Source organism: Gracilinanus agilis, chromosome 2 (genome assembly GCF_016433145.1).
Source record: "Gracilinanus agilis isolate LMUSP501 chromosome 2, AgileGrace, whole genome shotgun sequence".
NCBI classification, from domain to species: domain Eukaryota; kingdom Metazoa; phylum Chordata; class Mammalia; order Didelphimorphia; family Didelphidae; genus Gracilinanus; species Gracilinanus agilis.
Window position 1 is genome coordinate 480,804,243 of NC_058131.1, and position 70,139 is coordinate 480,874,381.

The window sequence follows — 70,139 nt, forward strand, 5'->3', positions numbered from 1 at the left end:
CAATGGGTTATCCTTAACCTGGTTTAGCCCATCTGCCAAGACAGTTTTATTGGGGTGTGGCCACTGAGTATGCTATTCCTTCTTGGATCCACAGATAAGAGTTGGGTGAAAAGTGGACCAAAAGTATATGAGCATCTCTGAAAAGATCTCAGCAAGCCCTTGCACCAGAGGCGCTAGTCCCCCAAGCAGACCCCATACACCCCTATAAGAAAAATGAGAAATAGTTAAAAGAGGGAAGGCAGTAGAATTAAGAGGGGCTGGGATAAGTTATCTCTAGAAGATGGATTTTATTTGGGACTTGAAGGAAGTCAGTAGATAGAAATAAGAAAGAAGAGCATACTAGGCATGAGAGACAGCCAGAGAAAATACCATGGTCAGAGCAGTCCTTCGGGAAAAATTACTTTTTCCCAAATGGAATCAATATGGAATGGAGAATGGATTGGAGAGGAGAGAGTTGAGGTAAGTAGGCCTCTATTAAGCTGTTGAAATAGTCTAAGTGTGAGGTGATGAGGATCTATACCAGAGTGGTGGCAATATCAGAAGAGGGAAGGGGAGTATTCCAGAGATGTTTCAATGGTTAAACCAACAGGCATTGGGAATGTAATGTGAAATAGGAGTAGAGGATGACACCTAGGTTGTGAGCCTGAGGACCTACATATATGATGTTGCCTTAGACAGTAATATGGTATTAGGAGGAAGGAAACATGATTAATTTTGTTTTGCACATGTTGAGTTCAAGATATGGACTGAACTTCCAGTTCAAAATATCTGAAAGGTAGTTGGAGATGTAAGATTGGAGATAAGGGCAGGATAGATAAGAGTTAAGAATCATCAGCATCAAGATGGTGATTATATCCCTAGGAGCTGATAAGATTCCCAAGTGAAGTAGTATAAAAGGAAAAGAGAAGAGGGCCTAGGACAGAAATCTGAGGGACACATGAATAAAAGGAGTGATCAGAGGGAGATCCCAGCAAAGGAGACAGAGAAGAGAGTATGGTATTCCAAAAATCTAGAGAGAAGAAACTATCAAGGAGAAGAGGGTGATCAATAGTGTCCAAAACTGCAGAGATCAAGGTGACTGAGGATTGATAAAAGGCCATTGGATGTGGCTGGTATGATTGGTAACTTTGGAGAGAGCAGTTTGGGTAGAATGAAGAGGTCAGAAGCCAGATGTTAAAGGGTTAAAGGGAGTGAGGAGAGAAAGTGCAGGTACCTATTGTAGATGACTTTTTCTCGGATGCCCTCCATCATTAAGAGAAGAAGAGATATAGGATGTAGTAGAGATAGAAGGATCAAGTGAGAGCTTTTTTTTTTGAGGATGGGAGGAGATATGGGTATGTTTATAGGCAGTAGAGAAATAGTGAAAATGTATATCTATACCTTTTTATTCCCTTACAAAATATGGTGGAATTGAAGGGTGGCTTCCTAATGGCTAGATCAGTGGTTCCCAAACTTTTGGCCTACCACCCCTTTCCAGAAAAAATATTACTTAGCGCCCCCTGTCACATACTATCACCGCCCCCTTACAGTTATTCACCACCCCCAAATGCACCTGTGGCCATCACCGCTCCCCTGGATCGCTGCAGCACCCACAAAGGGACGGTGGCGCCCACTTTGGGAATCACTTGGCTAGATAAAGATCTAATGCTCTCCAAAAGCTTTTAAAAACCTATCTTGCCAGCTCTGATGACAGTCAGGGAAAATGCCTTTAATTTGAGCCAATTGTGTCTACTGGCTAACTATTAAAGGTAAGTACATTAGTAGGGGTTCACGTGCTATAGTTTAAGAGGTATAGACCCAAAGTGTATCTTTGAACTTAAGGAAGAGCCATCTTCTGAGGGACTCAACCCAAGAGAGCATATCCGTTGAAGTACAGTAGATATTATACCTTCCTGTAAAAGAGTCCAAAACAAGGAGACAGCAATATAGAAACCTGGGGTTCTAGGCAATGTGAGCTTCAAATAGGAAAAGACCAATTTAGTTCTGGCCACTGAAAGGAGAGAAAGGTAGAATTAGTCATATTGGCCACAAATACACTATCAAGCCAGGGACTAGGTTAGAACAATAGTTGAAGAACTTTAAGTTACTTTAAAAAAATAGAACCACGTTCTAAAAACAGGATATCAACAGTAGTTGACACTTTTATAGAGCTTTTAGAAAAAGAAAAAAAAAACTTACCCTCGGTTGTCTTATCAATTCTAAAACAGAAAAGCAGCAAGGGCTAGGCAATTGTGGTTAAGTGACTTATCCAGGGTCACATAGAGCAAAGAATTTTAAATACATTATCTCATTTGAACCTCACAATAATTTGGGTATTATTTTCTCTAGTTAAATTAAAAGTTAAATGACTTGCTCATGACCACACAGCTAGTTAAGTTTTGTTAGAGGCAGAATTCAAATTTAGCGCTGTCTTGAAGACAACCTCCCAAACACTGTTCATTACATTTGTATTACAGATTTTGTTTTTATATCATCTTAATTCCTGAATACACCCTTTCCACTCCCCGGCCCAGGAAACCACCTTTTGTAAAAAAGAATTTTAAAAAGACAATTGAAGAAAGCAATTTGGTAAAAGTAACCAATACCAATCAAAGCCTTTCATAATCACATCACCTTTCTGGCCTTACTCCATACCATGTATTATTTGATCTACTGACATTGTCCTTACTGTTCCTTTAGGTAGATACTCCATCTCTTGACTCTGGCTATTTCTTCCCGGAATGCTCTCCTTCATTTTTTTTTTAAAAACTCTTTCCCTTCTGTCTTAAAATCAAAACTAAATATTCAATCCAAAGAAGAAGAAAAGTAAGGGCTAGGTAATGGGGGTTAAGTGATTTGCTAAGGGTCACACAGCTGGAAAGTGTCAGAAGCCAGATTTGATCCCAAGATTTCCTTTCTCTACATCTGGCTCTATATCCACTGAGCCAACTAGTTGCCCTTCCTCATTTCTATTCATTGGCTTCCTTCAAGTCCCAACTAAATTTTTGTATTCCATAAGGAGCCTTTCCTAAACGCTCTTAACTAGAATGCCTTCCTTCTTTTAATTATTTCCTATTTTTCTTGTATATAAGTTGTTTGTATGTGTTTATTTGCCTATTGTCTTCGCCATTAGACTGTGAGCTCCTTGAGGGCAGGGACTGTCTTTTGCTTTTTATATCCCCAAAGCATTTTTTTTAACTTAAAAAAAGGTTTTTTTGCAATTACATGTAGAAATAATTTTTGACAATTCTTTTCTGAAATTTAACGATTTTGACTCTCTCCCTCCCACCTCCCACCTCACCTCTCCCCACAAGGTAGTAAAAAGTCTGCTATAAGTAATACCAATGCTTTCATGCAATACATATTTCCATATTGCTCGTGCAAGTGGAAAAGCTCATAAAGGAAAATAAAGTAGAAGATGGTCAGCACTGGTCTACAATCAGACTCCAACAATTGCTCCTTTGACTGTGGATGGCATTTTTAATCATGAGACCCTTGTACTATCTTGGAAACTTGCTTTACTAATAGTTTAATTCTTCACAGTTGATCATAGTACAATATTTGTTACTATATACACTCTTCTCCTGGTTCTACTCACCTCATTTTGCATCAGTTTGTTTAAGACTTTCCAGGTTTTTCTGAACTTATCCTGTTTGTCATTTCTTAGGGGACAATAGTCTTCTATTACAATCATATACCACAACATCCATTACCCAATTGATGGACACTCCCTCAGTTTCTAATTTCTTGCCTCTACAAAGAGAGCTACTAAAAATATTTTTATACAAGTAGGTCATTTACCCTTATTTTTGACCTCTTGGGGATAAAGACTCAGTAGTGGTATTGTTGGGTCAAAGGATATGCATAGTTTTGTGGCCCTTTCAGTGTGCTTCCATATTGCTCTCCAGAATGGTTGTATCAATTCACAGTTCTACCAACAGTGTCCCAATTTTCCCACATGCCCTCCAACATTTATCATTCTCAGAGTTGTTTTAATTTGCATTTCTCCAATCAATAGTGATTTGGAGCATTTTTTCATATGACTATAGATAGTTTTATTTTTTTCCTCTTAGGACTGCCAATTCATATCCTTTGACCATTTACCAATTGGGGGATGCTTTATATTCTTATATATTTAACCAGTTTTCTATATGTTAAAAAGATTAAGCCTTTGTTAGAGATACTTGCTATAAAATTTTTTCCTCAATTTTTTGTTTCCTTTCTAATATTGATTACATTGGTTTTGTTTGTTCAGAAACATTTTAATTTAATGTAATCAAAATGATGTATTTTAGTTTTTGTAATACTCTGTCTTGTTTGGTTATAAATTCATAAGTCTGACATAAGACATAGTCTACAAGTCTTACAAGTACACTTTCCTGAATTCCCCCAATTTGTTTATAGTGTTACCCTTTACTTCTAGATTGAGAATCTATTTTTACATTATCTTGGTGTATAGTGTCAGATGTTAGTCTATCCCTAGTTTCTGCGATACTATTTTCCAGTTTTCTCAGCAGTTTTTGTCAAATAGTAAGATCTTCCTCCCCCAAAAGCTTGGATCTTTTTGTTCATTGAACACTAGTTGTTAACTACTATGTGTTGATTACTTAAACTATTTCATTGATTCACTACTCTATTTCTTAGCCAATACAATATTTTTTGGATGATGACCACTTTATAGTATAGTTTAAGATCTGGTACAGTTAGGTATATTCCCAGAGTTTAGCACAGTGCTTTATTGACTAACTGCCTGGACTACTTTATTTAATTTATTATTTAAAAAAATTTTTTTAGATTAAAAGTCATCTTTCAGGCACATTTCCCTCACTACTAGAGAATCTTAGGTTAAAATGAGTGAAAACTGGGAATATCAAATTTGTACCAACCAGCATATGTCCTTAGCTGTGATCCACAGAGAAGAGACAGGGAAAGACAAGGAAAGAGCCCAAGAAGCCCAGATCAAAGGATCAATGGCTTTTAGAACTCATGAGGGGGTGAGATGAGTTCCCACTAAACAGGAGCTGACCAAAAGGGATAGTAGTGGCATCAATGTGCCCTTTAGTATTGGATTCTTCCAACTGGGGTTCCCCTCCCCTCATTTTTTTCAACCCAGAATGGCTCTCTTCTTCTAGGTCTGGGTCAATAGGCTGTCACCACCTCTTGTTGGAGGAGAGCCACCTCCATTTTGGGTTTGTGGGAGGACATGTGTGGAGATTATGGAGGAACCTGCTGCCTAGAGATCTGCAGGTCCATAGGGGATCCAGGATAGCTGCAGATGTCTGCTTGAATTTGTAGATAAAAATTAAAACCAACAGTTTATTTTGAATGGGTTGTGGTTGTGGAGAGAAGGTCTACAGATGCAAATTAGCCATGAGTAGGAATGCAGATGCGAAGCAGATGTGGATATATTTGAAAAGTCTTGCTGCCCCAGGACCCTGCTATAACTGTCTCAGATAAACTTTGGGGAATATTTTTCCATCTGTCTCTCTTCCCCCAGACGCCCACCCTCCCATCATTGCCTCTGGAGGTGCTAGTCGTATGGAAGAATGGCAAGAGGCATGGACCATATCAATTCTCTTTGAATATTTCCCATTATTTAGTACAATGCCTTTCAAAGAAGGGGAACATGGAAGAAGAAAGAGAACTGAGGGAAAGAGGAACCAAAGCCACTCGGCTTGCTCTGGTACCTGGTGGGAACCTTAATGAAGAGTCTGGCTATCCTAGAAATCAATCTCTCTCTCACCATTTCCCTCCCACCTGGCCATTCTTGCTCCCTGGCTGTTCCAAATATTCTCACCCTAAATATTGGGCAGAGCCAGCTGAGAATCCTGAGCCCCTCACGGCTGAGGGATAAAATAAGTCTGCAGGCTAACAGTAGACAGCAGCCCCTGGCTTAGAGGAAGGAGAGCTGAAGCCAAAGAGGCCCCATGTGGGTAGAGGCCAGGAATTCCTCAGCTCACCCCCAGAGCTGGATATTTAGTCTGAACGCAGAAAGGGCAAAGAAGCCACTAGCCTGGCGGCTCCCAGACAGTGTGAGAGCAGCTGAGACTAGAAGCTTTGAATTCACCATACAGCTCAGCATCCCTTTCTTTACTTCTTATGCATTCAAGTCTCCACCTCTCCCTGTATCTCATGGAGAACCTCTACAGTCCACTATCCCTTTCCTGGAAAGATGCCCAACTTCCCACAGAAAGGAATGCTTGCTTAGATATAGCCTCCTCTTTTCTGCCTTTGCCAACCTGGGAAAATCAGGGTTGCAGTTCCTGATTTCACTTTTTTATTCAAGAAAAGAATAGACCAGGTAAAAGAATGGGTAGGTTGGACTAGATCCAGACAACCCATTTCACAGCCCTCCATCATCACCCCACCTACTGTGGGGACCCAGGAGGCTTCCACCAGCACATACATTTTCCCTCTGGCTTGTATACAATGTAAATCAAATTGCTATGCATTCAACATTCAGCTGTCTGTATCTTTTTATAGGTCTGTCTACAGCAAAGTTGGCTGATGCAGTCCTCTGAACTATGTGAACTCTGGTTCTAGCAACACCAATTTGGTGTTACCAATCATCACACAGACACACACACACACATACGCATTGTATATATGGACACAACTGTTTTGGAGGGGGAGGTTTTTTTTTCAGTCTGGTCTGGAGGGAAGTGTTGTGAAGTCATCGAATAATAGGGTGTTATGACTCCTGAAAGTCTGGGACTCACTTAAAGGGCAGGGACTATGTCTGTTGACCTACCTTGTACAGTGTCCAGCTGAACATCATGTGCAGAGGCATTTAACAAACGCTTATGAGGATGGATGATAAGGGTGATGTCAGAGCATAGCTAGCGTGCTTGCCAAGTACTCTGAAAAAGTAACCTTTTTTTCTCTTCCATTCATTCACTTGACAAGTATTAATTGAGTACGTCCTATAGGTCCAACTTTGTTAAACCATTAACAACATGAGACAGTACTGTGACAGTAAGATTCACAGGAGCTGAGAGAGAAATAGCTGTAGCCTAGCATTCCAGGACATGGAAACAACACAAGGAGGAACCATGAAAGTTGAGTAAAATTTGGGAGGGAGAGAAAGATATGGGACGTACATGGATTCACATGACTACAAGCCTTCAGAGAAGTCCATGAGTACCTACCTACTTATCTGTCCCATAAAGGTCAGCTAGCACCAGCAGGAATATCACTCTTTTCTAAACTTTCCTGTCAAAAGTTGTGATTGCTTCTGAAGTTAACTCATTTGGTTAATAATATCTTTAAATAGTCAGCAATACCACTACTAAGTCTATAACCCAAAAAGATCAAAGAAAAGGGAAAAGGATTTACTTATACGAAAACATTTATAACATCTTTTTGTAGTGGTAAAGAATTAGAATTAGGGGATGCTTGCCTAATGGAGAATGGTTGAACAAGTTGTGGTATATGATTGTGATGGAATACTGTTATGTTTTAAGAAATGACAAGCAGGATGGTTTCAGAAAAACCTGTGAAGACTTGTATGAACATTATACCCAGGAATAGCAATATTGTTAGGATGGTCATTTATGACGGGCCCAGCTATTCTGATCCAGACAATGATCTAAGACAATTCCAAACAATCTATGATGAAAAATGCTGTCCATCTCCAGAGAGAGAACTACTAAGCACGTACAGATCGAAGTGTATATATATATATATATACATGTATATATATATTTTAAACTTTCTATATTTTTATTGCTTTGTTTTGTGTTTTCTTTTGCAACATGGCTTATATAGAAATGTTTTGCATGACTATATCAACAGAATCGATATCAAATTGTTTGTCTTCTCAAGACAGGGAAGAGTGGGTGGGAAGGAGAGAATTAAGAACTTAAAATTTCAAAAAATAAGTATTTAAAAATTTTTATATGTAATTGGGAAATATTTAATGAAATCAATAAAAAATAATTTTAAAATAAAAAGCAAATTATGGAGATGAATATAATAGAATATTTTGGTGCTTTAAGATATAATGAATGTAAAACCAATGCAACCAAAATTAGAAGGAAAGCAACAACCTGGGAGAACATTTTTATAACAAAACTCTCTGACAAAGGTTTAATTTTCCAAATATATAAGGAACTAAGTCAAATTTACAAAAAAATCAAGCCATTCCCCAGTTGACAAATGGTCAAGGGACATGAATGGGCAGTTTTCACCGGATGAAATCAAAACTATCAATAAGCACATGAAAAAGTGTTCTAAATCCCTCCTGAAATGCAAATTAAAGCAACTCTGAAGTACCACCTCACACCTAGCAGATTAGCCAATGTGACAGCAAAGGAAACTGATAAATGTTGGAGGGGATGTGGCAAAATTGGGATGCTAATACACTGCTGGTGGAGTTGTGAATTGATCCAACCATTCTGGATGGCGATTTGGAACTATGCCCAAAGGGCTTTAAAAGAACGCCTGCCTTTTGATCCAGCCATACCACTGCTGGGTTTGTACCCCAAAGAGATCATAAGGAAAAAGACTTGTACAAAAATATTTATAGCCATGCTCTTTGTGGTGGCAAAAAACTGGAAAACAAGGGTATGTACTTCAATTGGGGAATGGCTGAACAAATTGTGGTATCTGTTGGTGATGGAATACTACTGTTTTCAAAGGAATAATAAACTGGAGGAATTCCATGTGAACTGGAATGACCTCCAAGAATTGATGCAGAGTGAAAGGAGCAGAACCAGGAGAACATTGTACACAGAGACTGATACACTGTGGCAAAATCGAATGTAATGGACTTCTGTACTAGCAGCAGTGCAATTGAACCAGGACAATTCTGAGGGATTTAGGAGAACACTATCCATATCCAGAGAAAGAACCGTGGAACCAGAAATGCATTAGAAAAATATGATTGACCATGTAGTGCAAAGGGATGTGAATAGGGTTTTGATGTTAAAGGATCACTCTAATACAAATATGAATAACATGGAAATAGGTTTTGAACAATGATATATGTATAACCCAGTGGAACTGCTTGTCGGCTTTGGGAGGGGGGAGAAAAAGTAACCATGGGAAAATATTCTAAATAAAAATAAACAAAAAAAAAAGGATATAATGAACATAAGAGGTAAAGAACTGTGGGAGTAGAAACGCAGAAGAAAGGAATATGATTTATCACTTGTTTATATGGGTATATGATTTAGGGTTTGAGGTTTAAAGGATTACTGTACTCTATTATAAAAATGAATAATATAGAAATAGGTATCAAGTGATAACACATGTATAGCCCAGTGTAATTGCTTGTCACCTCCAGGAGGGGGGAGGGAAAAATATTTTAAAATTTTTAAAAATTAAATTTAAAAAAGATATAATGAACATGAAATTTCTAGTTAAGATAGTGATATAAAAGATCTCTGAGGAGCCTAGATTTCTCATATAATTCAACAAAGATCTAAAAAAGGAGCCAAACCAAATAATGTTCAAGAAGTCCAAAGAAAACAGTAAGCTTTTCCATCCATTCCAGGACTAAACAAAAAACAGCCCTTAGTTTTTTTCTTTGTTTGCTTCCTTGGTTTTTAGTATCTTTATCCCCACTCTTGTGAAAGAAAAGGGGTCCCTATAAAGGGAAGCCAACACAACTTCAAATGAATAGGCCTGGATCCTATAGTTAAGATAAAGCAAAAGTTTATCTATCAATCAAATCCAGGAAAAGCTAGTGGTATAGTCCACGGTATGTGAAGGGGAGAAAAGATGGTCAGAATGCAGGCAGTATAATGAGGAAGTCACATGGAAACTGGACTTTGAGCAAGACGAACCTCATTTTTTTTTTTTTTTACAATCTGGGGGTTTGCACAATTAGTGAATTTCTAAGTCAGCATTTATTTGTCCTTCTAGGCCTTGATTTTTCTTAGATAGAACTTGAGCTCTTTGCCTTCAAGGACAAAGCCATCTGCTCAGCCACACTAACCTGGCCTTGACTTGATACAGGTGAGAAGCTTGCCCTAGCCAGCTGATCATGGCATTCTTTTTTCATAATTCTTCTGGATCTTCTTTGGCCTCTGGAGGAGCCAAGGGTATAGTTTGAAGTTACCAGTGGAGGAGCGGAGATAAAGATGACTACCAAAGGACACTTCTAGAACTAGACCAAAAAGTAGTGGTGACAAAGGGAATCCTTGCTCTACCACTATATTATTGGAGAAGCCCCTGATGCTTCTCTATTATACATAATATTAGCTCCTGACAATAAGTAGATACTATTTATCATATTAAAAAATGGTTCATTTTCCAATTTGTTTTTCTAAATTGTTTTTGTTGTTCAATTCCCAATTTGTTTTTATAAACTTAAAACATTCTCTTTCTTCCAGTTTTCTTACAACTTATACCATCTTCCTCTCCACCTCATCTCCTGCTATATATTCTTTGATCCAGTGACAAAGGCCTCCTCACTATTCTTCCAATGAGATGTCATCTCTCAGCTCCAAGTATTTTTTCTAGCTGTCTCCTACACCTAGAATACTCTCCTTTCTAATCTCCGTCTCTTAGCTCCCTTTACATTCCAGCTGAAATCAATCTCTCTCCTCTTTATTCTATATCTAGCTTGTTTGTACATAGATGTTTGCATGCTGGCTTCCCTATTAGATTGGGGGCTTCTTGAAGGCAGAGATTGTATTTTGCCTTTCTTTGTATGACTGGTACTTAGCACAGTGCCTAGAACATAGTAGATATTTAATTAATTCATACTGGCTGACTTTTTTTTTTAACCCTTACCTTCCATCTTGGAGTCAATACTGTGTATTGGCTCCAAGGCAGAAGAGTGGTAAGGGTAGGCAATGGGAAACAAGTGACTTGCCCAGGGTCACACAGCTGGGAGGATTTTTAGTGGAGAAGGAGGACTGCAAGAATGAGGATAAAGATACTAAAAACTAAGGAAGTAGACAAAGAAAAGAACTTAATTTAAAATAGCAGAAGAAAGTTTGGAGAAGAGTAAAGACATGCAAGGAACATATTGGACCTAGCAAATAAAATTTGAATTATACAAAAAGGCCAAACTATACATATTGAAAAGAAAAAGAAACAGTACATAGCTAAGCTCAGTTTCATAGGTAACCTTTTTTGTTTCGTCTGTGCTTATTCAAAGATTCATGTTTCTTGGTGTTCAAGTTCACAGTAAAAGAATTTTAAATGTATTTGAAGAAATCAGAGGAGTATGGGAAAACTTACATGAACTAATGCAGAATGAAAGCAGCAGAAACAAGAAACCAACAAAAAAAACTGACAGAATGAAAGCAGAACCAGGAAAAAAATATACATAACTATAAAAATTTAAATGGATCAAACTAAAGAAGCAAAACAGAATAGAGTGTAATTATAATGACCAAACTTGTCCTCAAGAAAAATGAAAAAATATACCTCTCTTATTTCCTTATAGAGGTGGAAACTAAGTGTCTAAAATACTGCATATATTATGAGATTCATTGGATGTGACTAATTTTCTGAATTACTGTACTTTCTTTTTCTCTTTTGTTATGCAGAATGGCTTGGGGAAAGGGGAAAATATACTTGGTAACAAAGATGATAGGAAAACAGAAGTTTGGGGTATTTTTTTCCAAATAAAAGGGACTTATTACACTTATTTTCTAAAGAGACTGGCCCACACTCCCATGGTACATCCTAATTCCCAAATCCCCAAACCACAAGAAAAGACCAAAGGAAAGTAGACAAAGGGGGAAGATGGGCTCTAAGAGAGGCCTACTACAGTTTTAGAACACTGTAGATGAAAAAAAAGGGAGTAGATGACAAAGTTCAAGGAGGATAGGCTGAAGGACCATTATGATAAAATGCAAACTTTACAGGTTTTTCAGATATTCTATCTTCACATTCCAGAGACTAGCTGCAAGATTAGTGGTCACAGAACCAGAGAATCTCAGCATTGAAAGAGATCTTGAAGGTCATTTCATTCAACCTATACCTGAACAGTTACCTCCTCTACATTTCAGACCAGCAGTCAGTCCAATCTCCACCTAAAGACTTCTAGTGATGAGGCAACCACCACCTCCTAAGGCAGTCCATTGCACTTTTGGAAAGCTCTCATTGTTTTCTTTACATCAAGCTGAAATCCTCCTTGTTGCAATTTTGGTTGCTCTTAATTATGTCTAATCCCTCTTCCATATGATATCTCTTCAAATGCATGAAGACAACTATGTCTCCATGAAAAATCTCTCTACTAGCTAAACAATGTCATTTTCTTCAACTGATCTTATTGCATGATCTGGAAACCCTTCACCATTCTGATCACTCTCCTCTGCTTTCCTTAAATATTATATCTAGAACTGAATCCATTATTCCAGATGTGTGAAGCTTGGGCAAGGAATTCTCCTCATTCTGGACAATATGCCTTTCTAAATGAAGCCCAAGATTGAGTTAAGGTTTTCCATTGGTTCTGTCACTGTCATAATGTTGATTCCTCTTGAGCTAGTTGCACTAAACCCCACTCCTATAGATTTTTCATACAAACTGCTGTTTAGCTTTTCTTTTGTTTCTACCACCACCAATTCTATACTTGTGCAGTTAGTTTTTTTAAATCCATTTAGGACTTAACATTAAATTTCATCACACACACAAAAAAACAATCCAAGAATTCTGAAACTAGAAAAGATTTAAGACTTTAGAATTTAGACCTACAGGGGAACTTTATATATGAAAAAATGAATTATTTAGTTCATTCTCCTACCTCACTCATTTTACAGACAAGGAAACTATGAATAATTTGCCCAAGTCACAAAAATAGCCATGTTGGGGAGCCTAAGTCTGAGAGAGTATGGCCAGAGTGAATCTCTACAGAAGCATGCGAATGAACCCAGGAGTTGAACCCAAATCTTCTGACTCCTAATTGAGTGTTCTGTTGTATCTCCTCTCGCTAAGGATGCATTAAAGTGTTTCTACAATCTTGTTTTAGTGACAAGGAAACTAAGGATCAGAGATGTTTAAGTGATTTGCAGAAAGTCATGAACAAAGCCAGGATTGGAATCCAGGTCTCTTGATTCCCATTCTATTGCTACATAATGAAGATGTTGGAATTTCCCCAGGTTGGTTTGTGGGTCAATGTTTATTTTTTTTCAGGTACGGATACTTTACTATATCTGTTTAATAACAAATAATCATCAACCTAGAAAAAAAAAGTTAAATTTCATCTCACTGCATTTGGCCCATTGTGCTAGCTTGTTAAGTTCCCCTCTCTCAAAACAATTTTTTTAAATCAACGTTGAAAAAATTAGTTTTAATTGAAAAGTTTGATCCTATCCATGACCATATCTACTCTTTTTTAAAACCCTTTCCTTCTGTCTTAGAATTGATCCTAAGTATCATTTTGTAAGGGTTAAAATAGTTTTGACAAAATAAGAGAGCAGCTTTTAATAACTTAAGTTTTAATGAGAATATAGTAGAGTTGAAAATTAATATTATCCCTTTAAGCCAGAGAAAAGAAAACGTCTAGCAACTTTTAACAATTAACAATTTAGTTTAATCAAAATAGAGAAAATAGTAAGTAAAATGAACAGAGAGAAATATAGGAAAGAGGTAGAGAAAAAAATTTTCCTAGTAATCCTATACCTATTTATAATTGCCTATAATTACTATCTAAAACTGCCTATACCTACCACTAATAAGAACCACCCCACAAAGTTCCAACCCAATCCACCCTATCAAAGCCAACCCAATCGGTGTTTAATCCAACCCCAATTAAGTTGATCAATGAAGACCAGCCACCTTCCAACCCAGAAAAAGGCAAAAAGCCCTCTAAAGGCTAAAGCCAAAAGCTCTCTCAGTAAGCTCAGGCCTGCCTTTATATTCCAGCAACTAAATTCCAACCATCAACTGATCACTAACCTACACAACCAGCAACTAACCCCCAAAGACCAACTTCTGCCCAGCAGCCAACTTCCCCACAACTGCCAACTCTGTCATCAGCAACTGACAGGCCTAATTATCAGCAACTGATCTCTCTTTCAGCAACTGGTAGGTGGACCAACCTACCCTGGGTCCCTTTTATAACCTCCTCCTATCTCACTTCCTCTCTCTATGGTTCCTCTTTCCTGTCTCTATGGTTTCTACTTCCTGTTACTACGGGTTGGTTAATCCTTATACATCTCTATGGTAAGAGGACCTCCAGGTACCCTGTTAAATTAGAGAAAAGGAATAAAGAATTCATTTTTACAAGTTCCAAGGCAGAAAAACAGTAAGAGTTAGGCAATTGCCATGAAGTGACTTTCCCAGGCTCATATAGCTAGGAAGTGTATGAGGGAAGATTTGAACCCAGGTCCTCCCAACTCCAGGCCTGGTGCTCTATCCACTAGGAAACTTAACTGCCCCCAAATTGTAAGGGTAAAAAGGGGTTTTGGCTGGGTAAATAGTAAAAGGTTTGGTCACCAGGGAATTGAATAATTGTCAATCCCCAATTAAAGAATAACCTCAAGTCAAAATGACTTTTATGGAAATTTATTTACAAATGAGAAGAGGAAGATAAAATAAGAAAATCAGAAAGAGGATAGGATAGGATAAGTAATCTAACACACTAAGTAATTTGCTCCAGCCTCCTTGTTCAACCCAGGCAGATCTAATTAATTCTCAGTAGGAGAAGGTTCAGCCTTGAGTCCAAGCCTAGAGGGCCAGAGATGAATGAAGCAGAAGCTTCAGTCACAGAGTCTCTTTTGAAAGAGCAGTTTCTTTAGAGAAGTCCAGGAAGATTTAGTCTTTACATTCACCACATGTAATTCCAAGGGAGAGATTAACAGTAGTTTCACTTAGTCCAAGGTCTCAGCCAATGGTCGGAGCTCCTCCAGGTCCTAGTCACCCACCACAAGAAGCAAGCAGCCAAGAGCCAAAAAGGAGGTGAGCCCCGGAATTTCTTTTAATTTATCCAGGCCATTTCTTTCGTCACTTCCTGTGCCTTCCTTCAAGTTTACATGTCTAATCACAACAGACACTTTTCTTAGGACTGCCTAGGGGGCAGTCAGTCAATTCTGACTCCTCACCCATTCTTGCATGCCTGGGTCACAGACCTCCCCACTCAAGAGTTAAGTGGAGTTGTTTACACTTTTGGTGATTAGATTTGAGAATGGGCTAGATAGATTTAATCTCATTATCACAAAATCCACTTCTAACTTGAAATTCTGCCTTAGCATAACTGGGAATCATGGCAGGCAAAGGCAATTACAGAAGTACTGAATGACCTCAATGGTAAAGTACCAATAGAAATGTCTCCATGCAAATTGCTCTTTCATATAACCCTAAGACAGACACTGTACTGTATATCCTTCATGACATGGAGTTGGGGCACATTCTTGTCTGACATCTTTCTTGGTTAACATTATTTCCTTCTTAGATAGCAATTTGGTTCTTCTTGGGAATAAACTTCTTGGCAGTGGCTTTTGCTGCACCTAATGGACCCATAACTAAAAATAAACTCAAGATCCTTTTGAATCCTGATTCTTTCATCCATTGTGTTAGGTAATCCATCTAGCTTTGTCTCTGTTGGAACCAGTCTACAAGTATGCTCATTATTTTGATAAGCTAAAAGTTGGAATTTAGATAAAAATACATATAGATCTTTATAGAAATAAAATAATCACTGCATTAAGTTAGACATCAGAAGATCTTTGTTAAAAGTTAAGTTCCATTCTTTGGCTATCACTTCCTCTTTTTGTATCTCTCAGAAGCTACATTTCCTTTTAAATGAACTACAGATGATACTGTTGTAGGGCCTTCTAACTAAATCAAATTCCCTTTGACAGACAAGACGATAGACATAAACTCAAGTCCAACGGGATAATCAGTCTTGAATTACATCCTAGAAACTCCATTATACCCCCAACTTATCCACACCCTAAAAGCTGGCAATACCAACAAACATGCATGCAAAAAGTCCTAGAAAGGGGAAGCTATAGGGGGCTCAGGAGATAGAAAGCCAGACACAGAGCTAGGAGGTCCTAGCTGTGTGACCCTGAAAAATTCACTTAATCTCATTGTTCTCCTGCCTGGAAACCATTAGTATTTATTCTAAGATGAAAGATCAGGGTTTTAAAAAAAAAGGCTTAGAAAATACACTGGTCCAGTGATCTGCCTTGTTCAACTGAATAATGTTCAAAACAAAATTCTTAAGATTTTTGTCACTTTCCACGATTTGTAAATTCTTTTTTTTTTTAACCTATAAAAATAAAGTCTGCAAATAATCCATTTGTCTCTGACTGGTTGTTGTCCTTTGTGCCCAAAAAGGACCAAAATAATATCACTGGTGATACTTCTTGACTTGAGCATAAATTGGAGTGAGGTAGAGTTGCACAAAATCATTAGCCTCACTCTCTCTTCCAGGGTCACAGAAGTTCAATAGTAAGACAAAAATCAAGATGATTAGTCATGGCTTGGGATGCAGTAGATGATCTTGGCTTCTTCCATGTCTAACCAAGCTCTAAGGGCTATACCAGTGCCTACTTTATCCACCTTCATGGTTGATGGAACAAACTATTCTCTTCCATCCATTCCTTTAGGGGCAGTGCTCTAATGCATGCAGAGATACCCCCCTAACTCACCAATGGGCTTGAGGCCTGTTGTTTAATCTCAAGCTGCTAAAATACCTCTGCTAGGGTGTGGTCACTGCTCATGCTATAGCTTCTTAGAGCAACAGGTGAGAGCTCTGTGGCAGGTGAACACCAAAAGAAGAAAATAGCACTGAAAGCTGGGCAAGCCCTCATACCAGAGGTACCAGTCTTCTCTGAACACCCTTTATACCCTGCCTCTGACTATTGAGGAGTCAGTAAACCTGATTTATTGTCAACTGCAGCCTCAGACATTTCTATTTCAGATAATAGTTTCATCTGCCAAATCATGAATAAAAATACTGAATATCATAGGATCCAGAATAGATCACTAGAACAATCCATTAGTGATATCAGTCCAGGTTGACATTCATCCATTTATAATATTCTTTTAGTCTGGATGTTGAACCAGTTCTAAATCCATCTAACTGTTCTATCATTCATTATCTAGCACACATTCAGATACCTTGGGAAATTTATAAAATGCCTTGCTAAAATCAAGCAGGTGTATATGGAATTCTGATCCTCCAATTTTGTGTAACAGTCCAAAAAATAAGATTCTTCCTATTCTCAATGAAATTATACTAGTTTTAGTAATTGCTACTTCTTTTTAGAAATGCTTACAACCCATCTTTTTAATTTTGTAGTATAAGATTGTGACAAAACATTGAAATCAAGCGTCTATAGTTTAAAGAATCATCCTATTCCTTAAAAAAAAAAATCAGGGCTCTTGATGGTCTGCAGTTGCTGGATCTCTCTCATTTGCTATGATTTTTCAAAGACCAGTGACAAACAGGTCAGCAATCAAGTTCCTCAGGTCTTTCAACCCCCTGAGGTATAATTTTTTCAGACTTACTGACTTAAACCCACTGGAAGAAACTTGATGAAACTCACATCTGATATAGGATTAACTCCCATTATTTATCTTCTATCTTTTCCAGTACAGTGATCATTCTCCTTAGTAGTTCTGCCTTGTCTCCATTACCATTAATCCACCCACCCCAAACAATGGTCATATCCTTATCTCTCCTATGATCTTTCATTTATTCCAAGATAGCCAAGACAAACTTTTTTGGTTAACATTAGCATTCATTATTCAGCTCATCATGAGCTTTAGGATTCCTGGCATCATTCCCATTCAACCATGCCACCTCTCATGTATTCATCTTCACTTACTTGCCTTCATTTTCTTCCTACAAAGAAACCTTTAAACAATAAGTTGGTTGATGAGTTCCCTGCACATCCACATTAGTCTTTTTTGGTTAGTTCTTCCTTCATAAACTTCATTAGTTTATATCATCAGATTCTTGTGCTTGAGAGCTTCCCATCTCTGCTGGCCCTAGATTCTCTTGGGGATGAAATTTGTTTTCTAGCTCTTCATTGCCCATTCTTTACATTAAAATCTGAGCCTGGGGGCAGCTGGGTGACTCAGTGGATTGAGAGCCAGGCCCAGAGACAAGAGGTCCTGGGTTCAAATCTGACCTCAGACACTTCCTAGTTATGTGACCTTGGCAAGTCACTTAACCTCCAATGCCTAGCCCTTTCCACTCTTCTGCCTTGGAATCAATACACAATATTGATTCTAAGACAGTAGGTAAGGGTTTTAAAAATATATCTTAGACCATGAATTCTCCTCCTGTTATCCATCTTAATGGAAACTCTGTCCTGAGAATGATTGGTCTTCTTCACTCATAGTCTTCTTCCTATGTCATAACTGCTATTTTCTATAGGCTCTGTGACTCCTAAGGGGTTAGTGGATAGATCTTGGGAGCCTGTGAACTTGACTGGAAAAAAATGACATCTTCATTTTCACTGATGTCTAACAGAAATTTTAAAACTCCTTCAATTGTCATTTTGAGAAGGAATCCATAGAATCCTTGCTTTATTTTTATTAAGTTAATTAATAAATTATTTCAGATCTCTACTATATTTATTTTTTAATATTTTTCCATGGGTACATGATTTATGTTCTCTTTCTCCCCTCTTCAATCCCCCCTCCTAGAGCTGACAAGCAATTCCACTGGGTTATACATGTGTTCTCACTTGATAACTATTTCCATATTATTCATTTTGTAATAAACTTTTAAAACCAAAACCCCAAATCATATGCCCATATAAACAAGTGATAAATTATATGTTTTCTTCTGTGTTTCTACTCCCAGTTTTTTCCCTCTGTGGATCCCGTTCTTTCTCATAAGTCCCTTGGGATTGTCCTGGATCATTGCATTGCTGCTAGTAGCTAAGTCCATTACATTTGATCATTCCTCAGTGTTTCAGTTTCTGTGTACAGTGTTCTCCTGGTTCTGCTCATTTCCAGTTCACATTGAAATCAAACAGTTCATGATTCCTTATAATAGCACAATAGTATTCCATCACCATTGTATACCACAATTTGTTAAGCCACTCCCCAATCAAGGGATGACCCCTCATTTTCCAATTTTTTGCCACCACAAAGAGCACAGCTATAAATATTTTTGTACAAACATATTTTTTTATCTGTATGGGGTACAAACCTAGTAATGGTATTGAGTATCCCTGCTTCAGACCAGCCTTGGGGAAGGTTTTGGAGTTCGAGTGCCCAGAGGGCAAATTCAAGTTCTCTGTGAGCCTCCCTCTCTCTGGTAATGGGGGAAGTACCTCACAGAGAAATAGACCACATAAAGCAAGTGCTAAAAGAAATAAAAAAGCAAATGCCAATTTAAATAGCTTGCCAGTAATTTAACTATTATCAGTTCTTTCTCTAAATTTTGGCTTTATATTGTTATGATTAAAAATGATAAAGACTGATATAATAATAGAAATTAGTATTTTAATTAAAGCCATGCTAATAGGGATAAAATCATTAGACCATGCACTTGTAAGAATTCACATTGCCTCCACCATTTTTACCTTTCCTATCCCACGCCTCGTAGCTAAGAGCACGACTTCCTCCTCACCCCAGAGATTTAACCCCTCTCTTACATCATCATACTTCCTGTTTGCCATGAGGAATCATGGGAAATGTAGTTTCAAAGTCTTTCACATGACCATAGGAAATATATAACATACTTTTAAACGGCATCTTCCCAATTCCAAATGTACAATTCCCCCTGAGGTCTGACAAAAAAAAAAAGGTTAGCCCTTTTTCTTCACTGGACCTGTAAAAATAGACAACTTCTAAATTCCAGGAATTTGTGGAATAAAAGAAATAGATGAACAAATGGATAAAACTAACCACAGAACTCATAGCTCTAAAACATGCCTGTATAATTGCCAAAGATAAAAAGGTAACAATTTATACGGATTCTCGATATGTATTTGGAATATGTCATGCAGTGGGTATGTTATGGCTCCAGAGAGGATTTTTAACCTCAGCTGGAAAATCTATAGCAAATGCAAAAATTATTAATGAAGTTCTTTCTGCTCTCCAGCTACCCAAAGCCCTAGCTGTAGTTCATTGCTCTGCCCATACAGGTGGCACTGACCCTGTCTCTAAGGGAAATGACCAGGCAGATACTGCTGCAAAGCTAGCAGCTATAGAAGGACCTGAATTAATTTTAACATTAACAACCACTGATGACTTAAATTTATCACTTTCCTATGATGAGAAGGAAGTAACAAAATGGAAGCAGAAATTTAAAGCTAAACAGATAAATGGAGTATGGGTGTCCTCTGAAGGAAAACCCCTGCTCCCTAGACACTTTTATCGCCAAATTTGCCAATCTATTCATAAAAATGGTCATTTTGGTACCCAGGGCATCGTGGACTCTGTTAAGAGAGTATGGATAGCTCCTGGCATAACCACTATAGCCTCTAAAGTGTGTGCAGCTTGCCCTACCTGCCAGGCATATAATCAACATGCTTTTCGTGGCAAGGCTTTTGGTGGACGTCCATTGGCTTACACACCTTTTGAGCACCTACAAATTGATTTCATTACAATGCCAAAGGCTGGAAAATATAAATTCTGTCTAGTCATAGTGGATCAACTGACCAGGTGGCCGGAAGCATTTCCTACTTCCCGAGCCACATCAGCCTTTGTTGCCAAGGTGCTTTTAAAAGAAATCATTCCTCGTTTTGGTCTGCCTGCATGTATTGACTTGGACAGGGGGAGTCATTTTACTGATTCAGTTTTATCTGAAACATATTCATGTTTGGGGATAACTCCCAAATTCCATGTACCATATCACCCCCAGAGTTCAGGCCAAGTTGAACGGATGAATAGAGAACTTAAAACTATGATTGGCAAATTATGTACTGAGACACATCTAAAATGGCCTGAAATTCTCCCTCTAGCTCTATTTTATCTTAGAAGCAGGCCTAGGGGAGGTCTGCACAACTCACCATATGAGATGCTTTTTGGACATCCTCCTATACAGGCTAAGCCTTTTTCTCCTGCATATACATCATTATTAGGAGGAGATACTTCTATTGCTTCCTATATACAGGAATTGCAGCACAAACTGCGTGAACTCCATGAATCTGGAACTGCAATACAAGCAGGACCAATAGACTTTTCACTTCATGACCTAAACCCAGGAGACAAGGTGTATATAAAGAACTTCCAGTGCACTGGGGCAACGCAGCCTTCATGGGATGGCCCGTTTGAAATTTTATTAACCACCCCAACAGCTATAAAGATTGGAGAAAAGGACTCTTGGATTCATTGCTCACATGTAAAGAGGGCATCTTCTATTGAACCTGATTGATTGTTTCCTGTTACCTGCATTGGAGATAACAGTTCATAAACTTATGGATGCTAATTTTGGAATCATTGCTTTGTCTTGATTCTTTCCCTGATTTTATTTTAATTTTCTCATTGATTTTCCTAATATCTTTTAATAGGATAATTGATATTTTTTGTCTTTTTTCTCATTTCTTGTACTTAAGTACATATAATCACTTAATTTTTTCATTATTTTTTGCAATGCTATAATTTTAATATGTATATATATATATATTTGCTGTAATATTGCTGCTTACTCACAAGGCTTAGGCTTTGGGAACTTGCCATATATTGTTAAATGTTATGGGACTGTGATTAATGCTTCTGTCTGATTCCAGGAGAAAGGAACACATGAGCCGTTAATAGTGCTAAGAAAGCACAAGGTCATGGAGACCGACCGACCAATCCAATGAGATTGATGAGAACATCTGCACAGTGCCAAGAAGCACAAGGTCAAAGACATCATACATATACAGGTGGGATTGAGGTACTCCCACACCAACATTAAGGACTTGAACTCAGTGTAAGAATCGAAGCTGCAACACTTAACATATGTTAAGACGTAGGACTCTTCAAACTACACTGCCAGTCAGGTACCGCAGGTTGGCTATCATCTGGCTCACTAAGCACTTCCCTTGCATATAAATCTGGTCCTTTTTTCTCTCTTATAGAATGGCAACTTCCTGTAGTCTTAGCTGCAAATGGATAAGTGCAGTATTACTGCATTGTGCCCTACAAACTAGTAGGATGGGAATTATAATTGACTGGACCCTAATACAAGGGCCTGTTATAAAATTATTTTGTTTTCTTCAAAAACTTTATATACATAGCTTTTGATATTTTGATTTTAATTCCTTTCCTTTTCAAAAGTTTCAATTTTCTTCTATTTGATTTTTTATATTTTTTTTCTTCTTTTTCTTTTGAATTTACTCATACAACCCCATGATTCAACCATATATCTTGAGCTGATCTGGGTATTTCTTTCTAAATACCCACGTCAGGGGGGATTGTATTTTTATAAAATCCAAGATTTAATTGTATTTTTATTATATCCAAGATTTAATTTTTTATTTTGTTTGAGAAAAATTCTCAGGGAAAGAAACTTGCTGATTCCTTAATCCAGAGAATGAACTGTTTGCAGAGAGATGCCTGAAGAACCTACATTTAATCAAGAGATCCAGAATGAACTTTGGGTTGCAATTGATTGAACTGATGGGGTTTGTTGCATTAAGTGATCCAGAATGAACTTTTGGGTACAATGAATGGACTGATGGGTTTTCAACAGCTACTTTAATCGTACATGTTATGCCAATAGGGGACTGCCCCAAATTGGTTTCTTGTCAATGTGCTTAGCAAAACAAACATTGGTTTTGCTTTCTCTCTTTTCCATTTCCCTCTTATCTCTAACTATTGTAGTTAGAAGACCTTTGTGGGTATAAGATGTTTGTGTAAAATGATCACTTGGGATGACTAGGCACCCAATATGATCATCAGGGGGGATTGTGTAAATGGAATTAATATCTGCCAATTCATAGTCAAAACCCTACTCATCCTAGGCACCTTCCTTAGTGGGGAGGGGAGACGAGTTACCCACACGTGACAATAAGTAACAAATCAAGAACAAGTGACTGCCCTTTGGGCAGTCCAAAATCAGTGTAGAGACTGCCATTTGTCCATTTGAATTAGAGGTGGACCCACGGGAAGTGACAAAAGACACTATCTCTTTAAGTATGTTGGTTACTTCCTGTGGGAGCAGTTCCCGCTTTGAACTTGGTGCTGAAGGAGCTCCTGAGACCACAGACAGCTTCTACTCTGTATTGTCACGTGAGTAAGTTAGGCTGACTTCCTTGGCCTACCTAGGCCGCTTCCAAACTCTGCCTCAAGTAGGCACTAGCCTATCTGGTTGCTAAGCCTTGAGGCTTGCAGCTTCATTTATTTAGCCTTTTAACCTTCTCTCTCCATCCAGGCCTCTGCAGGCCTGGACTAGCCTCTCCCTTTTTCTTTATTCCTATACCTTTACCTTCCTGATTGTAAAATAAAGTGCCTTAACCCGATGCTGACTTAGGTCTGATTTAATTACGGAATAAACCTGAATTGTTGATTCCTGGCGGCCACACTTTAACTACATATCTATAAAATACCTAAATTTCCTTCTTACAATATTCTTCAACCTTCTAGCAGTTCCAAACCATTATTTTTGCTTCTGGCCAGCTCAATCTATTTCATTTTGTACTTAGGTGGTAGAGTACTCATATTAAATACATCATTCACTCCTTTTTGCCATTCACTCTAAGTGTTAATGTCTCACACTATAGCATTTCCTCTTCTGATTATTTCTAATTTATTCTGTTTATATTTTGTACAATTTTTTTAATATTTTATTTTTTAGAAAAATTTTCCATGGTTACATGATTCATGTTTTTACTTACCCCTTCACTCCCCCTTCACCTCCCCCACCCTTAGCCAATTCGAATTTCCACTGATTTTAACATGTGTCATCAATCAAGACTTATTTCCATATTATTGATAGTTGCATTGGTGTGGTCATTTCAAGTCTACATCCCCAGTATATTTTGTACAATTTTTGCATATTCTCCCCCATTAGGTTATGAGCTCCTTGAGGACAGAGACTGCCTTTTATCTCTCTTTGTATCCCCAGAACTTAGCACAGTGCCTGACACAGTTGGCACTTAAGTATTTACTGACAAGACTATCTGATTTCATAATATAGATTTATATGGCTTTTCACATTTATCTAGGAGTAGCTGGGTCTCTCACTTGGTATCCTCCATTTGGTATATTAACAACAAAAACAAGAATGCAAGAGTCCAGAAACAAAAAAGATTCTTAAGAGCAACATAATCCTAAGGCAGGAAAAGAAAAACAGGATCTGATACTAGTTAAATATCCATCTCTTTTTTATTTTTTTTAACCCGTACCTTCTTAGAATCACTAAAGATTGGTTCCAATCAAATTGTGGTACATGTTGGTGATTGATTACTATTGTGCAGAAATGATAAGCAAGATGATTCCAGAAAAAAGCTGGAAAGATCTATATGAACTGATGCAGAGTGAAATAAGCAGAACCAGGAGAACTGTAAAAAATGGGGCCCCAGGGATATTAAAATATAACCTAAATGGTTGTGGGTACACACACTGGGTTAAAGGAGAGGCAGGACCAACCAGGATAGGGAGACCAGGGTTCACTGCCAAGCTGCTGTTAACTGTCAGAATAGCAGTTAAGCTAACGGTCACCTAGCTCACCACTAGGCCAGAGTCTATGGAACCAGCAGGCAAGGTAAAAGTTTTAAACAGTTTAATTATGATTAACTAAATAAAGGTGGGATAGGGGATTCTGCACTTAAAAACCTAAAGGGCAAATCACAGGGGCAAGGGGAGGACTTGTCTACTCTAATTCTAATTGACCTAGGCCAGGCAGAGCTCAAAGGAGCAGTTCTGGAGTCACTGGGAAGGCTGCTTCAAACCTGGTTCCAGCCAGGTTTGACCAGCACAGTTATAGGGCCCGAGGGTGGCTTTGAGGGTTCTCATGGTAATCCAAAGATGATCACAGGATGCCAAAAGCCAAGGTGGTCCAAGGTACCCAAGTAGAGAGAGTATGCTTGAGATGCTGTCCACCAGATCCCAAACCCCTCCTCCACTTGGTACAGCTCTGCAGGTCTTGTTCACTTGCTGAAAGCCACCACCACTCAGGATCCCAGAGAATCTGGACACAGGTCTGAGATCTCCCAGAGCTAGCAACAGTTTGTGCCAACCACTAATGGAGTCTCTCCCAGAGCACAAGCCCTTCCTGCTCCTTCATTCCATCTTGGAATCCTCCAACCCTTCCTGCTAGGTCCAACACTATTACTAACTAATCTTCCTCACAACAGAACACAGTACATGTAACAATATTATATGATGATCAACTGTGAAAACTTGGCTAGTCTCAGTAGTGCAGTGATCTGGGACAATTCTGAAAGACTTGTGATAGGGAATGCTATCCATCTCTAGAGAAAGAGCATTGAATAGATGCAGATCAAAGCATACTATTTCATGTCAGTGAATTTATGGTTTTATTTGGGGGTTTTGCTTTTGTATGAGTATGTTCTTATAAAAATGACCAATATGGAAGTATGCTTTGTATGATAATTTAAGTATAGCCCAGATCAAATTATTTACCATCTCTGGGGAGAGGGGTGAGAGGAAAGAGGAGGAAAAAGGAGACAAGACCTTAGAATTTTGGAAGACAAATACTGAAAATTATTATTGCATTTAAATGGGAAAATAAAATCTTTGAATTTTAAAAAAATATATAATTCAGTTAAGAAATTATTGTTTCTAAGGCAGAAGGACCAAGCAATTGGGGTTAAGTGACTTGCCCAGGGTCACACAGCTAGGAAGTATCTGAGGTCAAATTTGAACCCAAGAACTTCTGTCTCTAGGCCTGGCTCTCCTTCCATTGAGCCACCTAGCTGCCTCTTGTCCATCTTTTCCAAATGTCAAATTTCAGTGGGGTCTGGCCTGGCTCACTAGTATCTTCATGTCCTTGTATCATTTTTTGCCTCTTTCCCATACTGCAAACAACCTTACAGACCTAGTTCATCAAGTTACCCATTTGAATGCTATCCCAACCCAAGAAAGCCTTTTCAAAATTCTTTGATCTCCTATGCTTCCAACTCCAGAGATCCCCAGAGGTGTGCATTTAAGATTTCCAAGATACCATCTTAATACTCCCCTGACTGGGATATCCAAATCTCAGTCCTTAGTTTTTTTACCTTGGGTAAGTCACTTAGCCCTTTAGGATATCACTCTTTATTATCTCTTAAATGAGACTGATTTCTATTATCTCCAAGATTCCTTCCAAGTCTTACTATCTTATGATTCTTTGGATAACTCAGGCTCCTTTTGTGGGATGAACTTAAAATAAAGGAATCTTTTTCAGTATTGAAGTACCTGGAGTAAAATGAATGCCTCAGGGAGGAAACTAAGGACTAGTTTTCCTAATGGTCACATATTGACCCAGGACACATTCATCTGAAATCAAGCTCAGAGTTGAGGATCTGACTTATTTGGGTCCAAATGTAGAAATATAAATCAGCTGCAGCCTCTTCCAAAGAGATGACCAGAGATTCCTGACTGCCTGTTTTTGATTAACATCAAGAGAAAATGGAGTGAAGTTGAGTATTTCCCATCCAGTCTGGTCACGAACAACTGGTCTCATTGTTTGGTGCAGTTCTTTGCTGATAACTTCACAAAGCTGACTTTGCACTGGCTATAAGGTCCATTATTAGAGTTGGCATGACCTTATCTCTCCTTTAACCAGCTTGGTTATTACAACCAAAGGACAAGTTCTTTTGATTGTTGTGATAGTACTAGAGAAGTAAGAAGTACCCCACCTCAACACTCAGACCTTAATTACATTCACTGTACTGGCAGGCCGCAGTCCAGCCCTCTGCTGCCAAAGTCAACACCTCAGGTCTGCTTTGTCTGGGACAGCAGGTTTAAGAGGAGAGTGGGCTTTGGAACCACGTGTTCGAATTTCCCAGTAGTGATCCAGAGTCTGATTAGTTTGCGCTGTGGGGGGCCTCTTTCCTGCTGACTCTTGGTTTAGAATCCATTTTTGCAGGTTTTCTACAAAGCAAAAAAGAGAATAATTTCTCTCCATTCATGTGTAAAAAGGTATTTGACAGATTCCTTGACAGCTGCTACTCTGTACTCTCTTAAATCTTGAAAATTCACAAACAAACATGTTTTCCCCAAAGCTAAACAGGACTGAGGAAAATAGATGGATAGGTTGGGGGTGCCCCAGGAAGAAGGAAAGGGGAGGAAATGTCAGAGAAAATTGGAAGGCATACAAAGAAGATAGGAAAGTATAAATTCTGGAAAAGGGTTCAACCTTTTCAATTTTCTCAGTGGTGGAGGTTCAGGGGAAGCAGAATGACTTCAACTATGAAGGTGGCAGGGAAGATGCTTTAAGACAAATGAAGGACAGTGATGATGGATGTGGCTTATAGCTCAGGGAATGGGTGGTGGAGGCACCTACTCCTTAACTCTGAGTCTCATCTTGTTCTGTACAAAGCCCCCAGTATCTTGGGCTGCACTCATGTGGGAATAACTGAGGCAAGCAATTTGATTTTAGATCTAACTGGAATGATTTAGAACTGCTTTTTATGTGTGTGTTTGTGTACTTACATTTGATTCTAAGTTATTCCAGTTAAATCTAACAGTTTTCTCTGTATGTCTATCAGTATTTAACAGTCTTCTCTATATGTCTACCAGGATCAGTCTGTCTGTCTATCTATGTATCTATGTATCTATCTGTTATGTATCTATGTATCTATGTATCTATGTATCTATCTATCTATCTATCTATCTATCTATCTATCTATCTATCTAATCTGCCTACCCATTTGTCTGTCTGTCTGTCTCTCTCTGTATGTTCATGTGTGTGACTCTCTTGGGCCAAGTTATAGAGGGGAATTAACACCACAGATTTCTAGAATTCTTCATTTTGGTCAAGACCTGTGATTTATTCCATAATAGAATGAAATATACTGCTCCTACACACAAATTAGTTAAAACTACTAAATTAGAAACTAAAGACAAGATTTTTTTAAATTGCCATCTATCTTTTGCTTTTTAAAAAAAAGATTCTTTGAGAATATGAACAAGCAATTTTCAGATGAAGAAATCGAAGCTATCAATAATCATATAAAAATTTTCTAAATCACTCATGATTAGAGAAATACAAATTAAAACAACTCTGAGTTACAGACTGGTCAATATGACCAGTAAAGGAAAGTAATAGATATTGGTGGGGATGTGGAAAATTGGGACACTAATGCACTGTTGGTGGAGTTGTGAATTGATCCAATCATTCTGGAGAGCAATTTGGAACTATGTCCATACTATAAAACTGTGCATACCCTTTGATCCTATAATACCACTACTAGGTCTATATCCCAAAGAGATTTTAAAAAGCAGGGGAGGGACATACTTGTACAAAAATATTTATAGTAGTTCTTTTGGTGATAGCAAAGAATTGGAAATTGAGGAGATGTCCATCAATTGGGAATGGTTAAACAAACTGTGGTATATGATGGTGATAAAATACTACTGTGCTATAAGAAATGATAAGCAGAATGATTTCAAAAAAGCTGGAAATATCTACATGAATTAATGCAGGGTGCAGAAGCAGAACTGGAAGAACACTGTACACAGTAACAACAATATTATCCAATAATCAACTGTGAAAGACTCAGCTACTCTCAGCAACACAATGATCTGGGACAATTCTGAAGATAAAGAATGCCATCAACCTCCAGAGAAAGAATTGTTGGAGTCAGATGCAGACCAAAGCATACTATCTTTCATATTGTTTTATTTATGGTTTTATTTGGGGGTTCTGATTTTGTGAGTATTCTATTATAACAATGAATATGAAAATATATTTTGCATGATAATACATGTATAACCTAGATCAAATTTCTTACCATCACTAGGAGTAGGGAGGGAGACAATTTGGATCTTGTAATTTCAGAAAATGTATACTGAAAATGATTATTATATATAATTGGGAAAACAAAATATCTTTAAATTAAGATTCTTTGGAATTCCTGATCCTGTCTCTCTCCATCAGTCTACTAGGTCACATAATCTAGTTCACTGGGCTATTCAAGTCTGCTTACTCCTTCTGCCCTACCCTCATCAATATAATAGCCCACCACCACCAAAACTATCAAGGCTATTCAGCACACTTCTTGCTCCCTCATCTCATGTTTCCAATTATGAAGGTTGTAGAGGAGCCTTCCTCTCCCATAAGTACTTCAGCCAAAAAAAAAGTAGAAGCTTCTCCTTCTGTTCAAGACCTACACTAAAGGATATTTAGAACTTAACAATAACTAAGAGAGTTTATATCTGGGAAGCCAATGCAGGCCCAAAACAAACTGAAGCCTGTAAACACTGAACATGTCAGGGAAAACTTCAAAAACAGAAGAAAATGCTGGATACAACAAAGAAATATCATAGATTCTTCTAATAGAAATTCAATAGATAATTCCAGATCAAAAGATTAACCCTACAACAAGTAGAGGCAGAAGAATGGGGGAATGAAGGAACGGGAGAGAGAAGGGGATTGGCCACAAAGATTATAGGAATGGCTGGAAGGAAGTGAATTTAAAAAAATTAAATTACAAATGAATGATAACTGGAGAAGAAAAAAAGAAATAAGAATAAATATCTTGGAGAAAAAGTATACTACCCAAGTAGTATACTCCCTGAAAAACAGAATGAAACAATCAGAACTAAATGACTCTATGAAAAAATAAGAAATATAAGACAAAGTTAAAAAACTGAAAAAATAAGAAATTGTAAGATTTCTATTATCAAAAGCAGTTGATCTGGAAAATAGGTCACAAGAAAATAATTTAAGAATCATTAGATTCCATGAAAACAATGACTAAACAAAAAATTTGAATATCATTTCAAGAAATAGCAAAAGAAAACTGCTCATATCTACTAGAAGGAATGGGCAAAGTAGAAATTAAAAGAATCACTTCCTAGAAAAAGGAAAAAAAAAATCCAGGAGTGTCAACCAAAATCCAGTTTCCAAATCAAAGAAAAATATCACAATAAGCCCAAAAGAAAGAGTTCCAGCACCAAGGAACTGAAATCAGTATCACAAAACTTGACAGCAACTTCTACAAAAGAGAGAAAAAAATATAGGAATACAATATCCAAAAACCTGCAAGACTGAGTATAAACCAACAAGGGATAAAATGGATCTTTAATAGACCAAATTATATCCAAGAATTATGGATGAGAATATTTGACCAAAAGTTTTGAAATGCAAACAAGGGAAATAAAAAAAAAACATTTGAGGGTAAATGAATTTCAACAACTGGAGGAAGCTAATTAATTAAGTAAATACACTCAAACACATAGAGAAAATGTGTCCTTACAGAATCCAACTGTTTTCAAGAGTCATGAAGGAAGTGAAAAAATATTTGTTGTTGTTCAGTTGTTTCAATAAAGTGTCCAACTGTTCATGACCCCATTTGAGATTTTGGGCAAAGATACTGGAGTAATTTGCCATTTCCTTCTTTGGTTAATTTTCACAGGTGGACAGGGAGGGGCTATCCATTAATTAAGGAATGACTGTGTAAGTAATAGTATACGATTGTAATGGAATACTAATGTGCTGTAAGAAATGACAAGCAGGAGAAACTCAGAAAAACCTGGAAAGACTTACATGAAACTGAAGCAGTGAAATGAGAGGAACCAGAATATTGTATACAGTGACAGGAATACTTTACAATGAATGACTGTGAATTAACAGCTATTCTCAGTAATATAATGTTCCAAAAGGATCCCAAAAATCTCATGATAAAAATGTCACCTACTTCCAGAGAAAAAAGGATGGAGTTTGAATCCAGATGAAAGCAAACTTTTTTCCCCTTTCTTAATTTTTTTCAGTTTGAGTTTTCTTCCACAAAAGTATTAATATGGAAAAATGTCTTCATGACTGCATATGTAAAATCTATCTAAGATTGCTTACCACCTAAAGGGAAGTGGGAGTTTGCGGGGGAAAGGAGGAAGGGACAGAATTTGAGATTCAGTATCTTTTTTAAATGGTGGAAACTACTTTTACATGTAATTTGGAAAAAATAATAAAACAATACAAAAAATAAGTCATATCAAAAACTTTTACCTTACTCCTCTGAAAATATAAAACAACCAAAATTTGACAATATGCTAGAGCATAAAAGCCTTATAAACAAATGCATAAAAGCAGAAATGTTAAATTTCTTAAATTAATTTCCTTTACTAAGCCCAATGCAATAAAAATTATAATCAGGAAAATCATTAGTCTTTCCATGTATTATCAACAAAATCTAGCAGGGATTAAAAAATAAAAAGAAATTCCATCCAAAGTAAATACAAAATGTGTAAAATATCTAACAGTTCTGCTACCAAGATGCAAAGCCATCATAAGTACAACTATAAAGTATTCTTTAAAGATAAACTAGAGATGATTGCTTATTGTTAGGTCATGTCAGCATAATAAAAATGACAACTACCTAATTTACTGATTCAGTATAATCCAATGGAATCTTATAGGACTATAAATAATGATAAATATAATTCAAAGAAAAGGTCAAGAATAATTTTTTTAAATAATTATTTTTCAAGTGGGAAGGAAGGGAACCTAGCGGTACCAGAGCTCAAACTGTATAATACAAAATGGTAATTATGAAAGGGGGGAATTGATCAATGGAATAAATTAGATGCAAAAGTCACAGAAGGAATAAAATGATAGCCCAGTATTCAATAAATCTAACTCTAAATACCAAGGTAAGAATTTGTTATTCAACAAAAACTGTTGGGAAAACTAGAAAGCAATCTGGCTAAAATTAGGTTAATTCCAACATCTCACATAATAAACTAAAAGAGGTCTTAGATGGATATATGACCAACATATAAAACAGTATCTCATTAAATAATCAGAGGGTCAAGCAAGGAGATACATTTTACAAATATGGACAGGAGAATAGTTCTTGACCAAACAAGTGATAGAAAGCATGACAAGAGATAAAATAGACAATCTTAAGCATATAAAATTAAGAAGTTTTTGCACAAATTCAATTAATATCAGAAGGGAAACAGTTAACTGGGGAAAAGCTTTGCAGAAAATTTATGATAAAGGTCTCTATTATTCAAAATATTCAGTGAACTGCTTCAAATACTTAAGAACAAGAGCCACTCCACCAGGCAAATGGTCAAAGGATATGATGAGGCAGTTCTCAGAGGCAAGCTATCAACTACCACACTGAAAAAAATCTTCCAAATCACTACTAACAATAAAAATGCAAATTAAAATAATTCTGTGAGAGCAGCTAGGTGGCACAGTGAATAGAGCCAAGCCTGGAAACCAGGGTCCGGTGTTCAAATCCAGCCTCAGACACTTCCTACCTGTGTGACCCTGGGTGAGTCACATGATCCCAGTTGCCTAGTCCTTACTGCCCTGGAACCAATATTTCATATCAATAAGAAGGTAAGAGTTTTTAAAAAATAGTAATTTTAAGGCCCTTCCTCACACTTATGATATTGAGAAAGATGACAAAAAAGGATAGTGACGATAGTTTAGAGGGGCCATGGAAGAACATGCACACATGCATTGCTGGTGGAGCCATGAATTATTCTGGCTGTATTTTATTACTATGTCCCAGTCACTAACTATGTATATCCCTTAATTAGGGAATATCACTACTAGTCATATACCCCAAAGACATCAAAGAAAGGGAAAAGGACCAATATGCACAAAAGTATATATGATATAATGAAAAGCTAGAAACAAAATGGGCACCAATCAATTTTGGAATGACTGAACAAATTATTATAAGATAATGGAATTTTATTGTGCCATAAGAAATGACAAAAAGGACATATTCGGAGAAACATTGGAGGGCTTATATAAATTGATAAGTGATGTAAGCAGAACCAGTAAAACAATTTATACAATTACCATAATACTGTAAAGAAAAACCATGAAAGAATTAAAAACTATTATAAATGCAATAAGCAATCCTGACTCCAGAAAACTGATGATTAATCATAATTATCTTCTGGTAAAAAAAAGTTTTAGACTAATGATTCAGAATGAGAAATAAAATTTCAGACAAAGCCAATGTATGGGTTCACTTTGTTATGTCACTCATTTATTTAGTCTATTTTTCTAGAAAGGCTCAGAGCAGTTCATGGAGCAGTGAGGGGTAGTGAACCAATAAAAAATTTTTTTTTTAAGAAAACATCGTTGATGAAAAAAATTCTTAAATACCCAGAAAAGAGCATCAGGGAGTTCAAAAGGAGACATAGGCAAGCAGGGCATTCATAGAACCACTATGTTAAATTTAATTTAAAAAATAAGCTATACAGAAGTGTCAATATGATCCTCATTTTTCCTTCTTTATATAAAGAAATATTCGTGTTTGTTAATGTCAATTCCATAATACTAACAAAAAAATTAAAAAAAGAAAATGTCTTCATGTCTTGAAGAGGAAGAATGGTAAGTAGTAACAGACACAGAAAAAAAGGTTATGTTTTTATTCCTTGAACTATAAATAGCTAATAAACAAGTTTAGATGGTTGAATTGAAGTTCAAGATTAAGTTTCCAATAAAACATTTAAGATTTTTTAAAAGCCTTTCAGGTCACATAGGGACACATCCAAGGAAGAAACAGTGAGATACCATCATCATTAATCACTCACCTGAAAAAAATAGGATGCTTCCTCTTCCTTCTCTGTTAAGGTCATCTCCAATTTGGGTCAAAGGACTTTGCTTCTTCTATTTACAAAACATACCTTTGAGTTAACAAACTGGCACTGCTTTGAAAAATGACCTTTTTTTGGCCAAACTCAAAGCTCTCAGGAAGAAAAAAGAAATGAGGTTCTTCATAGTGAGGCACAAGACCAAACAAAAATTTTAAGAAATTCCAGTGGATTACACTGGTATTCTGTGGCACAGTGAATAAAGTGCTGAGTGGCCTGGATTTGGGAGGACCTGAGTTCAAATGTCACCTCAGACCCTTACTAGCTATGTGAGCCATACCAAGTCATTTCATCCATTTGCTTCAGTGTCCTCAACTGTAAAATGGGGTTAATAATAGCATCTACTTGCAGGGTAACTGTAAGGATCAAACAGGATAAGATTTGTATAAAGTGCTTCCCACAATGCTTGGTATAGAGTAGATACTATAGAAATGCTTATTCCTTTCCTTCCCTTCGCCTTCTATAGCTACAGCACCTGAATTCTACTCCTTCAACTTTATTTAAATGTGGAAAAACTAATGTGTTAACTCTTCTGTCCATGGGAAAAAAAACCCTCACCACCTATGGTCTGGTCTGATAAGTTTACATCATTCACAGCTTAGCATAAAGTTCTAAGATGAAGGGTGGAGCATTTCCAAGCCTACAACTAAATATGAGAACCCCTGTGAAGGCCCTCCCTTAGACAACAATGAATTACTAAGGAAAAATGGAAACAACTGGAATCAACTGTTGGCCTTCCTTCACTATCTCCAACCCTCCCTCTTTCTAGCAAATAGGTTTGACAATCTTCTCTCCCCTAGTTAGGAAGGAAGAACTAACAAAATGTTGGGAGTCTCATGTGCATGCTGCTTCATACTGAGGACAGTAGTTCTCAAATGGGTAAATGAAGAATCTGTGCTAATAATCGGTTTAGGAAAAATCATTCCTACCTTATCTCCTCTGTAATGTAAATACAGTGGGTGCATACAAACCTACTCCAACATGACACAGTGAATTTGGAGACAGGACCTGGGTTTGAACCCTTCCTTCCTCTCTGGGCCTTAGTTTTCTCATCTGGAAAATGAGGTAGATCAAACAGCCTCTGATGTCTTACCAGCTGTAGGTATATGAGTCCTCTTCCCTCCTTCACTCAAGGCTCTCCATTTAATTCCCATGACATAGTGCCTCTTTAAACAGTCTCACACAGCCACTTTCTCCATAGCCAGCCCAGGCAACTTCTCTAAAAGAATTTTTAATACTGCTTGAGGAAATCCTAAGTTTCTACTTCAAGCAAAACACATATTCTTTACTCTTTCTTTTAAATTTTTATTTATTATACAAACTATTTATACTATCAGCTGCAATTGCTCACATGAATCAAACTCTTCCCAGTCCAACTGATTTGTAACAAGGATGGGCCCTTGCCCCAAGTCCTTGAAACATGCAGTCTTTTTCCTTGTTATGAACTCAGTTAACCTCGAAGCACCTCAGTCACAAAGGAATAAATAAAGAGTGCAGACCAAAAAAATACATAAAGAACTGCAAAAAAATTAACAGTTCTTCCCTCAATGTTCTATACTGTCTTCCCACACTTGTAATTGCCTTGGGCAGAATGGGAAGATCAGATAAGGCCAGGAGCCTTTTTGGACTGAATGAAGGAGCAGAATAAACTGGAGGCTGGAGAAAAAAAATCAATGGATAGTAAGTACCAAGGTTGTTTCATTAACCAAGACACTGAGGACCCTTTCCATGTTTGGGGTTGCCCTTAGAAAGCTATTTTGGAACCCAAGTTCCCCTAAATGAATACAAAAACTAAAGTTTTACAGGACAGATTTCTAGCCAAGGAAATAACCTTAATTCCCAGCAGTAAGGTCCCTAGGTGACCACTGGAATGGTGATTAGGGGCTCCAGAAGAGAGACTGCCATAGGAAAACCAGAGAGGCAATCCACATGCCCAAAACTGGAAAGCCCTATTTGGGCCTGAGGGATGAAGAGTTGTTCCTATTTTCCATGGTGGTGACTGCACCTGCCTTCCTGTATCCTCCTGATAGAGGATTAAGGCAAGAAACAACACCTTGTCTGGGTCCCTGAGGAGAGAGCAGTGACCACGGGGCATGGAGGAACTAGGAGTGCTAAGGCCCCAGCTGCAGGATTCTAGCTCCAGCAGATGGGAGAGGACAGCACCCTGGTCAAGAAAGAATAAATGACAGCTGAAAGAGACTGAAGCCACAGAGGAGCTATAGCAGCTCAAGAAGTAGGGGGTTGAGGGGTAGGGGGTAGAAGGAGGTACTGTCCCTCCTGGTCCCCACTTGAAGGTTTCTGCTACAAGTTTTGCCTCTTCTTAGGACTCTTGTGTACTTGCTGGTTTTGGCAAAAAAAAAAGATGGCTTGTAGTATTCATGGTATAGAGTGCTCCACTGGAAATGGGGGTTCACAGCAAAGCAACCTTGAAAATGGAACTTTTCAAGTGGGCAAAATTTTGAATCGTGAAAATGTTCTTATTCAAATTTGTAATGCAAAAGAAAATCTTTCAAGAGATTTTTGCCAGTTTCCACCAGTCAAATCAGTCCACAGAGCTTCTCAGAAACAAGTATCCATAATTTCTTTCTTTCCTTCTCCCTTGCCTATACCCCTCCAATTTCTGAATGATAAGGGAAGGCACTGATACAGCTAAACTTTTACTATTAAAAGTAGGTCTCTTTTAAGAATATTCTCAGTGCCCTGGACCTAAGAAAAAGAACATAGGCTTTACCACAGGTCAATAGTGCATCATAACTCGCAAATTCTAGATCCCTTTTTCCTTGCCTTGGTGCTCTCAAAATGGGGGAAATTTTAAGGGGGTGGGGGGATTCATATCTACCAGAGATAGATGAACTACCATTCTAATCCTTTGCTAGAAAGCTTTCTCCATTAGAATTCAAATAGGCATCAAGTAGGATCCCTATGCTAGAAATTTTTCTCTAGCAGGGTCTCTCAGGGCAAGAAGCTAGTGCCATGCAAAAATGAATTCACAGAATATAGCAGATTGTCCAACACAGAAGAAAGGGAACAGACCCAGCAGAGCCTCAGTGGGAAAAGAAACCCAATGCACAGTGTCAGTGGCCTCCAAGCCAGTCAGCCATGAACTTGAGAATGTTCCTCAATCCTACTACAGCTAGAGGTTGAGATATACCCTTTATGTTCAAATCAGGGAGCTGTAGCTCTATAATCTTAAATATTCTAAACCCAGTCTGCTTTCCTCACCTGGATTGAATTCAAGAGGGGAAAAAAACAAAAAATAAGTCAAAAGAACTCTCCTGTGGGATTTTACGAGATCTTCTGGAAATGCTTACAAGAGCAGCTCCTCTTCCAGTTCTGTACCCAGTGTCATCTGACACCAGAAGAAGGGCCCCTTTGAGCTGCCAATTCCCATTAGAGGTAGTACAATGCTATGGCCTAAGTATGCCTGCTTTGTGCAGGGTAACAAAGCAATGACCAGTCAGAGTGGCCAGTTCCTATAGCAGATCCTGTGATTCTCTCTGCTCCTGAAAGTATCATTCTTTCCATAGAGAAGGTCTTGAGGCTGTGTCAGATCCTGGACGAAAGAGAAAAGTGGGTTCCATTGGGGAGCATTAGCAGAGGGAGCTGGAGCAAGGCATGGGCAGATATTAAGGCTTCCAGCAAGCCAGATGTCCAATGGAGCTCAGAGCCCTTGGTGCATAGCCACCCACAAGACAGTCAATCCCCTCTACAGAGATCTGCTCACTGAGGACCTAATGGAGTTCCTCTTCTCTTAGATGGATAACATACCAAAAACTTCCAATATTTATGTACCATACTGAAGCGGCCTATGGTGTAGAGAAGGAAACAATATGGGGTTTCAGGACAAGGCCTATGGGTGGCAAAATACTCCAGAAACAGGGGAGCATGCAACATCTTCTGGCTGATTGGTATGTCTGTCCTGAGCGCTGAAGATTATGTCTGTGCTCTGCCTGAAAGAGAACTGTACACCCAGGATACTCTGGAGAACCCAGGGGCTGGACGGACAATAGAAGAGTGGATCAGAGCATGCCAAAGCCCTCGCAGCCCTCGCTGATGGCCAGCTGCAGCATTTTGTGCACATCTTCATATGAGTCATATGTAGGGAGGCACAACTGGTTAAAACTGGAAAGCAAAAAAGAAAATCAATTAAATCATAATACTAATGACTGGTCACAAAGGACATGGAGTAGAAAGAAGTTTCCCCAAAAGGGTGCCATTTCTGGTCAAACATTCACCATGTGTGTGCGGTGGGTAACGTGCTGTGAGTGGGAGCCGCAATGATCTGGAATGAGGGACAGAGGGCAGCAAAGCCTCCAGGTGGCAACTGAGAGGAGCCAGTTGTAAACTGAAGTAACCTTGCCAACTCTTCCTGTGTGAGGCTGGAGACCACCGTCCAAAACCATCTCATTACCTGGCAAGAATAGCACAGAGTCAGAAATCAAGAAAAAAGAACTTTATCCAGAAGATGATCAGCCTGAGATGGTTCAGAGAACAGAATAATAAATTCTAGGATATTCAGGAGTTACATGGGTAATACTGAGAGCAGTGAGCACCTATCTCATCTTCCACCCCAAGTGTAACTTCATTTATTAATAGGGCAAGCAATCTATTAACAAAGGACGGGTCTATCATTCGTGCCTGGGTGACCAAAGTGCTCCATGAGGCCTGACCCTCTTTTTGGGGTGGAGGGATTGTCCTCTTCCTTCTGATCAGCCTGACAGTACAGAATTTGGCCCTCCCTTGGAAGCCCTACTTCAGAGGTCGGCAACGTATGGCTCTTTCTGCAGGAGCCATAAAGTCAATTTTTTTTCAGGTGCTGTTACAGGAGCGCGCACTGTGAGCACTGTACGGCTCTCACGAAATTGCATTTTAAAAAATGTGGTGTTTATGGCTCTCACGGCCAAAAAGGTTGCCGACCCCTGCCTACTTGGTGGATATTTTAAAAGAGGAGGTAAACTTAGAGATGAAAGTTGATTTCACAAGTATAAGGAAAGATACGATTAGGTCTAATGATTTCTTCTAAGTTTGCTCTAATTATTGCATGTGTACAAAGCATTTGTGATGGGACCATTTCAAGACTAGGAAGGAATCTCATCCTACTCAGGAAGTAGAATGATGCCAAAGCTCTCTGTTTGACATTTGATGATCTGGCCTCTTCCCATGTTTTTACTCTTTACTCCTCAACCTCCACCCATTCTATACTCTCAAACATGGTACTCCATTTCTTTGTAGGGGCCATCCCCCATGCCTGGAACTCTGGTTCCTCGGCTCTCTGCCTATTCTCTGGTGCCTTTCCTCCAGAAATAACCTTCCTTTTCTATTAGAATGTCAGCTCCTTTAGAGCAAAGACATTATTTTTGTCTTTCTTTTCATCCCCCTATGCACAGTAAGTGCTTAATAAATTGTCAACTGACCGATTGATTACCATGAAGTCTCTTGATAGAAAAGAGTAGCAAGCCTCAGTCTCATCTACTTTAGGGATGGAAATTATATAATAAAGAATATATTTAATCTTTTCTGTGAATATTTATTAGCTGGCTGATTATCTGCATTTCCTACTGCTTACTTTCCAGTCTTCCTGATGCAGACACTAGGACAGCCTTTAAGAATTCTGATCCCCTAACATTTCAAACCCCTTCCCCCTACATTTCATTCCTTTCCATTAAACATGTCTATTTCTTTGACTCCTCTGTCTTCACAGTCTTTTATTCTGAATTCTCCAGTCTGCTTCTTCTTTGAAATCTGTTTCTTGGGGTGGTTAGGTGGCTCAGTGGATAGAGGGCCAGGCCTAGAGAAAGGAGGTCCTGGGTTCAAATATGACCTCAGATTCTTCCCTAGCTAGTCACTTAACCCCAATTTCCCAGTCCTTATCACTCTTCTGCCTTAGTTAGAACTGCCACTTAATTCACTGATTCTAAGACAGAAGTGGGTTGTGGTTTTTTTTTAATGAAATCTGTTCCTCAAATGGTAAGGTGGGAGTGGGTTGTGGTTTTTTTTTTAATGAAATCTGTTCCTCAAATGGTAAGGTGGGGTGCCTAATAAGATAAGGTATAATTTTTACCTTGTTCATTTAACAAAGAGTAGATGATGACAAAATTGGATCCAAGGAAAGATAAAAAAATGTACTTCCACCTTTCATTCCAGAGGTGGAGAACTGTAGATGAGAATTACTGCATATAACTATCAAAAATCAGTTGATGATTTGTTTAGTTTTGCTAATATAAGAACAAAATATTAGGGGCAGTTAGGTGGCTCAGAGGATAGAGCACCATGCCTGAAGTCAGGAAAGCCTGGGTTCAAATATGGCCTCAGTTATGTGATCCTAGACTTAATCTTGTTTGCTTAAACCCTTGCCCTTCTGTCTTATACTTGTTACTAAGCCAGAAATCAAGGGTTTTGGAAAAAAAAAAAGAATTAAAACATTTTTTTCATTGAAAAAATTTTTTTTTACCTTTTCCCTGAAATGCCACGAGCCTCCCACTACCACAGCATGTGCCTTGAAGTCAGAGACACTGATATCACCAGTACCACACATCAGCAGCTAGAAGGAGATCAGCAAACATTAATGGGAACAAACTCACCAACTAAGTGCTGCAACCAAAGGGAGGAATTTCTACTGGGCTTTCTTAAATGATCCTTCCTATAACTTATTCAAGTAACTATTTAATCAATGACACCACCAAAGATGAAAACATACTCAAATGCTACCTGCTACCTGGCCATCATGCAAAAATGCTGAATAAGGAGATATTATCTCAAAATATATTACTCTCAAAAGAGTAAGGTAAATAAAATTTTCAGAGGAAAAAGGCTAGGCCATACCCCTAATATCAAAGGTTCTAGGGGGGAAAAGGTAATTTCTGGTTAATTCTGTAAAGAGAAATAACAAGAGTGGACAAGGAATCAACAGTAATTACTTAAGCTTTCTTCTTGTTGACTCATATGGAGTCAGATCATGAGCACTGAAGGAAATAAGGAGGTGCTTCTTCCTCAATTAGAGGCATTCAAACCAAACCAGAACATTTCTGGCATGCCTTTCTTCCTGTCTATAATCATTTATTAATTAAACTTTAATTCTCTCACCTTTAGTCCTCAATCTTCCCTCCTTCATTTATATAAAGGAAAAACTATATTCTCTTGAAGATATAAAAACATCAGAACATTAATAATTTCAGAGCTTAACTGATGTTCTTGTTTGCTTCAAAATCTGAAAGATTTCTCAATACACAGTAACCAAAGATGAAGATACAGCATTCATATGCTATGCAAACATCAGTTCCAACTAAGTCCATTAAGTAACTTCTTCATACTACATAAAAAAAAGTCTGCAGATCTGAGCAACTAAGATCATTAAAATCTCTAAAACTTTTTATCTTCAAAATCGCTACAGACCTTTCCCTTCTCTTCTGCCCAAATGCATAAATATGACAACAGTAAAACCAATTTAATAAATGTCACTCAAAAGCTTGGAGTGAGAACTCTTCATCCCTAAAGTAGATTCTTTCCTTACTTGCCTATTAGAAACTTAAGGCAATTAGTTTCTATATCCACAGGTTCAGGATATTAGATTCTACACAGATGCCAGAGAGACACACAAAAGGCACCATATTGCTAAAATCTAAGAAAATTCCATTAACAAGTACAAAGACAAGGTTGCTATAGCCCTGATCTGTAACCCCATCCTTCCCTGCTCCCTCAAAGCAGCAGTCCTTCTTTGCCGGATGCATAGTGTCTATTAAAGGGAAGGCTTTTTTAAAAAAAATCTAGACTTTTCAGTTATAAACTTCACTTTAGTTGTAGGTATGAAAAATCATTTGTAAGTGGCAAACATGTTCTTCTCACAGACAGTATGGACTTCAATTCTGTTCATCAAGGAGACAGTTTGCCTTCTCGACTACAGCAGTCATTTTGTTTTTGTCACAGGATCTGAAATAAGAATACATCGTGTACAACTCGGTAATGGTGTTGTCCTGAATATCATGAAGGCTGCTTTTAAATGTTGCTTACAGGCTGATGTTATCAGACCTACAACTTAAGTTACTGAAGTTTCAAAGTTCCTGAGGTACTGGGGAATATGCAGAACACCATAAGATGAGCCCTTCATACTGCTTGGTAAGTATCTTGATGGATCTGTAATTGCATTCAGGTGAACACTCATTTCAACAATGCAGATGATAATCCACCTGCACCATCTACTCATCCAACACCATCATTCATTACAGAGCAACAGGTCTCTGTTACCATAGTCTAATGAAGCAAGAAAGACTTAAGAAGAGCTCAATGAAGTACTGAAGATTCTGGAAAAAGTAAAAAACGCCTCCTCTATAAAGGGCTTTCCCATTGTATTCCATATCAGAGACTCGGTGAGATAATTGCTTATGAATATATGCATTAATTAATTCAACAAACATTTACTATGAACCAGGTATTATGTTAGGTGCCATGAATCAATGCAAGGGCTTAGCAATTTAAACACTTACCTCAAGTTCATTTTCATCAAAAATAGCCAAAAGGTTTTCAGGAACTAATTCATTCAGGCCTGAAACAGAGTAGTTGAATTCAAATTAAATTTAAAAAACTGCTAACAAGGTACATTAGCTTTCAAACCAAAAGAGCAGATAATAGCTTACCTTTCAAAAAATGTTCCACTTCATCTTTAATTTGGCTGGCCAGCCTGTATTGTGCCAACAAATTTAGGTAGAAAGTTTTATTTGAGTTGGTGACTGGGACTTGAGCTCCCCCTGTCATGAGCTCTACAACCTGAAATGGGAATGAAACTTGGGGAATGTTAAAAACGGTGATGTTCTCCAAAAACTCAACCACTGTACTTCACTACAAGTTCTCAATATCCATCAAGCTCACTTCTTAATACACTTCCTCATGCCCAACCAACCTCTTCATTATTTCTGAGTTAAAGCAGTGGGTTTTTCTATGAATTGCTTCTCTGGGTGTGTTTTCTTGTTCTGGTTACAGTACAGAAATAGCACTGCAGAAAGGATGCCTCAACCTTTCAGAGTCAAAGATTTAATCACCACTGACCTCACTTGGTTATATAGTCTACAGTTCAAAAAGAAAAAGGCCCCTCACAGAAAGAGAGGCAGCTAGGTGGTCCAGAGAACTGAGAGCCAGGCCTAGAGTGTGGGAAAAGGGGGAGCAGGGAGGTCCTGGGTTCAAATCTGGCCTCAGACACTTTCTAGCTATGTGACCCTGGGCAAGTCACTTAACCCCCATTGCCTAGCCCAGTGATAGGCAAACTTTTTAAAGAGGGGGTGCCAAAGGAAAGGAAATGCTCATCTGTCAGTCTGTTTCTAAGGCAACTTTTTCCAAGTTTCATTGTATTGTATCCTACTCATTGTATTCATCAGATTAGGAATAATGTCAGAGGCAGGAGAGAACATTTCAGGGGACTGCATCTGGCCTGTGGGCCATAGTTTGCCCATTACTGGCCTAGCCTTTACCACTCTTCTGCCTTGGAACCAATGCACAGTACTGATTCTAAGATGTAAAGTAAGGGTTTTTTTTGTTTTGTTTTGTTTTTTTATCACAGAAAGGAAAAGTGATAGATGGTCTATAGAATCCTGTGACTTCAAACTATAGAATAGAAGGAGTTCCCAGAGAGGGGATAGTTGCTTTCCTAAACTATTCTGTACTCTTTTCTTCAAAAAGGTATAGAGATAGGAATAAAACTTGGAGTCAGGAAGCATAGGTTCTCACCCCAACTATGCCACTAAGTAATGGTGGGACCAAAGGCAAGTCACCTAACTTCTCTTGGTCTCAGTTTCTTATTCTATAAAGGTGAGATGAGATGATTTCTAAGATTCTTTCTAGTCCTAAGATTTCAGGATGCCTATCTCCACACTGTGTCCCTTTTCCCTAGAAGGGTACAGCAAGGCTACACTAACTGGTAAAAGGAATAATTTTTTTCAATAACTTAATGGCTAAATTCAAGTCTCTTTTTTGCTGCAAGACTAAGAAGCTCCAATTCTTCATTATACTAGTATAAAGAAGGGATTTAGGCTTTGTTCTGTCTCTCACCTTATCCAGCTGCCCTGATTTGTTGTATTTCTCTTCTGCAAAAACCAGTTCCATCTCACTCATGTCATTGTTGAGAATGAAACACACCTTGGATTTATAAAACTCTGGATCATCAGTTTCAAAGTACTGAGGAGAAAAAAAAGACAGAGAAAAGAATATAAACGCTCTTCAACAAATATAGAACAAAAATGAAAAGAATATTAATTGCTCTTCAACAAAAGTGAGATTGGAGAAGGCCCATTCTTTTCACCTCCCCATTTCAAGGGATAAGCTTAGATAGGCTCTAGAACGAATTTATGCTTTCTAATCTTAACTGGATCCTTCCTGCTGCATGATATTCCCTTTCTTCTTCCCTGACATGTCTTACTCAGATGAAGACTTCACTATCTCCTTCTTTAAACCTTCTCTCATGAAAACAAGGCCTTTCTTGTCAAAGAAAACCCCTCTAAATGCATCCTTAATCCCATCTCATTTCCCCCAGAAGATTGTACCTTCTATCACAAATTTCAATTTCTCCCTATCTCCTCACTCCTTTACTAATGCCTACAAATATGTCTCTCTCCTTTATCCTTAAAAATCCCTCATCATTGTAATGATTAAAAATGATAAAGGCTGATATTGTAAGGAAAATTAATATTTTATTTGGGCCCATGTTGATAGCAATAAATAGGACCATGCCTGACTATTTTAAAAAATACCGCCAGCCCCCATCTTGTCTACGTAGCCAAAGAGCTCGTCTCAAGTCCGACCTCTGAATTTAAGCTGCCCTATACGTTGGAGACGTCAGAGGCATTCCCACGTCCAAAACCAGAAACCCATTGGATCATGGAAAATGTAGTCTCAAAGTCCCCATCATGTCCACAGGAAGTTTGTAAGATACTTTTAAATGGCACCTCCCTGAATTCCAAACACACATTTCCCCCTGAGATCCGGCAAAAAAAAAAAAAAAAAAAAAATTGATCTTTTTTCTTCACTGGATTTGTAAACATAGTCAACTTCTAAATTGCAGGAATTTGGGGATAAAAGAAAAGGATAAAACTAGCCACATTGACAAAAAGCCAATTTGGGGCAGTCCCCTATTGGCATAAGAGTGTACATTCAAAACAAATGCATTCAACTCATTCAACTCCCCATAGTTCAAATCAACTGTACCCCAAAGTTTAATTTTGATCTTCATGGTGTCTTCACCAAACAGGTTTGTTGTCTGGATTCTGGGGAGATGGCAAAATCCTTATCCTGAAATTACTCTCAAAAGAATTTAAACTTTACATCATCTCATATAAAGTTTCCTGAAAAAGCTACAATTGGTGCTTCTGCTTCCTCTGGATTCTAAACTCACTGCAACCTGGCTTCCAATCTCAATATTCAACTGAAGCTGCTCTTTCCAAACAATCTCTTATTTGCAAAATATGATGGCCTTTTCTTGATACTTATCCTCAGCCTCTCTGAAATCTTTGATACTATTCTTCTCTCCTTATCCTTTTCTCCTGAATACTCCTTTTAAGTTTATGTGACACTGCTCTCCCCTGGTTTCCTCCATCTGACTTGTTCACTGCTGCAAGGCCTTCTTGCAGATCATATCATTAACCATGGGTGTACCTCAAGGGTTTGGCCTGGGTCCTCTTTTAGTCTATACTGTCTCCCTGAGTGACCTCATTAGCAATGATGGGTTCAATTACCATCTCTATGCAATTAATTTCTAGGTCTATACCTCGAGCTTAATTTTTCTCTTGAGTTCCAGTCAACAACTGCCTTTTCACTATCTCGAACTAGATGTCCCAGCAGTATTTCAGACTGAACATGTCCAAAAAAGTCATCACTTTCTCCAACCCTCCCTTCTCTTAAATTTCCCTTTTACTATAGAGAGTATCATCACCCTTCCAGTCATTCAGTCACTAAATCAGGACATAATTCTTACTCACGCTACATATCTAATCTAAGTCTTTGTCATTTCCACCCTCAAAAGATCTCTCATATACATCCCCACTCTCTCTACCCATATAGATATCCCTGAGTAAGACTTTCATGGCCTAAGTCTGGACTACTGCAATAGCTTTCCCAAATGGGATGGGATTAAAGATGCATGTAAAAGAGTTTTCTTTGACAAGAAGGATGTTGTCTTCAAGAGAAATGTTATGAAGGAGAAGACAATGAGGTCCGCATCTGAGTAATCTCAGATGGGGAGGGAAGATAAGAATAGAAGCCTTGAAGATCTAAGGGCAAAAATGAGCTCATAGCTGTCTTCCTATGTCAAGTCTCTCCCCACTCTTGTCCATCTTCCTCTTAGATGCCAAAGTGATTTTTCCTAAAGCAAAAGTCTGACCATGTCACTCTCCTGTACTCATATTCTAGTGGATCCTTCTAACCTCCAGAATCAAATATGAAATTCTGTGTGTAGCTTTCAAAATCCTTCATAATCTGGTCCTCTATAACTTTCTAGTCTTCATACACTTTACTTTCCACCTCAACTCATTCTACAATATGGCCTTCCTGCTTTTCCTTACAGAGGACAAAATCCATCTTCCAACTATGCCTCTTCACTGGCTGTCTCCCACATCTAAAATGCTCTCCTTCCTCATTTCTGCTTATGAGCTTTCCTGACTTAATACAAGCTTAGAGTTCAAGCCATAAATGAGCTCCTTAAGTAAAATATGTCAGGGCCAGATGGATTTACAAGCAAATTCTACTAAACATTTAAAGAACAATTAATTCCAATTTTATAAACTATTTAGAAAAATAGGTCAAGGAGAAGTTCTGTCAAATTCTTTAGAATAACTGCAAGGGAATCAATAAAAAAAAAATACAAAGAGAAGCAAACTAATAGTACCAGATTTCAAACTATATGACAAAGCAGAAATCATCAAAACAACCTGGTACTGGCTAAGAAACAGAGTGGTAGATCAGTGGAATAGATTAGGTACATAATTCACAATAGTAAATGACTATGGTAATCTAGTATTTGATAAACGCTAAGATCTAAGTTTTGGAAGTAAGGATTCAACAACTGACAAAAATTTCTGGGAAAACTGGAAAGCAGTTGGCAGATACAAGGTACATAAAGGGTGATATCATAAGTAAATTAGGGGAGCATGAAAAAATATTCCTGTAAGATCTATGAATAAGAGAATAGTCTATGACCAAACAAAAGATAGAGAAGATCATAGAAAATAAAATAGATAATTTTTATTACATGAAATTCAAAAGGGCTTGCACAAACAAAATTAATGTAGCCAAATTCAAAAGAAAGCAGAAAACTGGGGCAAAAAATTTATAGCAAGTTTCTCTGATAATGGCCTAATTTCTCAAATATATAGGGAACTGAGTCATATCTATACAAATAAGAGCCATTTCTCAATTGATAAATGATCAAAGGATATGAATGGGCAGCTTTTGGATGAAATCAAAGCTATCAATTGTCATAGTAAAAAATGCTCTAAATCATTAATAATTGGAGAAATACACATTAAAACAACTTTGAGTTACCACCTCACACCCATCATACTGGCTAACATGACAGAACAGATAAATAACAACTATTGTAAGGAATGTGGAAAAATTGGGGCACTAATGCTCTGTTGGTGGAGCTGCAAACTCATCCTACCATTCTGGAGAACAATTTGGAATCATGCCCAAAGGGTTATAAAATTATGTAAAACTTTTGATCCATAAATACCACTCCTAGGTCTATACCCTAAAAAGATCAAAGGAATAGGGGGAAAAAAGTATAAAAGTACAAATATATATATAGCAGCTTTTTTTTCAGTAACAAAGAATTAGAAACTGAGGGAATTCCCATCAATTAGAGAATGACTAAACAAATTGTGATATGATTATCATGGAATACTATTATATAAGAAATGATGTATAAGATGATTTTAGAAAAACTTGGGAAGACTTATATAAGCTGGTGGAAAAAGAAATCAGAGAACATAATACACAGTAATAACAATATTGTAACAATTGTGAAAGACCTAGCTCCTCTGATGAATATAATGATCCATAATTCTAAAGGACTCATGATGAAAAAGGCTTTCTACCTCTGAAGGGAGAACTGATGATCACTCTGAGTGCAGATTGAAGCATACTGTTGTCATTTAGTTTTTCTTGCTTTTTTTTTCCCTTTCACACAACTTGGCTAATGTAGAAATATGTTTTGCATGACTTCATATGTATAAAGAGCCTTGTATTTCTTGCCTTCTCAATGGGTGGGGGAAACGTAAAAGTGAGAGAATACAAAAGTTAAAATAAAAACTTTTTAAGTTTAAAAAAAAAAAAGATCTTATTACCTGCCTTCTCAAGCTGCTGTCATTATTGTCCATCTTTTCTCAGTTAAACTCATTGCCTCTACTTCTCACTTCTAGTTCCCTTGTAATTTGGCTTTTGGCTCCATGAGACAGATAGATTTGACCCAAATCTCTCTCCTAAGAGCCAGGCTAACAGTACTAGTGGCCTACTGGACCTCTTTACAAGTATGACCCACAAGTATCTTGAACACAAACAAATCCAAAGCAGAACACATCCTCTTCCTCTCTAAACCAGTCCATTCTCCGAACTTTCCTATTTCTCTTGCAAACACCATTATTCTTCTAGTTATTTAGACTCACAATCTTCAAGTCCTTCCTTTCATCCCTCAAATTCAATCCATTACTCAATCTTGTCAATTCTCCATCCATGAATTCTCTTGTACCCTTCCATAACCACTACCTTACCTCAGGCTTTTACCAGGATTATCACAGAGCTTCCTAATAGTCTCTCCCTTCTCCAAACCATATTTTATAAAACTACCAAAATAACCTTCCGAAAAACACAGGTTTCGCTATGTCACTCACTTGGCTCAAGCATCTTCCATGGCTTCCTATCAATTCTAGGATAAAGGAACCTCTCAGCTTGGCCTTTAAAGTCCTTTATAATATGGTTTCAGAACACCTTTCCAAATATTTTGCATTACTATCCTTTATATACTTTTTGTTCTACATGGCCTATTTGCCATTCTCTGTATCAGGCATTTCCTAGCTTACCTCCTTGTCTCTGCCCACACTGTCTCATATACCTAGAAGATGCTTCCCTTCCTCTCTACTTCTTACAATACCTTGCTTCCTTGAAACTTGGCTTAGTTTTCACCTCCTATAGCAGTGTTGGCTAACCTATGGCACCCTATGGACACTTGCACCTCCCCTCCCTCCACCTCTACTCCCAGAGATTGTTACTAGAAAGGCAGAGGGACTTGGGCAGAGCTGCTCCCCTCCCCCTCCCCACAGAGCCTGAAGGCATTTTTTCACACCACCCCTATCCCTCTGCCCAGTAACCCAAAAGAAGGTAAGGTGAGTGGCTCATAGGCAGCAGAGCTGGAGGGGAGCAGAGTGTTCGGGCCACTCCCCTCCCCCTCTCTACACTCACTAAGAGCATTCCTCACTTTACCCACCCTTCCACCCAGCAGCCCAATGGGAACACTTCCTCCCTCCCCTATGGGGTAAGAGGAGGTGCACCCAGCACTTGGTGGAGGGGCAGGGCACAGCACAGTCTGAGGGGTGGTGTGAAGGTTGGGTCTGGCACTCTGTCTCCAAAAGGTCCGCTATCACTGATCTATGGAAAGCCCTTCCTGGACTTTTTAAGTTGTTAATGTTCCTACTCTGTTCAAATTATCTTGTATTTAATTATCTGTTAACATCTCACATCTTCCAATTTAAAAAGAAAAAAAAGCTTCTTGATGGCATGGACTTTGATTCTTAAATCTGTCTTTATATCTCCGGCAGCTAGCACGGTGCCTTGCACATAGGAAGTGCTTACTACATGTTTATTAAATTGAATCAAATCAAAAAGTAGCCTGGAGCTTTACTATAGAGAACATTCACCCAGCTGTGTTACCTTATAGTGCATCCGAAGTCCTATGATTTGAGCCAGAAAAGAACGAGTAAAACGAGCTCGTACCAGTTGCTTATAAGCTCCTCCTAAGGATGATTCATACAGACACTTGCCTACAAGCCGCCCTGCAAACTCATATAACTTTAGCCGAAGATGTGGAGGTCGATTAGGATTTGGATGCACCTGTCAAGAGAAAAAAGATTTCAGTGGTTCTGACCCTCAATCTCAGACAAAGAGTGATTCTAAAGAAGAAAGAACTGTGTAACAACTAAAAAGCTCTCAATATTATCATAGTCTTTTAGTAACTTGGGCCTTTTAGTCACTTTAGTAATTCAACATAAAGGGATACCTTCCTCCTTTCTTAGTAGACAAAGGGAACAATAGGTGTAGAATACTGAATATAATTCTGAACTTGGCTGATAGGTTTAGTTTTACTAAACTTTAAAAAACATTTTGTTAACTATTTACCTATCTGAGCAGAAGGTTATAAACTGAAAAATATGAATAATATAAAAGCAAAAGCTATAATTTTTTTGAGCTAACAGAAGATCAAAGTTATCTCTAGTTTACAAAACTAGAGAACTAAGAGTGTGTAATATTATATATACCACCAAACGTGGCTGCACCATTTGGTTTAACTGAAATGCTGAGCTTTTTTTTTTTTTTTTTTAATCCTTTGTTTACAAGAAATAGCTTACTGGGGAGGAAACATGGGAATTCAAAAATAAAGGTGACTAGGAATAGCTGGGTGGCTCAGTGAATTGAGAGCTAAGCATAGAGACAGGAGGTCCTGGGGTCAAATCTGGCCTCAGATAATTCCTAGCTATGTGACTGACCCAGGGCAAGATACTTAATCCCCAGTGCCTAGCCCTTACTACTCTTCTGTCTTGGAACCAATATACATTATTGATTCTAAGATAGAAGCTAAAGGTTTTTTTTTTTTTTAATGACAGAACAAAAAAAGCTAACAAAAAAGTTAAAAATCTGAAAAACAGTGAGATTTGAAAAACAAAGACTAAACAGATATTTTAAATCAATTCTTCTTAGCAATTTACAACTGAATGCTTATCTTGAATCTTTTTCTAAACAAAAAAATAGGGGCAGCTGGGTAGCTCAGTGGAGTGAGAGTCAGGCCTAGAGACAGGAGGTCCTAGGTTCAAACCCGGCCTCAGCCACTTCCCAGCTGTGTGACCCTGGGCAAGTCACTTGACCCCCATTGCCCACCCTTACCAATCTTCCACCTATGAGACAATACACCAAAGTACAAGGGTTTAAAAAAAATTAAAAAATAAAATAAACAAAAAAATATAGCTATAATACTTGCTGAGTATGGATGCTAATCCTTTGAATTCTAACAGTTAAAGTTTAATTCTATGCTACTAGGGGCAAGAATGCAGGTTGCAGAATAAAGTATCCTCTGAGAAGAGATTATAGAATAGAATATTAATTATAACAATATTGGGTAATAGTAGTAATGGTAGTGATAGCAGTATCACTCCTTTCACTTCAATGAGTTATCTGGCAGCAAATAAAATTCTTCCCATTTTAGAGATGCTGAAACTAAAGACAAAAAAAATGGAAACAGTCTGATTAGTTCAGTGATTCCCAAACTTTTTTGGCCTACCGCCCCCTTTCCAGAAAAAATATTACTTAGCAACCCCTGTCACATACTATCACCGCCCCCTTACAGTTATTCACCACCCACAAATGCACCTGTGGCCATCACTGCCCCCCTGGATCACTGTAGCACCCACCAGGGGGCGGTGGCACCCACTTTGGGAATCACTGGATTAGTTCATACATTCAATCAACATCAAGGTCAAGAAAAGAACCTTGGCCTTTAGTTGACCAAACCAAATCTTGTTGGCTTCACCATTCAATGCACAGCTCTTGCTTCTACTCTACCATGGAAAGCCACAGACTCACCAGAGCTTGGTTGTTGTCACTGAATCGAGTGAAAAGCTGATTGGTGGTGTCAAACAACGCTCGGCAAGTTAGCTCAAACCATTCACGGCGAGGGCCTCCCCAATCCAGAGCTGAACAATAAAACAAAGAAAAATCAGTTCTGGGTCTATAGCGATTTAAAATTCTTTCTTTCTTTTTTTTTTTTGCCTTGTTCTATTTCTTTTCCTTCTCATCTTTTCTCACCTCTTCCCTTCCCACCCCCTCCCAAAACACACCCATGCCCGCACATACACACACACCCAGAATTAAAATACAAAGGTTTATGAAACTTTGTCCCATCTATGGAATGACAATTATTCTGGCCAATGAACTGTGCCCCCTAGTGTACATACTCAAAAACACAAAGAATTAGAGGCAGTTCATTTCTCTTTGCCTTCCAGGAAATAAAAACTTTAGGCTCCAAACTTTTTATCTCTCTTCTTTCCACTCTTTCTCATGTTCATGCCCTTTAGGCTCTATCCTGCCATCTAAACTCAGAATGTTATTGCTCACTGCCTATTCTTTTCCCTCAAGAGGGAAAAAGGGGGCATCCCAAAAATGGATAAGAAAATAAAACACCCAAGTCACCTTCTTCATCCTGGAAAATTACTTCAAAATTCTTACTCCAATCTGAAATGGAGAAATTCCGAGTGGCTTTCAGAGACTGGAGAGCAATGAGAGAGAGAAAAGTATTAACATATTGGCATATCAGAAATGCTGAGGTCAAGCAAGGTGGTGCCTATTCAAACCCAATGAAGATGCTAGCACTCAGAAGAAATGTCATAAGCGGAAGTGAGCTAATTTAATAACATCTCACATATACAAAGCATAAAGCTTCAAAGTAAACTGATTTTTAAAACAATATTAAAATATCTTTCTATGGGAAGGAAAGGCTAGAGATTACCATTTCAACTTTACTGATAGGTAAAGGGAGGCTCAGAGACGTGAACAATTGATAAAAATTACTCTAGTCACTAAAATAACCAAAGATAACCTCTGCTTTCTAGCTGGGCTCTCCCTTTATCCACAAGACAACTTCCTCTAGACACAGTGCTTGGAGCAAGAGAGGGAATGAGGCCACAGCAAGAATACAGCACAGGAAAAGGGACTTCTTACTGGGGCTATCCAGTTTCACCCATTCTAGGGGAATGTATGAATTATGTTAATGCCTGTGCAACTGAGAAAGACAAATCAGATATTCTTTCTCTGATTAACCATCATTAAAAAGAGAAGTGGTTTCCTTTTTTCCTTTTAATACAATTCTTGTCATCTATTAACAAGTACTTTATTTCCTTAACAATTTTAATTACATCCTCCTGTCCTATATTTATATAAGATTTCTTAAAAGCTCTTTCTACTTTGTTGCCCAGTCTAGTTCCTTTATCACTATGCTCCAAAGAAAGCATTTTGAGCAATAAATAGGAAAAGAGTCTTAATACATTCAGAAGCCTGAAAGGGCCTTTGATATTTTTAGAGAAATAAAACATTACTTACAGACTCCAACAGGGTGTGTCTGCTGACCTTCAGTGTAACCTTTGAGTGTGGCCTTTTCATATGCACCTGCCGAAGCTCTCGTTGGAAGAAGTTCACCTTGTCCTGAAAGGTCTCTGAGCCTCCTGGGAAGCAGTAGGACCCATGGTAGTCACAATTGCATTACAGAGTGTGTCCGACAGATCTAATTTTATACTCTTACACCTTGGGTGTAATAACCCCTTCCCTCCTCATTAAGAATCCCAGGCAACTTTACCTATGTTTTTATGGAGAGAACGGATGAAAGTGGCTGCTAAGATGTTCCTTTCCTTACAGCTAAGCTCTACAGGAGGTTGGATCCCATCATCAACCACTAGTGTGAGCAGCTTATGCACAGGGTCAGGTCCACGGTATGAAAACTATAAGGAAGGGAAAAACCACATATATTCAATGTCAGAATTGCTAATCTGCCCAATCAACCCAGCAAAACCTCTCAGGCCTCAAGCTGGCCACATCATCAAAGAAAGTCTAGTGCAAAGCACCAAAGCAGAATGAGTCTACAGCAAGCACCATTCCTCCAAAACATTGCTTTGAGGTCTCATGAAAACCCAAGTTCAAAATAATTTTCATCCATCAGGTTTGCAAGAACAGAATTTGAGAACCAAAAGCAGGGGCAGCTCCATATACTTCTTCTAGCAAACAACACAAAAAGAAGAGGGTTTAAAGTTGATCTTTAAGGTCCCTTTCAGTCCTAGGATTACAGACTAAGGACTTTGAGGAAAACAGCAGATAAGTCTAGCTGCCATGAGTTAGCAAAGAAAAAGTTTGTTTAAATTGCCAAGGGGAAGCTTACTTTTAACACAATGGCCCATTCCAGCTTCTGGGCAAAATCTTATGATTTCTTTGAGTCTATATAGGGAAGAGAGTAAAGGGATATATATGTATATAAATGCCGAGTCTATGGATTGCTATTCAACACAGAATGAGTGAACAAGATAAAGGTTTGAGTGGATAACCACTTCTGTTAATTTCTACAATCTTCAAAGGCAAACTCTAGCACTAATGTTATGTTAGTGTTAGAATATTTTGAATTGCTAATAATTCCTGTGGGGCATTGCTTTCTATAATTTATATATTCCTGATGCTATTTAGCAAAGATTATATTCTTTCATTTGGCAGCAGATTCTACTTACAGTGAAAACCTCCAGAACCATCAAGAAGCTCTCCCCGGAAAAGAGTGAAAGAAGGTTGAGACAGGCATAATGGTGTACATCATGTAATCCCTGCTACTGTGGGAGTCTGGCTGAGGCTCAAGGATCTCTTGAGCTCAAGAATTCTGAGTTGCAGTAGGCTAAGCTGTCCACACCAAGTTCAGCATTAATATGGGCATCAGGGGGAAGGAGGTGTCAAGAGAAGGTGTAACCAAAAATTGTCTAAGGAAGGTAAGGAAAGACAAACTGGTCCAAATTAAGAACAGAGCATGTCTTTTTATTTTAAGAAATTAAGAAACAAAGCTACAATGCCAGTCACAGTAGGACTGAGCTAGTATACTGGCCCTGCACTTCCAAGTCTGGACAAGACAGGGAAACTCAGTCTTTAGAAAAGAAAAAAAAATCATTCAATATGTAAAAACACAAAGTTCATCCTACCTTTGTCCCAGGGCAAACTCTAAAGGTATAGAGGCGCCAAGGAATGATTTTCAGGTAGAATTCTTTCACTGAGAGTTGCTGGGGGACCAAGAAAACAGAAAAAAAATAAAACAAAAGTAAATTTTTTTAATGGTCATTAGAATATGTTTGTTTTTAATCACATTTCTTATTGCAATACTGCTCAAGGTTCAAAATTGTGAAATCTTTCAAAGTTCAAATCCCTACTCTTTTTCTTACTACTTATATAAATTTATATGACAAATCACCTAAACTTCACCCTCCCAGAGTCTGTATCCATCAGCCCTCAAATGAGAGAGTTAGACTAGATAGTCTCTCGTCTTTTTCAGCACTAAATCCTATTTTTTTTTAAATGAGAATCTGTGAATTGAGAAACTGAGCACAGCCTTCTCCTTCTCTTCCTTTTAAGTTTGGCAGAAACTCTTTTACCTCCTAGGAATCAGCCCTATAGCCTACAACAATCTTCCCTAATTGAATATCAGCTGGGACAGAGGAAGGCTAACTTGAAAACCTCTACATTTTTCTTCAAAGAGAAAAAAGAGAAAAATATCTTTCATACAAGGATACAGCTGGGCCCCCTTGGTATAATTTCCAACAGAAAGGAGTGGGGAAGATGATGCAAGAAGTACAAAACTTCCAAGTGGGGCTACTGTTTGAGTATTCATTGGGCCAGAGCTTTAACTGACAAAAAAATCTTTAACTGTCAAAAAGCAAGAGAACGTTAAGAAGAAGTCCAAAATTTAGTTTGGGTCACAAAGACAGAGGGACTCCAGGTCTATAAGAAGGAGTTTGCATGGTTTCTTATTTATATAAGTCTTGAATTCATAAACAAAATCCATATATTTAAAAAGGACTCCCTAACAGATAGCATCTCTTTGGAAGTTTCATGTTCTCATCCCTGCCAAATTATCTCTACTCCGATCCCTCCAGCCAGGGAGAGAGGGAGAATCACTTGTCACGCAGTAAGAGATCATAAAATTCTACCCTTAATCAACTTGTTTCGATACAGCACAAGGTGCCAGCTAGAATTTTAGTTCTAGTGAAAAAATTCCAACAGTTAAAGGCATTTTTCTCAAAAGCTGCCAGAGCCCATGTCTTTGAAAACTATACCCTAAGGAATAGCAAAAAACATATGGAGGCAGGCTATAATTTAAAACATCTTGCCTTGATCTAGTCCAGTCAGTCTAGATTATCAAAAACTTTAGAATATCACAAGTGTATATTCAACTTTTATCTAGTTTTTCTACTTTTCTAGAATGTTAGAAACCAATTACCCTGTCCCAGTTCTAGTGGAGTAGATTCATGAAAGGCAACTCAGTGAAGCTACAGTGACTAGCACCATAAATATACAAGCACAAGCAAAGGAATTTAAAAGCAAAAATGAAAGATGCTTTTACCTTGGGTGATACATAGCAGTACACCTTTTTGGGTTTTTTCACCTTCTCAGGGGTCTGGCTGTCAGAGGGTGAATCCTCATCCTCCTCCTCAGTGGCAGTGGAAGGACGGCGTTGGGAAGAACTCATGTGCATGGGTGGGAGATGCCACTGTGGGTTGGCACAGTTAGTGGCATTATAAAGATAAGCCTCAAAGTAAATACTGACCCCTGAGGTGGATACATTGCGTTCTACGATGTTCTTCTCATCCTCTGAAAGGCATGGAAGGAAAAAAAGATTTAAAATAGGATTCATTAGAGAAACATATAGTAGATAGCTAGAGAGATACAAACAAATTAAATGGCAATATCTTTTGACATCTGAAGCTAAGTAGAAACCAAAGCCATGTCTAGAAAACCCGAGGTTTAGGGAGACTTCAGGGAATCATGAATTTGTTTTTTAAATACTTTGATAACTATATTTCAGGATAATTGGTTTCCTTTGTACTGTATTACTCTGTATTTTATTTTATGCATTAAAAAAAATTTTTTTGAGGAGTCTATAAGTTTTGCCAGAATGTCAACTGCTCATATTACCAAAAAAAAAATGTCAAGAACCTCTGCTCAAAACTAAGGAGGGCTCAGAGATCTAATAAAAATTTCAGGTGGTAAATCAAAGCAAAGGAAAAATGGATCAAACAAAACAAATACTAAATCTCTTCAACTCACCACTTAGGACAATTACATCAAATTCACCATTGCTGATTGGCTGATTTTGATATGAAATGCAGGCATGGAAGCATCCCCGGGAATGCAAGGTGAGCCTAAGGAACACCTGGCATGTCTGTCTTTTGGATGTTACCGATTTCTCAAATGAGACATCAGTACTTTCTTCTTCTGGAGGACCAAGCTACAGAGAGATAAAATATCACTTAGCATAAGAAGAGGACAGGAAATGGGGAGAGAAAAGGAGATTGACTGAAAACAAAAGGACTTTAACTTCCCTAGCACACAGGAAAAGGAGAGCTCACCTCATGAATAGACACGCTGTAATTGTGTTCATCAATTAAAGACACAGAATTGTTGGTAGGATTGTCATACTCATCTCGAGGGACTATCTGAAGGGTATGCTGTTGCCCACAGGTCAGAACAAGAGTAGAGAAATGGCACACAATTTTAGTTTTGGAAGGAACCACCATCCCTAGAACAAAGGGGACAGGATCTGACGTTTAGAGAGAGATGCAGAAACAGATGCATCTTCACAGTACAAAGAGTTGCTTTGAACAGTGTGTTCTAAAGGGCTCCCCATCCCCAGGGACAAACAACACATTTAAATTGCAGCATGGAAGGAAACAAAGAGACTGACTTATATGGCGAATTCTGGATTCTCATGTCTATAAATCCCTTATCAATTCAAACAAAAAGTGAAATGAGAGAGAAGGGACTTGAAAAGGGAATTCAAACTTTGTAGCTGAGTCCCACTTTACTCTGTACTAGTTCCCCAGTGAGAACTTTTCAATAGGCAGAAACAAGATTAAAATGACGAAAGAAAATAAAATGCCATGTACTGTCTTTCCCTCCTCCACTCCCACATCCTGGTAATGAGCTGGATTGCAAGGGAAGAGAGTGTTTTCACCTTGTACTAAAGAGAATTTTGTATATACATAGAGGTCTCCAAGTGAGGACATTCTTACTAAAGGTTATTATAATGAAATAGCTAGTTACAAAAGAAGCTATTTGAAAGATCTGGCTCCAAAGGAGAAGGTAAACAACAGTATCTTCATTCTTAGGGTCTTGGCCTTTGTTATAAGAGTAAGGAAATCAGTTACTAGCTACCATGGCTAAAGTACCAAAACCTAATTAAGTTCAATTTCTAGGGTTTAACCCTAAAAAGGTATATATCTTTACTTTGTGGCTATTAGACTGTTTAATTCCCAGTGATACCCTCAAAAGGAAAACACCACAGTGCATATGGAACAACTGTCATTTCCAAAAATTGAAACAAAATATATGTTTAATATTAGGGACAGATTCCACATTTCTGAGAATTTAAAGCAGAGGAAAAAAAGATCTAGTCATTTATGTAATATGTACAAAGGATATGTAGAATATAACTGAAAACAAAAGGTTCAATTCTTAGAAAACTAAAGTTTCTGAAACACTAAGGATAGGTTCCTTCAACAAGGGGAAAACAGAGGAGAGGGGAAGATAGAACTATTCACTTGGAATGGTTTCAAACTACAAAAGACTTTGAAATCCATCTTAGCACTCCTACCCCTGAAATCTTACCAGGCTGAAAAATTTTGTAGTAGGGACTATAAGCCACACTTAATCCACCAAGTTTCACTGTGATTTCATAGCGACCAGCCTTGCGAACAGTAAAGGCTACTTTTACAACATTGGAATTGGGTTCCTGAAGAACTTCCTGGGTTACTGGAATATCCACTGCTAGCTCAACATGGGAGATGTGAACTCGTAATCCCACAGGCCGATGAGCAGGGAAGGGCTGTCCATTCTTGTAAAATAACTGCACGGGAGAAATAAGAGGCATCCATTAATTCCCTTAGGAAAGAATACTGGTCCCCTATGGCCAGAGTGAACAAATTTATTTTGTAGAGAGAAAACAGGTATGTATTTGAAATCACTATCCAACCCTGCAGTCCATTCACAGTGTTACAGGGAGAAATAACTCTAGATATATATAATGCAAAGTTTAAAGAAAGTTAACTTATCTGTGCATAAGGCAGAAGTGAACTGTGTCAATGTGCCACTGAATCAAATCCACATTTCTGAATAACTCTTGTCTTATTAGAAATCTCTCCTCTGGTTATTAGCACTGACTCAAATTTTAAAACCAAACTACCTTGGTTCATTGGTATTGAGTGCAGTGCAGGCAACTCCAGGCAAAAAGAAGCAACTACTTTTACTAGCAAACAGTTTCAACTTTAGCTTCAGTTTTTCAGACCAAACCTGAGTGCTATGATATTTGGGCTAAACAAATTACAGTAAAGATGTTCTGCCTGGGTTGTGCCTGTGTTTGTGTGTGTGCCTGTGTTTGTGTGTTCGTGTGTGTGTGTGTGTGTGTGTGTGTGTGTGTGTGTGTGTGTGTGTATGAGAGAGAGAGAGAGACAGTTTTCATTTTCTGAAAAGGCATTGTTTATAATTCCTCAGAGACAAATGTACCATTGGAACAAACATAATATAATAGACCCTAGTGCTTAAATATGAATCCTACCCAAATTTCTTGGGGTGGGAGGACAAGGGAAGATAATAATAATATATCAGCCCAGCACCACCCACAGGCAGAAGCAGGCTCTGCAAAAGCAAGCCACTAGAAATCCCTATGGGTGTGGAGACAGAAACATTCCCTTACATGCACTCGGAAGGCCATGCTATGGCCCACCTCATAGGGGTCCTTCCAATCCCAGGAGACTTTGCAGGACCGGGGGTCCAGGTAATTTCCTCGCACGTAGTCATAAATAGTCCGGTCCCCTCGGCGCTCCCGGTCTTCATTCTGGAGGAAGCTGACTACTCGTGCGGCAAGCTCAAAGAAGAACTTAATTGTGAAGAAGAAGGCGACCACAGACACTGTGATTCCACCTATGTGGAGAAAGAACAGATATATCACCTACCAGCTACACTTCAGTGCTTCTCTACTAAAAGTATGGGAAAGGAGGTCAGAAGTCTTTGAGAGGGAACAGAAAGCCTTCCCAAACATAGTCTATGGCAGTGATGGGCCAGACTACAGCCAGTGGGCCAGATGCAGCCCCCTGAAATGTTCTATCCAGCCACGTGACATTATTCCTAATCTGACTAATACAATGAGTAGGATACAATACAATGAAACTTGGAAAGAGCTGCCTTAGAAACAGACTGACAAATGAGCATTTCCTTTCCTTTGGCCCCCTCTTTAAAAAGTTTGCCCATCACTGGTCTATGGGATTAGGGATTTGGCATCAGAAGATTTAGGTTTGACTCCTGGTTCTGCTGTGTATTATTGGTATGAAGTGAATTAAGTCACTTAACTTCTCTGGGCCTCAGGTTCCTCTTCTGTAAAATGAGAGAATTGGGCTAGATGATCTCTGGGGCTCCTTCCTGCTCTAAATCTATACTCCTGTGTGTGTGGCAGGTAATGAGATGCATCTTCCTGCATGACATCATCATATATAACACACCAACTATGGCATGTGTAGTTCCCGTAGTTGTGGCAAAAAGAGAATGGTCACAAGGTATAAGTTGTTTCACCACTGTTTTATTTGCTGAGGTATATTTGGCAGGACCAGAAGTTTTCTAGATCAAATAGCAATGGAGTTAAACAATATTCACAAACACTAGGAAAAAAAGGAGAGAAAACAAGGCTCTTTCCATGACTCACCAATAACGTAAAACATCAGGTCCCTTCAATGAAGACAGACAGCTGAGGATCACAGCTGCAGCTGCAAAAGAAAACGAGCTTAGTTCTTTCCTCTCCTCTTCCTCACAGCCATATCACCTAGGATAGCACAGAATAAGTTTTATGGGTTTAATTAAGCCAATCAAATGCTTGAAATCTTTCTACCTTCATCTTTTCATTCAAAACGAACATAGTCCTCCTTGAGACATTTTATGTAAATAAAGACAGACTATATAATTCCCTTAAAAGAATTCTAATATAGCAAAAAACTCTGGGATATCAGACATTTCTTTGTCTCATGGTTAATTACAAATAATATGGCTTTCATTTTCTCAAATTCAGGTCTCCTGAGACAGTTCCCCTCCTCAAACAAATTGGTGCTAATTAATGCACACATGAGAGGAAAGGACTCACTGTCCTCTTACATTTGCTTTCTGGAAGTAATTCATCCAAGTAGAATTAGCAATATAAAATGTAGGATCTAACAACTGAGTATTATTATTCTCATACTGGCATTATGTAATTAAAATGAATTTGGGTTGTCCCAATAAGCACTGGGTATGTTAACAGCAAGCTGGTTGTTTATGTTCAGCAATCAGGCTAATTGCCATTAATTGGCCCCTTGGTTGACAATCTCCACAGAGAAGCAGAAAAATGAGACAAGAATAAGTTATGAAGACTAACTATACTTCCCCTTACACAAAGAGGCCACTCTCTGAGGATAGCTTGAAACTCTACAGCTCATACAGCTACTGCTAAGTTTTCACTACTTTTTTTGCACTACCACAAGATTTTCTTGGAGTAACTTGCAATGTACCTTGACATTCAAATACCTTTGGATCCCAATAGCTGCATTTCCCTCAAAACAATATGGTGCATGATAAACCTATCAGTATTTTAACCTAATTTTGACTTCATGGCCAGTGAGTGGACACTACATCTGCTCTCCATTCTAAACTGAACTTAGCACAATTTCTAAAATTGAAACATTAAAAAACTCATTCTCATCTTTTTTTTAATTATTTTTTTAAACCCTTAACTTCTGTGTATTGGCTCATAGGTGGAAGAGTGGTAAGGGTAGGCAATGGGGATCAAGTGACTTGCCCAGGGTTACACAGCTGGGAAGTGTCTGAGGTCAGATTTGAACCCTAGGACCTCTGGTCTCTAGGCCTGACTCTCAATCCACCGAGCTACCCAGCTGCCTCTCATTCTCATCTTAATAAAACACCTTTTCCTATGCCCAATTTTTTTTCTGAAATAGAATTGAAAATTCCCAAGCCCAGAGTTGGAGGTGACTAAAATGAATCTTTCTAAGGAACATGCCTAAGAGATTAAAAAGAGGGAAAGACACAGGCAAGGAGTATCATCAATTATTCCACTAACAATATGCCAATGGAAAATAAATAATAGCTTTTGGGGGGGGGGGATGGGTAATCCTAATCAAATTTCATAAGAATCTCTATTTAAGCCAACTTATACAGAGAAAAACATCAGGGGAAAACATCATCCACCCATTCCATATCTGAAGCATTTACAGTGTCAATACAATTTAGCATCAAGCTGCTTCTAAATAGGACTACTACTTGGACAATATATGCATAACAAAGCATTGGAGCTTAATGACTGAGTCTCTTTTCAAATAAACACACAACAGTATCATTCAACATATACAACAGTGTGTGATATACAATAGTATCACACAACAGTGTTGAACGATAAGAGTCTTCATAGTCTAGAAACTGGGACAATTTTCTCAAATGAAAAATGAGGATAAACAAGATAATCTTAGAGCTCCCTTCTAGCTCTGCTCTTCAGTGACTATAGAGCAAAGCTGTGAACCTTTCTTAGAAAGTATCTTGCCTCTAGAATAGCATGATGTTAACTTGGTGAAACAAAAACCAATAACTAGGCTGGTACTACATTATTAGAATTATTCTCTAAATTGGTTCTGATGATGAAACTTCATCTCACTCGCACAGGGCAGAGCATGCAAGGGTTTGCATGTAACTACACACAACTTATAGACTCAGGAGACATGAAAGGCCTCTTGTTCTTTGAAAAAACAAAGCCAGTGTCAAATGCACAAGATAGGACTCAGCACATAGCAGATGCTTAATAAAAACAGTCATCAGGAAGCCCTAGAGAAGCAGCATGGTGTTATGCAGAAAGCAATGAACTCACAGCCCTGAAATAGTCACTTCCTCTTATTGAACCTTGTTTCCTTTCTTTACAAAATTAGAAATAAGCCATATAGTGTCTAGGATCTCTTCCAGATCTAATATTTTCTCATTCTCCCTGACTATTAACTCTTTCTAAGAAGCTAAAAATATTCAAGTTAGAAGTGGAAGGGTAAAAAAAGCACTAGATTCAGAGTTGAAAGACCCAGGCTTGAGTCCTTGCTCCAACACAGGTAACTCCAGGCAAATCAACTTTCTGAGTCTTGGCTTCCAAAGTAATCTATAAATTGAAGGTCACAGAATTATAGGACTTGGAACTGGAGGGGATCTTTGAAAATATATATTCAAATCCCTTCTCTATACGGATGAACCTATATGAAACTGAACCTAAGAGGGAGGAAGGAACTCACTCCGAATCATACAAGTGTTGAGTAGCAAGCAAGGCAGGGGTTACAGCCCAGTCCTCTGAACAACATTTATAACACATAACTTAATTAATATTTGCACCAATTGTGTCAAATTGAAATAGAAACCATTCTGGGCCAAATATTAACTTATATAACCACAAATTAATATTACCTATGTTGTACTTTTTTTCAAATTTTGTTAAACATTTCCCAATTAATCTGGTAGCCACACTCACAAGAAACTCTTGAGGGCTGCAGGGGAGTCTGATCCCTTTACCTTTTAGGGTTGGGAGAAAAACACTTTCTAAACCTTAAAGCATTATGCAAATGTAGTTATTCTCAGGTAAAGATTTTAAAACCGTATGTCATTAGACACCACCTAATTAGGAAGGGGAGTAGATCATGTTTCCTGGTATGCTAAAAGACCTGTAGTGGCACATTTGGAGAAAAGTGTGTATCTGCTGTCACTGTCAAATTCTCTTCCCTGACACTATCATCTGACTATGTGACTTCCCACAGCTATTAAGGACTCTGTAAATCAAGGCTTATTCTGTCCCTAATGCCAAGAGAATACTAAGGCTGGCATTCTTATGCCCTTTTATGTCATGGATCCCTTTGGCAATCTGAGAAAACATATGCACCCCTTTTCAGAATTCTGTTTCAAAATGCATAAGACTACAAAGGAAACCTATCATGTTGAAATATAGTTATCAAAAGGGTTTTAAGAATAAGTCCACGGACATCAGATGAAGAAGCGTACTGAGGGAATGTTCCCACCTACTCATCTTTTCCTTAATGGAGATATGTCATTTAAATTCCTATCTAAATTTACACTGTCATTTCAAAAGACTAATAATGAGTTTTACCAATGGTTGAGCCACTGGGCTATTTCCTCATTTTTTTCTTCACATCTACTACATCATCACAACCCTATCCAGGCTTTTACTTTTAAGTCAATCCCACATTTCTACTCCTCTCTCCATTATCATACGAAATTGAGCAAGTCAAACACTGCTTTCTTTTGAAGTCCTTAGTTGTAGTTTGCAAACTGGATATGATCTCTCACGCTCACTAATAGTCAGTGACTTGACTTTTGACCAAAGTCACTTCTTTGACATTGATGAGATTTATTTCATCTTTTTGGCATTTACTGTTTCTAACTTTGCAAAATCTGTAGCATTTAACCCTTTCTCTAATCACAGAGGCACCACTGAGTTTATACTTCTCAACAATATTATTGCAACAGTCTCCTAACTGGTCTCCCAGTTATCAAGTCTCTCACCATCGGTCTATCTTACAATACTGCTACCAAAGTAATTTTCCTTAAGCACAGATCTGATTATGTAACTCCTTTATTAAAACAACTCCACTGACTTCCTATTGATTCTAAGAAAAAATATGGACTCTTCTGTTTAGCTTTTAAAACCCTACACATAGAATGCCTGCCCTTTGATCCAGCCATACCATTGTTGGGTTTGTACCTCAAAGAGATCATAGATAAACAGACTTGTATGAAAATATTTATAGCCGCACTTTGTGTGGTGGCAAAAAACTGGAAAATGAGAGTATGCCCTTCAATTGGGGAATGGCTTAACAAATTGTGGTATATGCTGGTGATGGAATACTATTGCGCTCAAAGGAATAATAAACTGGAGGAATTCCATATGAACTGGAAAGATCTCCAGGAGTTGATACAGAGTGAAAGGAGCAGAGCAGAAGAACATTGTACACAAAGACCAATACACTGTGGTAAAATCGAATGTAATGAACTTCTGTACTAGCAGCAATGCAATGACCCAGGACAGTTCTGAGGAACTTATGGTAAAGAACGCTACCCACATTCAGAGGAAGACCTGCAGGAGTGGAAACAGAAGAAAAACAACTGCTTGAACATATGGTTTGAGGCAGACATGATTGGGGATCTAGACTCGAAACTACCACACCAATCAACAATTTGGAAATAGGTCTTGATCAATGACACACGTTAAAACCAGCGGAAATGCGCATCGGCTTGGGGGGGGGGGGGAGATGGGGGGGGAGATGGGGAAAGTAAGAGCATGAATCATGTAACCATATTAACTTTTCTAAAAAATAAAAATTATTAAATGGAAAAAAAAGAAACTTAAAAAAAGTACATAAATAAAACCCTACACAATCTGGCCCCAATCTATTTTCCTGGCCTCATGGGAAATTACTACCCCTCTCATACTGAGCAATCCAGACAAACTAATTACATCTCACTGTTCTTCACTCATGGCACTCCATCTCCCACCTCCATATTTTTGCTGTCCCCCCACAGCTAAATCTCATTCCCCTTCCTTCACAAAGTCCTTCTTTTCCTTTAAGATGCAATATCTTGGGGGGGGGGGCAGCTGAGTAGCTCAGTGGACTGAGAGCCAGGCCTAGAGACAGGAGATCCTAGGTTTAAATCTGACCTCAGACACTTCCTAACTGTGTGACTCTGGGCAAGTCACTTAACCCCCACTGCCTAGCCTTTATTACTCTTCTGCCTTGGAACCAATATACAGGATTGATTCTAAGACAGAAGGTAAGGGTTTAAAAAAAAAGATGTAATATCTTCTACATAAAGTCTTTTCAGATTTCCCTCACCCAAACTACCTTGTATTTAACTACTTTGTGTGTATGTGTGTATAAAGTCATCAGATACACACATATATATTTGTGTATGTATGAATCTGATGACTTTATAATTATGTAGTCTATAATTTATATGTTATTTCCTCCATTTAAGCTCACTGAGAATAAGAATGGCTTCATTCTTTATACTAGTATCCTCAGTGCCTGGCACATAGTATTAATAAATACTTGCTGATTGGTTGATTTTCCATTCCTTAATGTTTCCCATGCTAACCATACTATAATGCCTCTAACATATATTTTCTCTTATCTTTTCCCTCCTGAATGCTGTGCCAAAGACACACTTGTTAATTAAATCACAAGATAATATGACTTGGAGTTAGAAGGTACTTTACAGATCTAATCCAACTCTCTCATTTTACAGATAAGAAAACTAATACTAAGGCTCAGAGAAGATAAACACCCTGTCCAGGGTCAGACAGTATTACAAAAAAAGGGTTTCAACTCAGATGCTCTACCTCCAAACCCCAGTGGGGCTCCTTCCACTCTCAGTCCACACTGCAGCTTCCCTACTTACTCCCCTTTCAGGTTTGGTCCCTTAAAGATCCTGTGCTTCTGTTAGGGACCTGGGAGATGGGAACTAGCCTGGTCTCTCACACACACACACACACACACACACACACACACACACACACACACACACACACACATACATATATACCCTTTGACTCAACAATAGCACTATTAAGTCTGTACCCCAATGAGGTCAAAGAAAAGGGAAAAGAACCTACATGTACCCCCCAAAATATATATGCAGCTCTTCAGGCAACAGAAAAGAATTGAAAATTGAGGGGATGAACATCAATTGGGGAAAGGCTGAACAAGCTATGGTATATGAATATTATGGAATACTACTGTGTTCTAAGAAATGATGAAGGGAATAGTTTCAGAAAAAAGAAGAAAAGAATTATATGAATTTATACAAAATGAAGCGAACAGAAACAAGAGAACATTATACACAATAACAGCAATATTCGAACTATAATCAACTGTGGCAGACTTAGAAACTCTGAACATTAAAATGATCCATTAAAATTCCAAAGGACTCATGATGAAAAATGCTATCCACTTCCAAGGAGAGAACTGATGAACTCTCAGTGCAGATTGAAGCTTATTTTTTTTTCTCTTCCTTTATTTTTCTTGGCTTTTTTTTCTTTTGCAACATGAGGAAATGCTTTGCATGACTTCATATGTATAAAAGGTATAGTATTTCTTGCCTTTTCAAAGAGAAAGGGAAGATAATTTGGAACTGAAAATAAAAATGAAAGAACAGGAAAAAAAAAGAATTCTGTGCTCCTCCTCTTGGTCACCTATTCTAAAACCTTCTCTGACCTAACCTGTTCTCCTTATTATCAACAACCCTTTCTCTCTTTGCTTTTCTGACTATATTTCCTGGATTTCCCTTGCAAAGCCTATGCTCTACTTATTCTCTACACAGTTCTCTTCTTTCCTCCTGTGCTTTTACTCACATCAGTCATTCCCTACTTAGTGCTCTTCCCCACCCATTTCCATGTATTAGGATTTTATTTATGCTTCAAAGTTTATCCCAACTGCTGCCTTTTCCATCAACATGTCCCTAACCACCACCTCTCAGTAAAAAAAGAGCTTTTCTTCCTATGAACTTCTGTAGCACTATCTGTACCTTTCCCGTGCATAATTCTACTTTATGATTATTTGTGTATCAAGTTGGCTTATTTCCTTCCCTACAATACTGAAAGCTCAAGACTAGATCTCATTTTTTTCCTTCCTTCATTCTGTTTAGCACAGTACCTGGAAAATAGTAGGCACTTAATGTTTATTGATGAATAAATTGTTATGTACCAAATGCCTTTTTACTTAAAAGTGCCCTGTTCTAGCAATCTTTCCTGGTGGGGATGTTAGCCACAGGTCTCTCCTACACATCCCCACCCTCATTCATTACACTGCATTCATGCCTGAGTAATGTTCGAAAGCACAGTTCTGATCATGTCACCCTCCTTGCTCAAAATCCTGCAATGGTCTCCCACTACTCATCAAAGAAAAAGCTCAAATGTCTGGAATTCAAGGAGTTAAAATTAGTCCAGCTACTCACCCTCATACATCCCATGTACTTCTCATGTTCAATTATTCTCCAATCCCTAAACAAGCCCTAAGTTTTTTTCCCCTTCTGGAGATTTGGTTCTATATTTTAAATACTGTCTTCCACTTCTACCTCTCAAAATCCTACTCATTCTTCATGACCCAGGTTATATGGCACCTCCTCTAAGCATTAAATCTTCCCCAAAATCTCCTTCACTCAGGTAATTTCTCCTTCCATGTATGTATAGCATGCACTCTCTTTTATGGCACTTTCCTTATTCTGCCTTATATTATAGACATTTATGTCTATGCCTCATTTTCTTTATTAGACTATAAACTTCTTGAAGGCAGAGATCATGTCATTTTAGATCCCCCCGAATATCATATAGTTAAGTATTAAATATTTACTGAATTGGATTGTTCTGGCTAGCAATGTACTTGGTTGGCCTAAAGACCCAACTCCTCAGGTCAAAGGGTTTGTTCTTGAGTTCTAGTGCATGGTACAAGAACACAACTTCATGCTATGCATATGATCACAGGTATTTATTTCTCCTAGCAGTTTGTACAGTAATTAATCCATTTTCTCCTACTCATAACTTCCCCAATAAAATTAAAGCTTCCATGCTAATTCATATTCAAAGAAATATTTCAGCTTTTATGCAAATTGGTTTTTATCTTTCAAAGTTATATGGATGGTTTTTTGTTTTAACATACAATGTTACTGCAATATCCTATGCTGACAAAATCATAATCCTTACTAAGGGAAAACAAGCAAAGTCCTGGACAGTGAAGGATTCTTGAAAAAAGGCAGATTTATAAAAAAAAGTGAATTGAGCACAAAGAGGAAATTTCATTTCCTTCCAGCTCAATTGTTGTAATTATAGATAATAAAGCGTTAATGCCAATGATTCCTTTATGAAGTATGAACATTCTTCTGAGTGAACTAGATAGGACAACCCTGTTGTCTAAGAAAAAATGGCCATACCCTCACATGATCCTCAAATAACAATTTACAAGTTAAGAGATTCACACACAGTCCATTATATCTTAAAAGCCAAGGTAACAGCCAAGTTCTGGGTAGATCTAACCTTTGAAAGCAAGCACAAGTTGGAGAACAGTCCTAAGAGGAATTCTACACAGGCAACAAAACAATATGAACTATTTTAATCTATAGTATCTCTTGGAAGGGTGAAATCCTCTTGTCCTATAATAGAGATGTTTTTCCATTTAAAACAAAAAAGAATAAAACTAAAAGAAAGATATATAAAATATGTAAAGAAACACAAAAATAGGATATAATCTAAACTATCTAATGTAGTTCCTTATTTAAGGACCTTGGACAAGTTCCTTACTACTCTTGGTACATTACCTGTGCAAGGAAACAAAGAAAAAAACAACTTGTACTGGAATTTCCTTGGGGAAATGTTAGGAAGTATAAATGATATAACTGCTTCTAAAGACTTTGGAAAATATATAAGGTTAATACTTTACTACTAAATTATCTTTTTAAGCCTAATGAAAGAGCAGTACCATCTCAAAATTAAAAGGTTACAACACCTAGGTCAAATCTAGCTGTCATTGTGGGTCTGCTAAACAAGGCCCTTTCACAATTAAGCCTTTTCTTTCTCGAAATGCCCATAAGATAATATTCCTTATTCCAAAATATTCCCAAAAATACAACCTTAAACCATACCATTATCTTACCTTTAAAGGAGGGCCCATGTTCTGAGAGTTAAGGGAGCACTCTCATTCATTAAACCAATTTTCTCTTGGTTTCTTTTGCTTTGCTTCCACTTTCCACATAGAGAAAAAAAGGGGGCAAGGTCAATAAGAGTGGTCTGTCCATCAGACCTTTGCTAAGGTAGTATCAGTGTGAAGTACTGTCTGGAACTCACTGTGAATCCCAGGGAGAAAAACTAATCTTAAGATTATGATTCCATCTCTGGTCTTCCCCTCTACAACAAGGCACAGTCCATTCTGATCAGATGTATGTATTCCAGCTTCCCAACCTGAAAAGGAAAGAAATCAGCTGATTATTTGTTTCTAAAAGACAGAATCAAATAACAATGAAAAAGTAGAACAGGAAGATGAAAGATGTAAGTATTTGGGGAAGAGGGAGGGATAAAAATAATAATGAAGATCCAATCAAACTAGCCATAGGTTTCCCAATTAAAATTACTTCACCATCACACACCCTCAATTTTAATTGAATCACACAGCAGTAACAAGCTTTTGTACATCAACAGGGCCAGACTCTTCAATGGTTTTTCAGTGTCTACAGAGTAAGTTCCAAATTCCTTGGCTACCTTTCTGGTCATGCCTTTTACTATTTCTGTATTCTAAGACCTATGCTCTTGTAAAACCAGAATACTGAATATTTCCAAAACACATCCTGAACTTTTGCTCATTGTGTTCCTTTCTCAATTCATTTCAACAAATATATATGAATGCCTAGGGAGATAACACAGCAAAGGGAATAGGTAACTGGACTTTAAATCAAGAAGATATATATATATATATATATAT

General features: G+C 38.0%; 1 protein-coding gene across 1 annotated transcript; it reads right to left on the reverse strand.

The window, feature by feature from the left end:
- Positions 1 to 37,589: 37,589 nt before the first annotated feature.
- On the reverse strand, positions 37,590 to 60,337 carry AREL1 (apoptosis resistant E3 ubiquitin protein ligase 1). The gene is made up of 18 exons (XM_044662079.1): positions 60,296 to 60,337; positions 59,294 to 59,520; positions 58,210 to 58,447; positions 56,952 to 57,121; positions 56,650 to 56,830; positions 55,946 to 56,193; positions 54,531 to 54,608; positions 53,159 to 53,300; positions 52,906 to 53,027; positions 52,000 to 52,075; positions 51,394 to 51,503; positions 49,471 to 49,650; positions 43,606 to 43,731; positions 42,201 to 42,330; positions 42,051 to 42,109; positions 40,022 to 40,111; positions 37,806 to 37,981; positions 37,590 to 37,692 (listed from the first exon to the last, which is right to left on the reverse strand). The coding sequence occupies exons 1-18, from the start codon at positions 60,309 to 60,311 to the stop codon at positions 37,590 to 37,592; spliced, it is 2,472 nt and encodes an 823-aa protein (XP_044518014.1). The 5' UTR covers positions 60,312 to 60,337.
- Between the last annotated feature and the right edge of the window lie 9,802 nt (positions 60,338 to 70,139).

Excerpts from the sequence above, each read along its gene's own strand:
- AREL1 (XM_044662079.1), bottom strand. Across the intron at positions 57,122-58,209 it reads CTACAAAATTTTTCAGCCTG|GGATGGTGGTTCCTTCCAAA; the intron begins GTAAGATTTCAG and ends CCTTTGTTCTAG. Across the intron at positions 56,194-56,649 it reads TGATGTAATTGTCCTAAGTG|AGGATGAGAAGAACATCGTA; the intron begins GTGAGTTGAAGA and ends CATGCCTTTCAG.